The sequence below is a fragment of the Arachis ipaensis genome, chromosome B9, assembly GCF_059453495.1.
Source record: "Arachis ipaensis isolate K30076 ecotype BB chromosome B9, ASM5945349v1, whole genome shotgun sequence".
Taxonomy (NCBI): Eukaryota; Viridiplantae; Streptophyta; class Magnoliopsida; order Fabales; family Fabaceae; genus Arachis; species Arachis ipaensis.
Window position 1 is genome coordinate 142,633,214 of NC_142444.1, and position 72,089 is coordinate 142,705,302.

The 72,089-nt window shown below is 33.7% G+C and overlaps 2 protein-coding genes and 1 pseudogene across 2 annotated transcripts; all 3 read left to right on the plus strand.

Moving 5' to 3' along the window:
- The first annotated feature begins 4,529 nt into the window (after positions 1-4,529).
- Positions 4,530-5,225, plus strand: LOC107615963 (uncharacterized). Its single transcript, XM_016317971.1, has one exon. It carries the CDS (start codon positions 4,530-4,532, stop codon positions 5,223-5,225), a length of 696 nt encoding a protein of 231 aa, XP_016173457.1.
- Positions 5,226-16,059: 10,834 nt separating this feature from the next.
- LOC148546620 (aspartic proteinase Asp1-like) lies at positions 16,060-30,050 on the plus strand (annotated as a pseudogene).
- Positions 30,051-62,177: 32,127 nt separating this feature from the next.
- LOC107619322 (cytochrome P450 77A3) lies at positions 62,178-65,089 on the plus strand. Its single transcript, XM_016321577.3, has 2 exons — positions 62,178-63,545; positions 64,429-65,089. Exons 1-2 carry the CDS (start codon positions 62,297-62,299, stop codon positions 64,731-64,733), a joined length of 1,554 nt encoding a protein of 517 aa, XP_016177063.1. The 5' UTR covers positions 62,178-62,296; the 3' UTR covers positions 64,734-65,089.
- The last annotated feature ends 7,000 nt before the right edge of the window (positions 65,090-72,089 follow it).

A 72,089-nucleotide genomic window follows, 5' to 3' on the forward strand; every position in this document is an offset into this window, starting at 1 on the left:
CGACCTCAGGCACCACCTTCGTGGTTTGGTCGTCCGCCCTTCTTCTTCATTCAATAATTGCACCTCCTTCCTCGAGCTTGGCGTCAATCCCTGGTCTTCGTCTGCTCCATCGCGCTCCTGCCGTCGTCCGTCGTGCTTAGGCACCACCGTCTTCTTCTGGACGTGGTGCTTAAAGTTTCCAACCCTAGCCTCTCTTCGAGCCACTGTCGCCGTCCTTCCGTCGAAAACGCTGTATCTAATTCTCTGCCTTAGAACCGGTAATGAGAGAATTTATGATTGATGTCAATTTTCAAAAACCCAAGAGAGAATGATCACTACTCTGAGGAAGATAGATATCAACACACCAATATCGCTTACCAATCCCCTTGTTGCTTTATTACAGACATTACTTGTTCTAATTAACTGATTTTCTTGTCACTGTTCATGAATGTGTTTGCAGACTTTAGGTTTTCCCATGCCTTATTTTGCACATGTTTCCTTGATTTTGACTCCTGATCGGAGTAAATTATCAAAACGATATGGTGTACATTAGTGGGTCAGGTGAGGTTAATTCTTCATTTACACAATTTATTTGTCATAGAAGTTATGATTTGCTGTCTGACTTCATCCCCTCCCCCCTCTTCTTTTTTTTTTTTTTAATATCATGTTTCACCCAATATGTATTGGTAAAGCTTCTCTTACATGGATAACTAGTCCAAACTCTAATACCTGTTGTCTCACAGTTCAGGGAGATGGGATACCTTCCTGAAGCAATGGTGAATTACCTTGCATTATTAGGCTGGGATGATGGAACTGAAAATGAGTTTTTCACCCTTAATCAACTGGGTTAGCGGTTTTTTGTTTTTAATTCCACTATTTCACTATAAAGACGGTATGCTGTTGAAAGTTGAGACTGATTGCTTACCGAACAGGAATTTATTTGAACATATCGTTACGGATATATATATTTTTGAGTGAATACCCCATCCGGCCCCTGACAATTATTTCGAAAGGACAACGAGGCCCTCCAAAAATAAAAAAACACCCAATCCGGCCTCTGATAAATTTTTTTTGGGACAGATTAGCCCCTGTGCCAAAAAAAATAACATTGATTTTTTTTTTAGCACAGGGGCCTCGTTGTCCTTTCGAAATAATTGTCAGGGACCGGGTTGGGTTTATTTTTTTTGTCAGGGGCCGGGTTAGGGGTTTTTTTTTGTCAGGGACCTCGTTGTCTTTCGAAGTAATTGTCAGGGCTGATTTGGGTTTTTCTCTATATTTTTTGGTCTAACAGTTGAAAAATTCACTATTGAACGTGTTAACAAAAGTAGTGCTGTTTTTTATTTCACGAAGTTACAATAACTTTTGTTTTTGTTTGCTTTGTATTTTGAGATGAGATGAAAACTTATGGTTACTAATTTTACGTTCTGAATGTCAAGTTCCTATTATACATGGTGTTTTATATCATTGAATGCATTATTATTAGTTTACTCATATTGAAAATTTTGAGTTATATATTTCTTACTCCTAAAAAGTATTGTTGCTAAAAATATATAATAAATATCTATTTAGGATTTCTTAAATTTATTCCTTGTTTTCTATTCAGGTGGATGAATGGTCATTAAGGGCACAACCATCACAGGAAGTGACCCAACTTATCGCCGGAGACCGCTAGAAGGCATCTGGCTTACTCATAGTATCAGTAGGGCCTTTTGTTGATATGAGATTTGATTCTATATGTTTTGATTTAGTCTCATTCTAAGTAGAATTTTATTTAATCATTTTCCAAGACACTTGAATTTATTTAATATGATTTTATTGTGACTTAAAACATTAGATTCAAGTATGGCAAGTTCCTTATCATTGACTTGGGAACTGTCAAGAAAATCAAGCATGGTTATGTTTGGTGGCTCTGGAAAATATACCTCTGCATTATATGTTGCAGTAGTAAAAGCTAATTCAGTCGAAAAGGTTGAGTCTGAGATTCTTCAGTTTGTTGAGACAATTAAGAATAGTACTATAATTTTTCAGATTATAAGTGACTTGTCTGTAAAAAAAATCATAAGATTTGGTTGATGACATTTTAATTTTCATGTAATGCTTTAAATTTGGAAGATATTTTAAGGTTTATAGTAAATTATAATTATGTTTTAGAGTGATTATTTATCATTTTTATTATAAAACAGTTTTTTCAGTTAAACTACGATTAGACTAATAACCTAATAATTAAAGCGGTTTGATATCGATTTTCAGAACCTTGTCCAAAACTCATCCAAAAATAATTGTGGTTATTACTTTTGTTAAATAATTATTATATACCGCACTTAGAATAGAAAATATTAATTTTGATAGTATTATTTTTTTAATTTTGTTTAAATTTAATTTTGGTTTGTTATTTTTTTTATTAGATTTAAATTTAAATTTGAATATTTCAACTTTAAAGAGATGTGATTTTAAAATTTAGATATATGAGAGAGAAGATTTGAGACATAATATCTAAAAATAATTATTATAATTAATTTTTAAAATTTTTATAGATAATAACTGATTAAAAGATGAATTTTGATGGATATCTAGTTGTAAAAAATGTTAAATGAAACCAAAAAAAGCATATACATTTTTAGATAAATATATATTATTAGATTATTTTGACATATAATGTATAAAATTTACTTGATATACATTCTAACCCAATTCACAATTTAATAATAACCTTTTTTTTTTTTATCATCATCAAGATAAAATGCTCTCCTGCCTTAGAATGTGTTTGTAACTTGAATTTTTAAGGCGAGATTAATTTGTAAAAATATTTTCTATTTTAATTTTTTATTTTTATTTTTATTTTTTAAAATTAATTTTTATTTTTAATTTTTCACATTTTAGAAAACGCTGTTGATTTATGAAAAGAGAATTTTTTTTTTTCAAAGTCAGATAATTTCATTCTGAAATTAAAGAAGCATATAGATGTCCATATATGCGACAAATAAAAAAAATGAGGGACTCCCAACGCTTTACTATAGAGGTAATATCATATAATAATCTAATAAGAGAAATAAGAAAGTAAAGTGCTCATCAATTAGGAAGTGAAATTTTGTTGAAACTCTTTCTGCAGTTTTAAAGCTGATGCTATTATCTCTTCCACACTAGTTGATACATTATAAAAAATGAACCTGTTCCTAGCCCCATAAGGACTAGCTCAAAATCACCATCATTATTTTCTGAGAGGAGCTATCGGGTTGGGTACGTAAGACTCCCATTCTCAAGTTCCACTCAACATAGAAATCAGAGTCGTCGGTGCCCCTTCTAGTAGCTGGTAAGCCCATTTTTGACCAAACTTTCTTTGATTTTACACAATAGAAGATGCGATGATTGATTGTTTCTAGAAATTGTAGGCATCTTCGGCAGGTAAGTTGAATCGATGGGATGCGATGATGAAGCTTTTGCAGCACTGGAAGCTTTTCATGAAAGCCCCTTCAGAGAAAAATCTTAATCTTCGCTGGGATTTTCAGCTTTCACAGTTCTCACCACAAATTTCGTTATCTCATAATCTCTGGAAAAAATTCAATGGGAGGATGCGAGAACCCATAAGCCATACGGTACCCAATACTCACTTCATACAAACCGCTTTTATTAAGGGCCCAATAAATTTTATCTTCTCCACCCCCAATTGTTGTTGCTAGCATATAGTAACTAGTGCCCTCAGAAAAAATACTTCTAATTAGAGTTTGATTCCACTGACCATTAGAAAGTATTAAGTCTTTGACCATCAATAGTGGTTGATTTTTTATATTAGAAGTTTCAGATGAAGAAACAACATAAGGATGTGGAGGAGCAAGCCAAGGATCGCTGAAGATTCGGATACTGGACCCATTACCAACTTGCCAAATCAGCCCCTTTTCAACAACCTTACACCCTTTCAATATGCTATGCCACCCCACGAAGGTAGTGTTCTGATCTCTGCATTTATTATAAAACTGTATCGAAAATATTTACCTTTGACGAGTTTAGATAGGAGTGATTGTGGTTGAAAGACAAATTTCCAATACTATTTTGCTAATAGCGCCAAATTCTGAGCCCCTAGGTCCTTAAAACCTAGTCCACCTTCCAATTTTGATCTTGACATAGTATCCCAACTAACCCATGCCATATTTTGCTCTGTACTTTTTTGACCCACTAAAATTGAGAGAGTATGTTGTGAATTGATAAACCCCAATATGGTGGTTTATCTTGTGTAGAATTTGGGAGATTTTATCAATATTTTCTGTACTTATTCATATAAAATTAATAGTTTTGTGTCTTCTTCCCAATTTCGCTTCATGGTTTAAAACATGCTTCTTTGACCTTAAAAATGCTATATCTTAATCCTCTTCTATTACCATTCGATGCCATAATATGTTTGTTGAGTGGATTCAGGATCTATAGGGCAAGGATGACCTAGAAGATGGAAAGGAAGCATGCACAAGTGGAAGAAACATGAAAAATGGAGCTTTGGAGAATTGGCCGTGACGCGCACACGTGATTGACGCGCACGCATGGAAGCATATTGCTGGAGAATGACAGGTTTGATGAAGAAATATGGCATCATTCACAAGGTGGCTATGGCCTACCACCCCCAAACAAATGGCCAAGCCGAGGTCTCTAACCGGGAAATTAAGTGCATACTAGAGAAGATTGTAAAGCCTCATAGGAGGGATTGGAGTTCTAAGTTCAGAGATGCGCTATGGGCTTATCGGATGGCTTATAAGACACCAATTAGTATTAGTTCGTTCCAGTTAGTCTATGGAAAGGCTTGCCATCTCCCGGTAGAGGTAGAACACAAGGGTTATTGGGCCATCAAGGAATGCAACTCAGGATTGTGGGGAGCCGGAACCGAAAGGAAGTTACGGTTGGTAGAGTTGGAGTGCCTTCGGTTGGAAGCTTATGAGAATTCAAGGCTCTATAAAGAGAGGGTGAAGGCGGTGCATGATAAGAACATCAAGAGAAGAGAGTTTAGAGCTGAGGATCTAGTCCTTCTATACAACTCAAGATTGAGGTTAATGCCAGGCAAGTTAAGGTCAAGGTGGGAAAGACCTTATAGGGTGAAAAAGGCTGAGCCATATGGGGTCTTTCACTTGAGTCACCCTTCAAGCCCTACAATCTTCAAAGTTAATGGTCACCGTCTAAAGCTTTATCATAGAGAGAAGATGAAAAACAACAAGGAGGTTGAGGTATTCCTTCTTGAGGATGCACCCGAAAGCAAAGAGATCTAAGCTCATGACCATCCAACTTAAGGACGTTAAAGAAAAGTGCTAGGTGGGAGACACCCCACTATGGTATGATCTTCCTTGTATATAATCTCTTGCATGTAGTTTTTAGAATCTTTACTTGATTTTGTATTTGTTTGATTTTGTGAGTTTGTTTAAGTATGCTTGATTTTGTTTGGTCTTATTGAGCTTGTTAGAGTATTCATGAAGATTTCTTTCATCTTGCCTTGGTTAATTTGGTTATGTTGAAACAAATGCTTAATTTTGAGAATTGCATGAAATTTTGAGTATTTTTGAACTATCTAGCTTGATTGACTGCCAAGATTGTGTTAAAATTGCCTTTCTTCATGTTTATGTTAAAAAAAAAGAGGTCGCCCCACGCGTGCGCGTCGACGCGTTTCCACCATTCCTGGTCCAAAAACCAGAGAGTTACGCTGGAATTGTGCGCAAATGGTGTTGGGAGCACAATTGCTCTCCACGCGTAAGCGTCAGTGACATGCACGCGCCACTTGTCAATTTCGCACACCCACGCGTAAGCGTGGGCGACGCGTACGCGTCGATTGTGAATTTTGGAACTCCTGGTACAAAATCCAGAGAGTTGCGCCATTTTTGTGCGAGAGTTGTGCTTGGCGCACAATTGTCACCCACGCATGTACGTTGCCGAGGCGGACGTGTCGTTTGTACTGCACGCCAACTCCTGGTACAAAATCCAGAGAGTTGCGCGAAATTTGTGTTGCCTCTATGCGCAGCGCACAACTATTCCCACGCGCGCACGTCACCCAACCTACCCATGCGTATGCGTGGGCGACGTTCATGCGTCATTGCTCTGTTTTTATCACCCACGCGTACGCGTGGGTGAGGCACACACGTCACACCCCCGACGCAGCTGATATTCAGCGCGTCCTGTTTCTCCCTTCCTTCTTTATTTTCTTTCTTCTACTCTTTTTTCCTCTCTTCTTCCTTCTCCATACTACCTCTTCTCCGCCCATCACCACCGGCGAATTCATCAACCGGAAACCACCACCTCCGGTGGTCCCATATTTCTCTCTCCTCTTCTCTCTTTCCTCTCCTCTTTCTCCTTCTTCTCCTTTTCTCACTTATACCCAACCTCACTTTCTCCCTCTTTCAAGGTTGCATACCTCTTCTTTCTCTTTTGTTTCTCCTTAAAAACTTTTCCTTACTATTGCATCTAATTACTTTACTCTCTTTGTTTTGGATGCATTTTACTTTTGTTGTTTGTTTGTTTGTTTGTTCCCTCTTATTTCTTTTCTTCCCTTTTATTTTCTTGTATGGGTGTTGAACCTCATTTACATTTGAATTGGTGGATTCTTTCATCTCTCTTAGCTTGTTGTGCTATGGTAGATAACATTCTATTTTAGGTCACATTTCCCTTGAGATTATCAATCTTGCTTGTTATTTACAACTTGCACTACATGAGCATTGAGCGTCACTTCCATGATTTTTCATCTTCAATTGCTTATTGTTTATGGTTTACTATTCTTGTAGCATCATGTAGGAATGAGTGGTTCAATGCTCTCTAACCCCATATTCTACCATTTCTAGACTTCATTGTCTTGGAGTTAGTTGAGCGAAAGGTTTTCCTATAACCCCCACCTTTCTTGCATGTGCTTATCATTGTGTTATTGATGCTTGAGTTTATTCTTCTCATGCTTTATACTTGCATACCTCTCTCACTTTTGCATCTCATGCTTGTGATATGCCTCCATGATTACATTATTGTCTTACTTACATGTTGCAGCTATCTTGTCTTCAAGACACTTTACTCCTTTGTGGCATTATTCTTCACTTGCATTGTATTAATTCTGGTCTTCTGTCTCTCTAGGCTTAATGTTTTTTCTCTTTTCTTTCTTTTTAGGATGGCCACCGAAAAGGAAAGGAAAAGATCTCCAAAAAAAGCCGTCTACAGCTAAGAGTTAAGAGAGCAACTCAAAGAACAACTGTTATGGCGCAGCCTTCCTCGAAGGCCAAACCACTTGCTAAGTGGTTGAAGAGCTCTAGCCGCATTGATGAGGCAGAAGAGGAAGTTCCCGCAAAATTCACCAATCCACCTACGGTAGAAACCGACAATCCGGAGTCTACCTCGGATCATGGCAAAGAAGTAATCAAGAGGTGACCAAGGAAATGTCCTTGTCCCACCGTCATATGACCATTGCGAGGGATACTCCCGGATCCACTCTATTCTTCATTGATAGCACGGAGGACCGTGCAAATCTCTAAGTATGGGGAGGTCGTTTACCAACTTTCGTAGGTAACAAATGTTCTTTTCTTTTCAACATCCAAAATATTAATTTTCTTTTGTTAAGTAGGATAATTTGCATTGCATGGTTAGTTTTTGTATTTAAACACTTTTTGCATGGTAGTTGTTCCTTGTTAGGACTGCTTGGTTAGGGTGATGATTTCTTTTCCAAGAAACTGTTTTTAGGGCGTCCTACCAATTTGAAAAATTTTTTGTGTTGAACTTGCTTGAAAGAATTAATTTTGGAAAAGGTTTTTGAGCTAAGAACACAAGCATGTGAGTTTTGAGCCCAATTGTGTGGTTACATCATATAACCACTTATTTCTATTCTTGTGTGCATTGTTCTCTTTCTATGATTGCAATCCTTGATTTGCTTGATTCTATATGTCCATTATTTTGTATATGAATGCATTTATATGATTGAGGCCATCGCTTCAATAGCTCACTTACCTAAATGGCTCTACCCTTTTATCCACCATTGTTAGCCAATTTTGAGCCTATGCTAAACCCACTTGTTCTTAATTTTAGCACATTACAAGCTTTAAAGCGAAAAACAATAAATGTCCTTTATTTGGATCTTTGATTAGCTTAGGCTAGTGAGTGTATGTATCATTCAAGTGTGGGAAAACTTGGGACATTGGTAAGGGTGAAAGTGTGTTTTTGTAGTTTTTATTGAAAATATTAGGAATTTGGTGCATACTCATGTATCGAATGTTTGAACCATATGCATTGGTATCATTGTATATAAGTCATAAAAAGAGAAAAGCAAAAGAAAAATAGAAAAAAAAAAGAAAAAATGTTGAAAAAGAAATAGAAAAATAAAAGAAACAAAAATATATAGAAAAAAATGGGAAAGCAATAAAAAGGGAACAAAATGCCCCCAAGGCGAAACCAATAATAACCAATGCATATGGGTTACGAATTGAAAGAAAATGCATGAGTGTGTGAAAAGTGAATGAATGGGTAGCTAGGTTATGTATTAGAATTGTATAGGTTGTTGTGTGTGTTAGGTGATAATCAAGGATTCAAATTTCAAGCTCACTTGGCCATATATACATCCTTACCCTTACCCTAACCCCATTACAACCTAAAGATAAGCCCTCATGATGAATGTACGCATGCACCGAATAACTCCTTATTCCCTGCTTTCACAAGCTTTCTTCTTGCAAGTTGTTTACACTCCATTGCGCTATTTGAATTGGTAGTGTTCATGGATTATCATATCACTTTAGCCCTGCTCGTTCATGTGTGTTCTTGGAAGCTGATTCACTTTTGACCAAGTAGATAGAAGCATTTTCATTAGCTGCATCCATGTAGGTAAATTGCATTTTATAAACCTCATTCTCCTATGTTCTTTGGTCTTTTAATTTTTTTAGCATGAGGACATGCTTGGTTTAAGTGTGGGGAGGTTTGATAAACCCCAATCTGGTGGTTTATCTTGTGTAGAATTTGGGGGATTTTATCAATATTTTTCGCACTTATTCATATAAAATGCATGGTTTTGTGTCTCCTTCCCAATTTCGCTTCATGGTTTAAAACATGCTTCTTTGACCTTAAAAACGCTATATCTTAATCCTCTTCTATTACCATTCGATGTCGTGATATGTTTGTTGAGTGGATTCAGGATCTATAGTGCAAGGATGACCTAGAAGATGGAAAGGAAGCATGCACAAGTGGAAGGAACATGAAAAATAGAGCTTTGGAGAATTGGCCGCGACGCTAGGCATGGCGAAAATCCCCAGCGGGGCGGGTACCCACGGGGATTTACCCGTCGGGGAGCAGGTATGGGGGCAATTTTTACCCACGGGGACGGGGACGGGGCCTCGTATAGTAAACGGGGCGGGGCGGGGGTAGAGGTCCCCGCCCCGTGGGATCCGTTAATTCCCCGTTTGTGTGAAAAGACAAAAATACCCTGATATATATATATATATATATATATATATATATATATATATATATATAATATGTGAACTATACTAATGAGTAATAAACCCTAGCCGTCACATTCCTGATTCCCCTACTTCAGAGACAGAGAGCAAGAACTACTCTCCATTCCTCCTCAAACCCTCAGCCCCTCCTGGCTCTTTTCCGCTGACCGCCGACCGCCGCCTTCCACCCTCTGGTCTCTCAGCGACGCCTCCCACCCCAGACCCCTTGAGTGGCTCGGTTCGCTCACTGAAGGTGTCGAGGCAGTCGAGCTCACCATCGCGGGCTCCGGCAACGTCGTCTTCTTCTCGTGGTTGCAGCAGACTCGGCAACGTTGTCCTCTTCTCCTGGTTGTCATCTTCTCCTTTTTACATCACCGGTCTTCGCTAGTCTTCCTTCCCCTTTTTTTCGTCAGGTTCAGGTAAGTTAGCCTTGGTCTTCGCTGGTTTTCCATCCCCTTTTCTGAATTTAGATTTCTAAATTAGGGTAAAAAATTTCTGTGATCTAAATTAATGAGATTTCAATTAATTTGAATTTCTGTGTTTTAAATTTATGGATTTCTGAGTTTTGAATTTGTGAATTTCTGATTAGGTTAATGAATTTTTGAATTTCTGATTAGGTTAACTAATTCATATGTTCGTTGCATAATCAAGAGGCTGATACATGAAAGTATGAGTACCTTTATCTTAAGAAATTGTTGCTGCTAATTAGGTCTTGCTGTGTTAATATATATATATATATATATATATATATATATATATATATATATATATATATATATTGATTAAATCAAACATACAAATATATTCGTTGTCTCATCTACTGAGTTACTATTTGCTTATGTATTTTATTGGTTAATAATGGATTTTAACAATTAATGATTAATTTTTCGCATAGAATTCCATTTGCAAAAGCCTGGATTGTAATTTGTACCGTTGCTCTTATTGAAATATTTTGTAGTGCCAAGAAATAGTTCATGACAGGACAGTACTGCACTAATTTATAAATTTGTTTGTGAAGTTGTCCCTCTATTTTTTCATTGTTTCTTAGTTTGATTAATTTATATATTATTATGCATAACACTATGATCATCACACTAATATTGTAATCAAATCTCATTTTTCTGTGTGTTCTATTTACTGATAGTGTATTAGGTTCCTTGCCAACGTATGGTTGCTAAAATAGATTTATCATAACAGTTTAATTGTTATTTACTAATAATATATTGGTATTTAATTGTGTATATAAGACTCTTAAGTTAGTGAGTAATTGAGTCAAACAATTCTGCTGATAATGTATGTGTATTTAATTATGTATATATTTCATGATTTATAGAATGTCTTCTTCGGATGCATTGTGTATATATCATAGTGAGTAATATTTGGTTGTTTATGGATATGTTTGGATGTTTATGTTTGTTGTTATTGCTATTTAAGTCTTTAAAGACTATGAATATTATGTTTGTAATGACAATTGAGGATTATCTTTGATTTTCTCTAATTTTTCCTATTTTTCAATTTTTATTAATTTTTACAAAAATCCGCGGATATCCGCGGAGACCCAGGTCCCCGGCGGATACAGGGTCCCCGTTACCAGTCATGGGGACGGGGCGGGGACGGGGACAAATATTGTGGGCGGGGGGCATATTCCCGCCCCCATGGGGACCCGTTGCCATCCCTACGCGATGCGCACGCGTGATCGACGCGCACTCGTGGAAGCATATTGATGGGTCTCGCGTGCAAGAGCTGATGCACTCGCGTGGTTTGGAAAATTCCACCGACGCGTACACGTGCCTGACGCGTACGCGTGCCTCACAAAACTCAAATGACGCGCACGCGTGACGCGCAGCACGTGACCTCATTAATGAACTCGTGGCTGGCAATTTTTGGGAGGCTCTAGGCCCAAATTCAACTTGATTTTGCATCGAAAAGACCCAGGAATTGAGGGAGGAAAGGAGGATTCATCATTACACATAGTTTTGAGCTAGTTTTGGAGTTTTATGTTTCTAGAGAGAGAAACTCTCACTTCTCTCTAGGTGTTAGCCTTCTCAATTTCAATTTTACTTGGATCCTTTGGTTAGATCTGTTTTAAATTCAATTTTACATTACTTGGATTTATAGATCTCATTCTCCTACTCTCATTTAATGTTCTTGTTATTCTAGTTATTTTGGATCTTAGATTTGGATCTTGTTTACATTGATTTCTATTAATGCATTGAGGAATTTCATGATCATTATTGTTAATTGCTTTGTTGTTGTTAGTTGTTTGTAGTGGATAACTTTGATTTGAATTCTTTTCTCAATTTTACAATGTCTTTCATTCTTGCTCACCAAGTGTTTGAGGAATTGTCCATTGTAGTTATGGAGTAGATTTTCACTCTTGGCTCGGGGTTGGGTAATTGGAGACATTTGAATTGTCAAAGTCTTTTGTAATTGATAATTGGAAGTTGCTAGTTGACTTGAATGCCACTAAAGCTAGTCTTTCCTTAGGATTTAACTAGGACTTGTGGACTCAATTTGATTATCTCCACTTGACTTTCCTTCATAGTTAGAGGTTAATTAAGTGGAGCAATAGCCAATTATTGTCACAATTGATGGAGGCAATGATGATAGGAATTCCAATTCTCACCCCTAGCCAAGGATTTTACATTGATTGATTACCATTCTCTCTTGTTATTGCAATTTCTTAGTTTCCTTATTCCAATTGTTGATTGTTCATTGTTTTAGTTTCATGTTCATTTACTTTTTTTGTATTCAACTCCAAAATACCAAGAGAAATCCTAACCAATGACATGCATCTTAGGAAAACTCCTAGGGAGAATGACCCGGGATTCTACTCCCGGTTATTGATTTTGAATGATGGTGACACATTTTCTAAATTTGGTGCGAGATAGCTTGTTGGTTTAGACTATACTCACAACGGAATTTTATTGGTAAATTCTAGACCGACATAAAATCTCACATCATGAATCTCCCTAATTAAAGTGTCAAGAAGACGAAAACATGATAATGAATAAATTGGGATAGCCTCCCCAATAGCTTTGATTAAAACATGCTTGCCTGCAGAGGAGAGAAGTTTTCTTTTCCACCCTTAAAATCGCTTCCTCACGTTGTCCTTGATTTCTCCGAAGGTGGCCTTTTTTTATTTTTGGACTATAGATGGAAGACCCAAATATTTATCATGTGCACTAATATGAACAATTTTCAATTTTCGAGCCAGTAGTAATCGCACAGCGGGAGGAGTATTATTACTAAAAAATAGAGCTGATTTATGCAAATTAACTTTTTGGCCACTGAACCCCTCGTATGACTAAAGAAGATTGAGAATATTTTCACAGCTGTTTTCTAACGCTTTGCAAAAAAGGATTGAGTCATTCGCAAACAATAAATGATTAACAGTAGGACATCTTCAGTTGATTTGAATACCTTCAATGAGACTGTTTTGCTCTGTATTGTTTATCAAAAGGATAATCTTTCTCCACAAAAAAGAAAAAGGTAGGGAGATAGAGGGTCTCCTTGACGGATACCTCCATTATTTGGTTTGAAAAAATTAAAAGGTTGACCTTCAACAATGACAGGATAAGAAACTGTAGTCACCACCTCTTGTATCCAACCAATCCACCTAAATTCAAATCCCAGCTTCTCCAAAATGAATCAAAGAAAATGCCACTTAACATGATCATAGGCTTTGCTCATATCCAATTTAACAACCATTTCACTCGATAGACCCCTCTTCTTTGTCTTTAGATAGTGCATACATTCATGAGCGACTAGGACATTGTTTGAAATCAATCTACCCCTAATGAAGACACTTTGATTAGGACTGATCAGCGAAGTCATAAATTTTTGTTGCCGATGGACTAGTACTTTAAAAATAATCTTATACACAACTGAGAAAAGGCTGATGGGTCTAACCTGTGTTATATCCTTTGCATCAGGAATCTTAGGAATGAGATAGATTTGTATATGGTTGAAGCTCTTTAGTAGTCTACCACTGACAAAGAAATCGTGGACAGCCTTAAAAACATCCTCCCCTACTAAACTTAAGTAGAATTGAAAGAATTCAGCCGTAAATCCATCATCACCAGGGACACTCTGGGGTGAATACTAAAGACCGCACATTTTACCTCATCAAAACTGACCGGTCTAGTTAATTTTTTGTTCATGGTTGCTGAAACTTTGGTGTCAAAATCTTCGAATGCATGTGCCAGATTAGCTTGGTTAATCGATGTGAAGATATCCTTGAAGTATGTTTCAGCTACTTGGGCAATTTTCTTAGGGGTGGTAGCACACGTACCATCATTCTTTTCCAGTTTTCAAATTATTATTTCTCCAGATTCTGGATTAAATTGATTGGTGAAAGAAACTTGTATTTCTGTCCCCTTCTTTTAGCCACTTTACACGAGATTTCTCCCTCCCATAGCTTTTCTCCCTAAAGTAAGCATCCTCAAGTTTATTTTCCAAGGCTTCAACCTATTCTCCCCCTATAATATCCTCTTCTCTGAGAATTTCAAGCTGAGATGTGAGTTCACCAATGTCCTTCTTCGAATTAGATTTGTTCTATTGCTGCCATTGAATAATACAGTGCCTACAATGCTTCAATTTTTGAGCAAAAAAAAAAAATTGCTGAGCCATCCACCCATTCCTTCCAAGCTTCAGTGATAATTATCCGAATTTCTTCTAAACCACACCATCTCTCTTGAAACTTAAACCTCTAATTAGATTTTTCCATGACTAGATTTGTATCAAGGAGGATAGGCGCATGCTTTGAACCGTTTTCTGCGAGCCGAGACAGCGAGGCTGATGAAAAACAATCCATCCACTCACCATTTGCAAGTGCACGGTCAAGTCGCTCCCTGATCTGGTCCTGCCCTCATCGCTTATTAGTCCAGTTGAACCTTCTCTCAATCATACCCAAGTCCTTCAGTTCACCACCATCAATAAAATTCACAAATTCACCCATCCAAACTATTTAAATGTACCCCAATCAGCCCCTAAGAACAGTTTAAAACATGATCAGTTACCTTGGTAGCTATAAAAAACTCTTTTTCAGCAAGAATCTCAACCGCTGTGCCCTCCTTCCATGCTAAAGCCAATCCACCAGCTATACCCGTCAGACTAGCAATCCTCCAATCCGTAAAATGACAAAATCTCAACTTACTTTCCATCAGACGAGATTGATTTTTTGTTTCACATAGAAACACAATTTTGGAGGAGTGAAATTAGCACATCCCTTTAAGGTTATGAACTGTCAGGGATCTTCCCAAACCGCGACAATTCTATGAAAGAACTCTCATGGCGAATTAAAAGGGATGGGATAAAGAAGGAAATAAAAAAAATTAAATAAAAGAATTGACAAAAATTAAACATTGATCTAGAAGGCACAAGAATTCTGTTTTGAAAAAAATCCTAGTAAAACAAGTTGAAGAAGTATGTACTCCTCACGTGAAAAGAGAATTTATTTCTAAACTAAAAAATAATGAAAATATATTTGGTTGGTTTATTTTCAAAATGTATTTTTAATATTTAGAATTTAAGAATTATATTTTTATTCAATTATAATTTTAGTTATTTAATTTTTTATTAAGTTAACATTAATTTTATTCATTATAAAATATGAAATAAATTACTATCTTAGAATAATTAATTATATTCATAATAAAAAAAGATTATTTACAATGTAAAACATATAATATTTTAGAAAGTTATACTATTTTATTTTATAAAAATATATCTCAACAACTATAAACTATGTAAAAAAAAAGTTCTAAACATAAGTAGTTCATACATATACAAGTTTAAATTAGTAAAATCACTGGCTACATAAATATCAAAAATATAAATACCTATGAAAATTGATTATTGATTCACTACACTATATATAATAGTTAGTTTGGTTGTTAATTATTTCATTAAAAAAAACTTATTTTCATTTATTTAAATGATGCAAGATCAGATATATACATGTAAAATAATTAATAATAAAATAAATCCATCAAAATTACACAAAAGAATACTAAAAATTAGATACTTACAACAAAAATCTTAAAATTTGTACTTTAAACATATTTTTTTTGTAACAAATAAAAATTAAAAAAGTAATGAATAAATTATTAAAATTAAAAGAAAATTTAAAAAGATAAAAACCAACTTTTTTACTAGTATTTCTTTTATAATTTTTATTTACTAGTACTTTCTTAATTAATTGTTCATTAAATAAATTATTTTCATAATAAATCATTTTTTTATTTTATTGAAAAAAATATTTATAATATTTAAAAAAATAATGTGAAAGAGACAATTTAAAATAAAAATATTTAAAATTAATATTTTTAAATATAAAAATAAATTATATCAATATTAAAAAATAAATATGAGATACAAGTACAAAATAAATAAAATAGATAAGATAAGAGTACAATTAAATTTGATTTTAAAAATAGAGGTACAATTCAAAAAGAAAATATAGTTAAAAAAGAGAATATTTATTTTATCTAATATTTTCACCTTTTAAGATCAGTTTTCACTTTATTCCTACTTATATTTCTTTATCTTTGCACACTTATAAGAATACGTAATATGCTATATTTTTTTTTATAAAATAAATTATTTTTTGTTTTTGAAAAAAAAAATTAAATGTGTGTTTTTCTCCGTTACCATGTATGTAAGACACGGCAGCTTAGCAATGTAACAAAAGACGAGTAAGACACACCAGTAGTGTATCTTCAGTTTTTTTTTTTGTCATTTTTTCGTATCACAATTTTCCCGGTCCACCGCTTACTTCATTAAAATTAATTTTTTTTTTCAAAGTTCAAACTTGTTACTGGCTTTTTCTCTTCTCTATTCTTCAGCGGCAAAGCGATTCCTTTTCTTTCTAAAGAATATCAAAAGTTGGGAAATAGTAGATTTACACACAGTAATATTTTTTCTGTTATTTTCTATCATTTTTTCAGTTACTTTTTAGTAGCCAATCAACCTCGAAATCCCAAAAAAAACCCAAAGCTTCTTATGCTTTCTCAGCTGTTTTCTATTTTAAAGGGAATGTCTACCCTCTTGAGTATGTCTCTTATGATTTCTTGAACTCCTCTTTAATTTTTTCAACCTTTAATCTTTATCTTCAAAGAAAATCAAATTTTTTTGTTGTTGATTCTTCTCCAAATTCTATTTCAGTATGATATTTTTCTTTAAATTTTTTATGGGTTTGGTTTTTTGGATAATTTTTTCTATTTCTATCTTTTGATGGGAGCTATGCTAATTGTTTTAAAACATTATTCAATCCCATTCTAAAATAAGTCTCTTATTTTGCTTAGGAGATTCATATTGATTCTTCACTATATTTGCTGACTTTTTAAAGTAATTTTTTTAGTATCAGGTTTGAATTATACTGCTTGGGAAATATTTTCTTTAATGTTCCTCTCTTTATAGGCATTACACAGTGTCCTTAAGCATTGGCTATCCTTCCAAACTATACGATTTTGACATTGACTCTGTGACCTAACTTGGGTTCAGTGTGATGCACCATGTAAAGGTTGCACTAAGGTAAACATAAAGTTTAAGCCACATTATGAAATATTAATACAACCATTTTGTCATTGCAAGATTTTTATTTGGTCTCTGTCTTGTCTTTCGGTCTTTCACAGCCACCAGATCAATTGTATAAGCCCAAAAATAACCTTGTGCAATGTGATGAAGAGTTGTGTGCTGGAATTCACTCATCAAATGAGTATCAATGTGCTGCCCCGAACCAATGCGACTATAAGATTGAGTATGCTGACCAAGGGTCTTCTCTGGTGTGTTAGTTCGAGATCACATTATCTCGCCGTACACCAATGGCTCTCTGGTACGCCCAAGGATAGGTTTTGGGTGAGTATTTTCTTTCTATCTTTATGTGTGATATTGGTTGTACAATCATTATGCATTAGTCTTAGGCCGTGTTTGGTAGATAGGGATACAAAGATAGAAAATTTAGAAGGACAAAAAATGAGAGAAACTTGTGTATTGACGTGTTATCTTGTGTTACCTACGCACTAAATACGTTTTTGTGTTCTGCCCCAACTACTAAATATAGATTTAGTATTTGAGCTGGTATTGATTCAGCTGCAAGATTAGTGTCATTGGTTACCGCTTTGATAATTGTCAATTATCAAATTATGACAATTTCAAATAAGGGTATTATTGGTGAATGATACTATAGGAAAATTGTTATTTGTCTTCCTGAATTTATTTAGAGTTTTTTTTTTTTACATGGGTAGGTGTGGATATAATCAGAAGTATTTTGGTCTTAACTCTCTGCCATCGACAGCAAGAGTCCTTGGCCTTGGCAGGGGCATTGCAAGCTTTTTGTCCCAACTTCATGCTCTTGGTTTGGTTCGAGATGTGGTTGGTCACTGCTTAAGTGTGCAAGGAGGAGGGTTTCTATTCTTTGGAGATGATTTAATTCCCTCATCTGTAGTTGTTTGGATACCCATGTTTCCTGGTTCTTTGGAGTAAGTTTTTGTTGAAGTTCGTATATATTATTTAATTAGTCAAAAAAATGAGAAAGCTCACACATAGAAAACACTACAGTGCAGGACCTGCCAAACTTTTATTCAATGGAAAGGGTACCTCTATTAAGGATCTTGAACTTATCTTCCATAGTGGCAGCTGATGGTTATCAGTGGCTAAGAGAAGGGGGAGTTGAATCTTAGCCCCTTTTTGCTTGAAAATACTTGCTGACCTTTGAAACCAATTTTGAAAACTTTTTGTCTTTTAATCTCGTAACTAGCCACGAGACTTTTTCTTTTGTCTCGTCCCTAGCCACGAGACTTTTCTTTTTGTCTCATCACTTGACACGAGATATTTTTTGTTTTTGTTCCTGTGCAGTAGAAACAGAAATGGAGTAGAGAAGAGAGAAAATTACACCCAGATATATCCTGGTTCAGCTGCTAAGTGCAGTGCAGCCTACATCCAGTCTCCATCACAAACATGATGGAATTTCACTATAATCTTCCTGATTACAAACTGTAAAGTGCTAACCCAACTTAAAAGGGGATTCCCACAGAATCATGAAACACAACATAGATGAACAAAGAAACTCTAAGGACATCTATGGCTTTTTCTTTTAATTTTGCACTCTCTGCCTTTTTCTGCTCTATGGCTTTTTCATACAAACCTCACTGTTTGTCTTTTTCCATAAGACTCAAGACATGACAAAATTAAACAGAAAAATACAAAACAGAATACATTGAAGGAGAAGAGAAAACTATTAGCTCAGGTAGCTCTAAGAATACTGTGCCTTGCACTCTCAAACTTTCTCCTTGAATCAAACTCTGACTGTTCACCCTTACTTATAGGGAGAAGCCTCCAAGGTTGAAATAAAAAACCTAGCCAACTTCTTCTTCTCCAAGAAACAGAAATCGGTTCGGCCAGAGAGAGAGAAGAGATAATCTATGCAATAATCAACATGCAATTACCTCTAGTCCTTCCTTGGTCATCACTCTTTATCAATCCGAGCTCTCCATCCTTGGCTTGCTTTCCAAGATAGATTTCTGGCCCTTGATGCTTCATGATGATGATGACTTCTTCTGCTCCACTTTTGCTTCCTCCCTCACGTAACCACCCTAGCTACCTTCTGTGATGAGTGAACTTCAAAAGCAGAGACAAGCCATCTCCTCTAAGATCTTCTTCTTACTGGCCGAATCTCCTTATCCATTTTTGGTATGGAGAGGCTAAGATCCCATCACCATATCTTTCCTTGCATGGTTTAAAGATCTTAGCCACTGCATTTTTTATGTTTTCTTGCCATCATTGTGATGGTCTTGTAGCTTGCCTTCCCTTCTTTTTGATAGCTCAAAGTCTCCATGGTTTGCTGTGTAAGGACCGAAGAGAAGGAAAGAGATGAGAGAGAAGAAAGTAAGAAGAAAAGCAATCAAGTGGATTTGAGTAAAATAATTAATGTGAGTTGCTTTTACTTCCCTTAGGTGGAGTAGCGTGTAGCATTGCTAATCACCATCAAATCAATTTGTCAATTTCTCTCTCATAGTTCCCATACAATAAATGATAATTGAATGAATTTTGAAATCCATCACATGGTTAGAGTTGAGATCCGTTGGAAGGCATAGGCAAATATCAACATTTGCTTTCCTGATGAATTATTTTCGGATCATGCATGAGGAATAATTTTGGGCTTGTATCAATAATGAGTAAAGCTGGCCCAAGTAACATAACAATCAATTCAGCCATATAATGTAGAAGCATTCAATCAAGGCTGAATGCAACTTTAATTTGGGCTTGCACCAAAATTCTTTTTCGGCCCAATTAATTTACAACTTGCTTCAGCCATATAATATTGGAAACATTAACCAAGGCTGATTGGTTTCTTGCAATAATTTTGCTTTTCTGTTTGGTCCATAAAGGAATCTGCACAGCAAAAATTATTACAATTAACATACTTTAATCAAGAATAAATTAATAATTTTGCTGTTAATAATGTTTGATCATCATCAATTTAAATTAGAGTTTTTCAAACTCATCAATCTCCCCCTTGATGACAAACATTATTAAAATTGAAATGGAAAGAAATCAAAGAATTAGAGTATAGAGTACTCCCTTTGAAGATTTGTATTTCTCCCCCCTTTCAAATTGTCACAAGACTCCCCCTTAATATATGCTATTTTAGCAAGGGAAGCTTTACACCTGTAACAATTTTATCAAGCCTAAGGCAACAATGTTATTCAACATATTCAATGTAAGATGTTGAATGGCTTGATTTATGAGTAGAATTGGATGATAATCAAAACTCATTTGTTATCAATAATTTGATTTTCTGCTCGAACTTTATACATATCAATTTAGTACAAAAAAATGTTCAAAAGATTTTCAAATATTTTCCAATCAAGATATCAGAGCAATATGATTATGGTAAGAAAAATATTTTTGAATCACACATGATCACATCAAACATGGCAGCTGTTATATTTTACACAGTTTAAAGAAACTGCCAAAAATAAGTTATCAAGCCAGCATGTTTACCAAGATGAATCAGAATATTCTTATTTCAAAAGAGGCATGCATATTCATCAAGATAACTCAACAACTAGGCATTCATATAATCAAAACAAATGCATTGTCAAACATCATAAACCAAATTCATTTCTAGCAGCAGTAATCACAGTGAAACAGATCGAATATTATCAACATGCATCCTTTTAACAAGGGTGATCATGAATTTTCAACCAAAAATTTCATCCCCTGTTCATCCCCTGTTTTTCATTTCAATTTTTAGCACTTTCTCCCCCTTTTGTCATCAAAGGGGCACCTGCAAGAAGATTTAACATGGAAGCATAATATGCAAAATATAACCCAAAAGTGTCTACAAAGTATCACAGAGTTATTGTTCCAACAGAAACAAGCCAAAACAAAGTACCAAATTGAGCCTAAGTGTGCCAATATCAAACAGTAAACATAAGTTTAATCATTAGAGAGATTAAAGTCAGATCCCTCGGTCCCTGCTTCACTACCAACTTCATCATCAAGGCTTTCCAGCATTAGACCGACCCTTTCTTGGCATTTCTTCCAGGCCGACTCATTTTCATATGCAAGTTTGCGAGCAGACTTATGAAATTGAACCATGAGTTCGGACATGTTGGAGAATTCTGTGAGAATATCTCTGAAGGATTCGGCAGCCTTGGAGGGTTCTGGCCTACTTTCGAAATCATCATCAGAAGCCATAGACTTCTTTCCCTTTTTAGCAGCGCCGCCCCCTTTGATCATAGAGACCTTGTTTTCTACATCCTCATTTGTTAAATATACCTTAAAGTACTCAAAAATGCACGTGAGAAACATTCCATAAGGTAAATTATCCTTTTTTGTACTCTTTACAGACTCCCACATATGTCTAATCATGAGATAACTATATGAAATAGAAGATGAAGTAACGAGAGTAAATAGTATGAGACAGTCAGATACTGTTACCCTGTTATGAGAGCCACTCTGTGGGGGTAAGAATGTGAGTTATGATGCGGTGCAGTAGTGAATTTGTTGGTCCAAGAGCCTTGTGAGTAGGAACAGTGCCATCTAGTCCAGACAGATTTTCACAAATTTTATGAAGAACTTGCTTGTATGCGACTCCAACGTGTGCATCCCATTTGTCAGTCATATAAACCCTTGGCCCTTCATCAGTGTAACCAAGGGCAGAACCAATGGTCTTAGCATTCAGAGTGATATGCACACGCTTCACGTAGGAGTGAAGACTTCCATCAATCAATCTCAGATTCGCATAATACTGTCTTACCAACCCTGGGTAAACCATTTTGTGAATGAGGAGCAATGGAGACCATTTGAGATTGTCAAGTAGAGGGTGTAAATCAATCCCTTTGGCCGCCAAAGAATCAAGATTCACCAAGTATGAGGGACACAGATGCCGCTTTTCCAAAACCTCTTTGTGGAATTCATAGAATGCACATGTAGAAAACCTTGAAGGATCAAAGTGAGAATGTGGCTTATGAAATTTGTTCTTGAAATCCATTGAGCCAAGGTTTGCGGGTTCCCGGGTCTCATGAAGCACGAAACCTTTGGTTTTCTGAGAGCTTTTTCCAGACGCATGAGGGGTGGACTTCTTCGGTGGTGATGGTGGAGGTGATGTATGAGATTCCTCTTCCTCTTCCTCCATAATTGGTTCCTTGTTCTTGTCACTTTTTCTCCTTCCAGAAGATTTCTGGGCTATAACTTTGCGCCTTATGGATTCGGTTTTCTTGGTGGGAGGTGAAGGAGAAGATGAAGAAGTGGAGTGAATGTGTATGTGTGTATGTGTTTGGGGAGTGGAAGGCTTTTGAGAGAGACGAATTCTTTCACTCTTCCTTGGTGTTGTTTTCTTTTTCATTATGAGAAAGATGAATGGTGATGGAAGTTAGAGAGAGAGAGGTGGCCGAATGGTGAGGTGAGTAGAGGGAGGTTAGAGGGACATTAAATGCTGATTGGAAAGAGATAGTGGAGGGAGTTATTAACCATTAAGGGCGCGGTTATTAACCAGAGAAGTTTTAAAAAACTGAAAAGAAGTTTCCTTAAATCAAGGGATTAGTTGGAAGGAAAGATCTGATTTGACAACATGCTTCTTCCAACAAGATTTGATAAGACAACCAAGAGATTTTGTGATTTTATTTTTAAAAAAAATAAGGAACTAACAAAAACTGTCATGGTGGGGTCAAAGAAATTTAGTAGGGCCCATGAAGATTGAATTCTGCGTTGCCTCCCCCTTGATTATAGCCCTTCCATCATGTCCTCATTTTTATTTGGTCCAAACCTACGAGACAAAACTGAACAGAGTTAAACATTCACAAGTTATCAATAAAACTTAAATCAAACATTCCCAAAATTTTTCTCAAGGTGCAGAATCTGTCTTCACAGAGGGGTTTTGTAAAAATATCAGCAATTTGGTCTTTAGATTTTACAAATTGAATATCAATTGTACCCTTTTGCACATGCTCCCTAATAAAATGATATTTTATCTCAATGTGTTTGGTTCTTGAGTGCAGAACAGGATTTTTTGAAATGTTTATAGCAATCATATTATCACAAAATAAGGGTATACTATTAATTTTTAATTTGTAATCTTCCAATTGTGTTTTTAACCAAATTAATTGAGAGCAACATGCAGATGCAGAAATGTATTCTGCTTCAGCCATGGATAAAGCCACTGTGGCTTGCTTCTTGCTTGACCACATGTTGAGTGAGCTTCCAAGGAAGCAACACATGCCGGATGTGCTCCGTCTATCCACTCTATCTCCCGCATAATCTGCATCACAAAATCCTACTGCACAAAATTCATTAGATTTAGGATACCACAATCCAAAATTATAAGTCCCCTTAATGTATCTAATGATGCGTTTAACAGCAGTAAGGTGGGATTCTTTTGGGTGAGATTGAAACCTTGAGCATACACCCACACTTTGGACAATATCCGGTCTAGAGGAGGTAAGGTACATTAGTGAACCTATCATTCCTCTATACCTTGTTTCATCCACATCTTGGCCGTCATCATCCTTTTCAAGTTTTGTGTTAGGATGCATTGGTGTACCCATTGGTTTGGAATTTTCTAGGCCAAACTTTTTGATAAGTTCTTTTGCATACTTTTCTTGGTGAATAAAAGTACCACTAGGAGTTTGTTTGATTTGGAGGCCAAGAAAGAAAGTTAGCTCTCCCATTAAACTCATTTCAAACTCACTAGTCATAAGTTTTCCAAACTCTTCACACAAGGATACATTGGCCGATCCAAATACAATGTCATCAACATAAACTTGAACAAGGAGTATATCATCATTAGATGCTTTAATAAATAAAGTAGTGTCGGTGGTACCCCTTTGAAATTGATTTTCCAACAAGAAAGTACTAAGCCTTTCATACCAAGCTCTTAGAGCTTGTCTAAGACCATAAAGAGCCTTAGATAGTTTAAAAACATGATTTGGGAAATCTTTATGTTCAAAACCGGGGGGTTGAGCCACATACACTTCTCTATCAATAAAGCCATTAAGGAAAGCACATTTAACATCCATTTGAAATATTTTGAAACCTTTATGGGCAGCATAGGCAAGAAGCAACCTAATTGCTTCCATTCTAGCTACCGGAGCAAAAGACTCATCGAAATCTATACCCTCTTCTTGATTGTAACCTTGGGCCACTAATCTAGCCTTGTTACGAACAACTTGTCCATCCTCACCAAGTTTATTTTTAAATACCCACTTAGTACCCGTAACTTTCTTATCATCCGGATGGAGTACTAGTGTCCAAATCTCATTCTTGTCAAATTGAGCAAGTTCTTCTTGCATTGCTTTGACCCAAGATGGATCTTCAAGAGCTTGTTTGACATTGTTGGGCTCCATTTGTGACAAGAGGGCAAAATTGCTTGGTTCGGATTGTCTTTTGGTGGAAGATCTTGTTGTTACACCTTGAGATGGATCACCAATGATGAAGTCATGAGGATAACCCCTCATGGACTTTCATTCTCTAGGCTTTCGAACAGGTGTTGAGCTTTGATGAGCTTCTGGTGGTCTCACTGTTTCAGTTTCTCGTGCCTACTCAGGAGACAAAATGGAAATGTCTCCTCCAATCTGATGAGACAAAACTGGACTGGCAGATTCTTCATTTTGAACGGATTTGGGATTTTCTTTACTTGTTCCGGCCTCTTCACCATCTAAATCATTATCTATCACAGCACTGGAAATTAAATTAGAATCACAAAAAGTAACATGTATGGATTCCTCTATGATAGATAAACTCTATAGACCTTGCTTGTGGTGGAATATCCAACAAACATTCCTTCATAGGATTTTGGATCAAACTTTCCAAGGTTTTCTTTATTGTTAAGCACAAAGCATTTGCATCCAAAAACATGAAAGTACTTAAGATTTGGAGGGGTTCCTTTCCATAGCTCATAAGGAGTTTTCTTCAACCCTTTTCGAATGATTGTCCTATTCAAAATGTAACAAGCTATATTTACAGCTTCAGCCCATAAAAATTTAGGAATCTCATTCTCACAAAGCATTGTCCTAGTCATCTCTTGAAGGCTTCTATTCCTTCTCTCAACCATCCCATTTTGTTGGGGGGTTCTAGGGCATGAAAATTTATGAGAAATTCCTAAGTCATCACAGAATTTTTCAAAATCTTGGTTTTTAAATTCTCTTCCATGATCACTTCTTAAATGGGCAATTTTTAAATCCTTTTCATTTTGAATTTTCTTGCAAAGAGTAGAAAAGGCATGGAAGCATCATTTTTATGAGCAAGGAAAAGAACTCAACCAAATCTAGAGTAATCATCTACCACCACAAGACCATAGTGTTTACCTCCTAAACTTTGAGTTCTTGTTGGTCCAAAAAGATCAATATGCAACATCTCTAATGGCCTTTTGGTTGAGATTCCATCTTTAGGTTTAAAGGAGGATTTACTTGTTTGCCCAATTGGCAAGCATCATAAGTAAGATCCTTATCAAATTTAATTTTTGGAATTCCTCTAACCAGATTTTTCTTAACTAGCTTAGAAATTTGGTACATGCTTGCATGACCCAACTTTCTATGCCATAGCCATTTTTCAAATTCAAGAGATGTAAAGCATGTCACATTTTGTTCTTTAAGGTCCTCAAGAGTCAATCCATACACATTATTACATCTTTTAGCTTCAAATAAAATATCCCCAGTTTTCTCACAAACAACTAAACAAACAAACTTCCTAAAAATAACCTCAAAGCCTAAATCACACAATTGGCTAATACTAAGTAAATTATGTTTCAAACCATGTACAAGAAGAACATCATTTATACAAGATGAAAAATTTTTACCAACTTTCCCAACAGCCACTATTTTTCCTTTTGCATCATCACCAAAAGTGACAAGTCCTCCATCATATTCATCAAGCTTTATGAAGAAAGTTGTCTTTCCGGTCATATGCCTAGAGCATCCGCTATCCATATACCACATATTTTCTTTCTGTTTGGATGTTAAGCACACCTACAAAACAAGCTCAAGTGACCTTAGGTATCCAAATTTTCTTGGATCCTTTCACGTTAAACCATCTCTTATGTCCTAAGCCATTATAATCAAAAACAACTTTACAAACTTTATCACCAATCATTTTTTCACCAAAGAAACATTGAATAGGAAAGTGTCCATTTCGATTGCATAGTCTACAAAATCTTGGAGTTGTTGTTTTGTTAAAGTAGGTGGGGTCTTAAAATCTTGTATCATTAGAAGATGATGCAAAGTTTTCAAAATGAGATTTTTCAGCAGATTTATAAAACCCTAGCCCAGCCTTATCATAAAGAGGTTTTTGACTAGCCAAGATTTGATTCAGATTTTCAGAACTTTGAGTGAACTTGGCTAAGTCTTCCTTAAGCCTTTTAACCTCTTTAAGCAACTCTTCATTCCTTTTAAAACAATCTACATATACAAGAACGGAATGATCACTTTCACAGCTCTTAATTTGGGCTTTTAACTGCTTATTTTCTTCAACAAGATCACAATCAGTTTCGGCCTCCCTTACTTTTTTTTTAAGAAAACTGTTTTCAGCTTTAAGAATGGTGATTTGTTGTTCAAGTTCTTGATTTTCCAGCAGGAAGCATCTTATTTTTTCAGAAAGGTGGTCTATCATAAGATGAAGGTCTTCAGTGATAGGGTTATGAAAGACTACCTGATCTATGTGATCTGCCATGAGACAAGGTTGTGACTTGGTCTTGGATTCTTCATCATCATCATCCGAGTCATTTTCCAAATCTTCCCATGAAGCCATCAGTCCCTTCTTCTTTACTTTTTTTGGCTTTTCTTCCTTCTTTAACTTGGGACAATCAGATTTGAAATGCCTCATTTCCTTGCAGTTGTAACAAGTTACTTTGCTAAGGTCTTTCTTCATTTTCCTTGAGCTGCTGCCTTTGCCTTTGAGCTTCATCATTTTTTTGATTTTTTTTGCAAACAACACAAATTCATTTTCAGATGAGTTATCACTGGATTCATCATCCAGAGGGTTAGTGACAGAAGAAAAAGCTATTCCTTTCTTTTTTGAATCTTTTTTCAAGTAGGTGTTTTCAAAAGCAAGTAAATTTCCTCTCAAATCATCATAAGTCATAGAGTCAAGACCACTACTCTCAGAGATAATTTAAGCTTTTGTTTTCCACTCTTTTGTGAGACATCTCAACACTCTTTTCACTAGCACAGATTCAAGATACTTGATTCCCATAGCATCCAAGCCAACAATAATGGTGTTGAAGCGCTCAAACATCTCATCAATGGATTCTCCTTCCTTCATTGCAAACATTTCGTACTCTCTGTTTAACATATCTATCCTGGTCTTTTTCACAATGGTTGTTCCTTCATGAGTAACTAGGAGTTTGTCCCAGATTTCCTTTGCTGTTGTCCAACGTGATACCCGTCGGTACTCCTCAAAGCTGATAGCACAGTTGAGCAGATTGATAGCTTTGGCGTTGAGCTCCACCATTTTTCTATCTTCATCCGTCCAACTTGAGAAAGCTCACACATAGAAAACACTACAGTGCAGGACCTGCCAAACTTTTATTCAATGGAAAGGGTACCTCTATTAAGGATCTTGAACTTATCTTCCATAGTGGTAGCTGATGGTTATCAATGGCTAAGAGAAGGAGGGGTTGAATCTTAGCCCCTTTTTGCTTGAAAATACTTGCTGACCTTTGAAACCAATTTTGGAAACTTTTTGTCTTTTTATCTCGTAACTAGCCACGAGACTTTTTCTTTTGTCTCGTCCCCAGCCACGAGACTTTTCTTTTTGTCTCGTCACTTGACACAAGATATTTTTGGTTTTTGCTCCTGTGCAGTAGAAACATAAATGGAGTAGAAAAGAGAGAAAATTATACCCAGATATATCCTGGTTCAGCTGCTAAGTGCAGTGCAGCCTACATCCAGTCTCCATCACAAACATGATAGAATTTCACTATAATCTTCCTGATTACAAACTGTAAAGTGCTAACCTAACTTACAAGGGGATTCCCACATAATCATGAAACACAACATAGATGAACAAAGGAACTCTAAGGACATCTATGGTTTTTTCTTTTAATTTTTCACTCTCTGCCTTTTTCTACTCTATGGCTTTTTCATACAAACCTCACTGTTTGCCTTTTTCCATGAGACTCAAGACATGACAAAATTAAACAGAAAAATACAAAACAGAATATATTGAAGGAGAAGAGAAAACTATTAGCTCAGGTAGCTCTGAGAACACTGTGCCTTGCACTCTCAAACTTTCTCCTTGAATCAAACCCTGACTGTTCACCCTTACTTATAGGGAGAAGCCTCCAAGGTTGAAACCAAAAACCTAGCCAACTTCTTCTTCTCCAAGAAACAGAAACCGGTTCGGCCAGAGAGAGAAGAGATAATCCATGCAATAATCAACATGCAATTACCTCTAGTCCTTCCTTGGTCATCACTCTTCATCAATCCGAGCTCTCCATCCTTGGCTTGCTTTCCAAGATGGATTTCTGGCCCTTGATGCTTCATGATGATGATGAATTCTTCTGCTCCACTTTTGCTTCCTCCCTCACGTAACCACCCTAGCTACCTTCTGTGATGAGTGAACTTCAAAAGCAGAGACAAGCCATCTCCTCCAAGATCTTCTTCTTATTGGCCGAATCTCCTTATCTATTTTTGGTATGGAGAGGCTGAGATCCCATCACCATATCTTTCCTTTCATGGTTTAAAGATCTTAGCCACTGCATTTTTTATGTTTTCTTGCCATCATTGTGATGGTCTTGTAACTTGCCTTCCCTTCTTTTTGATAGCTCAAAGTCTCTATGGTTTGCTGTGTAAGGACCGAAGAGAAAGAAAGAGATGAGAGAGAAGAAAGTATGAAGAAAAGCAATCAAGTAGGTTTGAGTAAAATAATTAATGTGAGTTGCTTTTACTTCCCTTAGGTGGAGTAGCGTGTAGCATTGCTAATCACCATCAAATCAATTTGTCAATTTCTCTCTCATAGTTCCCATACAATAAATGATAATTGAATGAATTTTGAAATCCATCACATGGTTAGAGTTGAGATCCGTTGGAAGGCATAGGCAAATATCAACATTTGCTTTCCTGATGAATTATTTTCGGATCATGCATGAGGAACAATTTTGGGCTTGTATCAATAATGAGTAAAGCTGGCCCAAGTAACATAATAATCAATTCAGCCATATAATGTAGAAGCATTCAATCAAGGCTAAATGCAACTTTAATTTGGGCTTGCACCAAAATTCTTTTTCGGCCCAATTAATTTACAACTTGCTTCAGCCATATAATATTGGAAACATTAACCAAGGCTGATTGGTTTCTTGCAATAATTTTGCTTTTCTGTTTGGCCCATAAAGGAATCTGCACAGCAAAAATTATTACAATTAACATGCTTTAATCAAGATTAAATTAATAATTTTGCTGTTAATAATGTTTGATCATCATCAATTTAAATTAGAGTTTTCCAAACTCATCAGCAGCTCATACACATATTTGAATTCTAAAGCTTATGAAGCCGTTGTTGATCTGGTAAGATAGAATAAATGTTGTAGACATAAAAAATTTCATCCCCTTTTATGACTTTTTTTAACCTAAAATGCATGTAACTAATGATTTAAAGAGACAGAAATTGGAAAGAGATACTAATGATCAGTCACTACCGATTTGTTGGAAGGGTGCAAAGCCTTTTAAATCGCTAAGTGAAGTAAAGAGCTATTTCAAGTCCCTAGCAATGAGCTTCCAAAAAGCAAAGAATTTGCAGTTTCAGCTACCACCATAATCTTATCTAATTGTTACTGTTGGCACCTTCTAAGACTATGAATAACATTTCTACCACTCTAGTGAAGAGAACAAGAGAAATTATGCGCCTAACTTTCTGTCCTTTTTTATAGAAACATGGAAATGCATGCTTGGGGATTCTAGATGGCACTGAAGTAGGTCTCAAAAATCTTAACATAATAGGAGGTAAAGTTCAATGAAAACCAACAATATAAAATTTGATGCCGATTACATTTTTCTTCCCCTTTCATTTAAAAATTTGATGAAATACATCTTCTTTCTGAACTTGTGCTCAATAGACATCTTGCTACAAAATAAAATCGTGATTTATCACTATGAGAACAAGAAGATCAAATGGGTTTCTGCCGGATGTGATAGCCTTAACTTATAAGCCCAACTCTTCGTATTTTCTGGCGTATTTTTTGACCGATGTTCGCAACTTATGATACAACAGAACAATAAATGAGTTATTTGGCACAAGATGCTCACGTGTGAATAAGATAGAATATATGATTACACATAACACAACATATCTATATGTTTAGTACAATATTTTATGTGGCATAAGGTAATAATGTTAATGAAATTATAGATGATAGGTTCCAACCCCAATACGGTTAACTAAGGGAGAAAAGTGCTGAAGTAGTGAGACTTTAAATGCCATTAATGCAAGATGTATACTTATTGTTGCTTCCATATACTAGAAAAATGGTTTACTAGTGTTGGGAAAAAGTATTGAATACTATCCATACATTTAGGAACATAATTCTATTGAATCATGTGTTCGAAGACTTGCGTTATAGCAATGTCGAGCTTCTTGATGGTGTGTATAGTAGTAATAATATCATTCTGTAGACAAAATTTAATATAAAGATGAATTGTAGAGATAATAGCACTAAAATTATTTAGAAAAGAACGACCAAGTATAATATTATAAGGAATATAATAATTGACAACAAAATATTGAATATCCAAAGTTTTAGTTAAGGGATGCTCACCAGTGTGGTTTTTAGCTACACAGAATCTAAAACAGGAAAACATTCACTTGAGAAACCCACCAAGTCGTCAGATGAGGGTTGTAGAATGTGATCGCTCAGCCGCATCTTTTGAAATATGGAATAAAAAAAGACGTTAGCACTGCTCCCAAGATCTAGAAGGACTTTGCGTACAATCAAATCCTCCAGTTGTATGGAAATGACCATTGGATCATCCAAATTTTTGGTTATGGTTCTATAGTCAGATGGGTGGAATACCATTTTTGAATTATTAGGCTGAGGTTGTACAGAGCTACCTACTCCCTTCACAGAGAACATAGCTCGGTATGTATGCTTACATGCAGAATTAGTTTTGCCGCTACCAGCAAATCCTCTAGAGATACAATTAATTGCACCTCGTGGTTAAGTAGGTTGATTAATGACACTTTTTACCTTTATCTTTTGAATGTTGTTCTGCAGAGGAATGGTCGATAGGACGCCCTGTTCTCTTTTGAATGTGACCATAAGTGTACCTATCTAAATGACCTTGCCGAGCTAGTCGTTCCAGTAAATCCTTGGCCACCACACATTCATCAGTAGTATGACCATGTTTCTGATGAAAAGCACAATATCTTGTCTTGTCTACATTTTTCATATCCTGATAAGTACCTGTCTTCTGCAGAGGTTTGATAAGCTTGGCATTTAAAATTTTCTAAATAATTTTTCTCGCTTAGTGTTGAATTGCGTGTAAGAGTCATATCGAGGTGTAACCGGAAAGGGTTTCTTAACATCCCGACCTTTATCATTGTCTTTGTTAGTGTTCCCTTTATTTAGATGTCGAGTTTGTCTAAGTTCTTCAAGTTTCATATGACCTTTTGCTTTTTCACGAAATTCAGCAAGAGTCTTTGGCTTTGCAATAGCAATGGTCTCCTGAAACTTTTCTTACCGAAGTCTGCTCTTTATTGCATGAATATGTACTTTTGGATGGAGATTTGGAATGCTCATAGCTATTTTTGTGAACCGAGTAACATAATCACGAAGACTCTCTTGTTGTCCTTGCTTAATTATACTCAAGTAATATGAATCATGTAAATAAATAGAAGATGCTATGAATTGATCCTCCAAAAGTTTAGCTAATTCCTGAAAACATGAAATAGATGCTACAGACAAAGAAGAAAACTAATCAAGTGCAGGACCATCAAAAACAGAAAAATAGCGACATAAAATAAGATCAGAAGCACCATTCACTAGCATCATTGAACAAAATTTATTGACATGCTTTTTAGGGTCACCCAAGCCATCATAAGGTGTTAACATCATAGGTAAAGCAAAATTCCTAAGCAATTGAAAATTCATGACATCTGCAGTAAATGGATCGGCTACATTTGTTTCGTTGGCTTTGGTAATGATAAACCACTATTTTATGGTTTATTTTGTATTGAATTGAGTAGATTTTATCCGTTATTCTCATACTTATTCATATAATTCGCATGTTTTACATTTTCCTTCCTAATTTTGTGTTATGATTGAAAACATGCTTCTTTGACCTTAAAATTGCTAATTTTTAATCCTCTTTTATTACCATCGATGTCGTGATATGTGTGTTAAGTGTTTTCAGGTTTTATAGGACAGGAATGACTTAGAGGATGAAAAAGAAGCATGCAAAAGTGGAAGGAACACAAGAAATTAAGGATTTCAGAATCTGGTAGCGACGCGCACGCATGGACGACGCATACGCGTTACTGGTGCATTCGACAGATGACGCGCACGTGTGGCTGATGCCTACGCGTGGCCAGTGAAAAGTCCAGCGACGCATACGTGTGGCTGACGCATACGCGTGACGAGCGTCACATGCTGCATTAAATAGAATTCACTGGGGGCAATTTCTGGGCTGCTTTTGACCTAGTTTCAGGCCCGAAAATACAGATTAGAGGCTGTAGAGTGGAGCTGGAAGGAGGAATCATTCACTTCTCATTCATTTTATTATTATTAGATTTTAGATGTGGGTTTCTAGAGAGAGAGAGAGAGAGACTCTCTCATCTCTCTAGGTTTTAGGGTTTTTAGTCTTGTTCCTTCTCAAATTCAGATTTCTACCTTACTTTAATTTAGTTTTCTTCTACTTTTATTTGTTCTAATACTTTGGTTTATCTACTTCTCTTGTTGATTTCCTTATGTTGCCAATTTAGTTTATGAATTCTTCTTGTTTTTTCTTTAATCCATATTAATGCAATTTATGTTTCCATGTTTATGATTACTTTCTTTAATTTGTTGTTATTGTTTCCTCTTGCAATTGTTAGTCTTAGATTTTGCTATATCCTGTTAGTTTTCTATATTTTTATTTTATGCCTTCCAAGTGTTTGATAAAATACTTGGTTGGATTTTAAATTAGATTTTTATGTTCTTGACTTAGATTGAGTATTTAGAGACTCTTGAGTTATCAAAAGTCTTTTGTTGAATGGTAATTGGAGATTACCGGTTAGCTTGAACTTCACCAAAGCTAGTCTCTCACTATGAGTTGACTAGGACTTGTGAACTCAAGTTGATTGTATACACTTGACCTTCCTCCGTTGGTTATAGGTTAACTAAGTGAAGGCAATTCACATTTACTATCACAATTGACGATGATAATGAGGATAGGACTTCTAATTCTCTTTCCTTGCTAAGAGCTTTCTTAGTTATTAGCTTATTTTTTCGCCATCTTACTTTCTTGTTCCTTATTTCAAAAACCCCAAAAATATACTTTCCCATAACCAAAAATAAACTACACTTCCCTGCAATTTCTTAAGAGACGACCCGAGATTTGAATACTTCGGTTAATTTTATTGGGTTTGTATTTGTGACAAACAATCTAAACATTGATTGAGGTTTAATTGTCAGTTTAGAACTATACTTGCAACGCAATAATTTTTGTGAAAATCTTTACCAACATTTTTCTCCCGTCAGGTAACTGATTAATCTGATCTTTGCCTTGCCTTTGAGTTTTAGAAACATGAGTTGGATCAGATTTGATGGTAATCAGTAGCTAAGAGAAGGGGGGTTGAATCTTAGCTTCCTTTTTTTGCAAAGTATTACTTTTACTTTTTCAACAAACATCAGGAGATATTTTCACTTTTGTCTCATAACAAGTTGAGAGACATTTTTCATTTTGTCTCCTGAGAACTAGAAACAGAAAAGAAGCTGAGAAGAAGAATTGACACCAGATATATCCTGGTTCAGCTACTAGGTATAATGTAACCTACATCCAATCTCCATCACAACAATGATGGAATTTCACTATCTTTTTCAAGATTACAAACACCAATTCTTCTCTAGGATCTACCCAGTCCTATCTGGGACAAATCCAGATTTTAACCCCAATCTAAATTTGACTTGGACTCAAACCAAGGTTTCAATAGCAAAGTACTAACCCAACTTGTAAGAGAATCCCACAAGATCATGACACACAACAAATAGATGTACAAAGAAAACTCTGAGACATCTATGGCTTTTTATCTTATATTGCTTACTGCCTTTTACCTCTCACTGACTTTTTCTTACAAACCTTACCATATTTGCCTTTTACCATGAGACTCAGACAGACAATACTAAGAAAAAGACAACAAAATGAACACCATTGAAGAAGAAGAACTCAGACAGCTTTAGGGTAGCTATGAGAACTCTGTGCTTTTTCACTTTTTCTCCTTGATCTCAACCCTTGGCTGTTCACCCTTAATATAGAAGGGTGAAGCTTCCAAGGTTGAAACCCGTTCAACCAACCCAGCAGCTTCTTCTCCAACCTTAGAGCAACAACGATTTGAACAGAGAGGAGAGAGAAGGAACCCAAACCTGCTTGCATGTACCTCTCTCATCCTTTTTCATCCATCTTCTTCAATCTAGGCCATTGATATTGACTTTGGCCCTAAGATTTGATTCTGAGCGTTGATGTGATTCTGACCCAGGCTGGCTTCAAGCTTTCCATTTTTGCTTCTTCCAGCTAGAGACTCTGAGGCTTTCCTCTTCACAAAAGTGGAAATAAATTTTTGCTGTGCCTTTACCGAGATGGATTTGCTTCCTGATCGAAGCTTTTCTTTCCTTTCTTGGCAAAGAAATCTTTAACCCTTTCTTCACAGATTTTCCTTCTGTGGAAAAAATCTTTCTTAGCCTTTCTTCATAGGCTTTTCTCTGTGGCTTCCATTTTTCTTCTATCTTCTTCTTTGAGTGATTGATTTGACCAAAGCAAGAGAGAGAGGAGAAAGAAGAGAGACACTTTCGGTGAAAACTATCAATGCAAATTAAATTGAATTGAATTTGGAGTTTTGACTACCAAGGAATGTAATTAATTGAATTGAAATTTGAGTTCCAATAACCAAGACATGAAGACTTTGTAATGTGAGACCCATGGATTTGAGATCACCGAATGGGCTTTAGGAAGCCTTGGGTCAAGTCTTTTCTTTTCTTAATTTCAAGGTTCAGCCAGTGTTGTTTAAATTAATTTTGCACAAAGCTTAATTAATTCAAAGATCAGATTGGGCTTGTTTAACTTTGGGCCACCAAGAAAACTAAGTTGCTTCCCTGCACACTTAACCAAAATCATCAAACAACCAATTGGAAATAATTAAATAAACATTTAATAATATTTTTAATTTTCTAATTTATATTTTAATAATGTTTGATCATCATTTCAGTTTTCCAAGCTTAATAATCTCTCCCTTAATGAGAAACATTATTAAATTGAATTGAAAGAGTTAGGATAGAAAACTTCTCTTTGAAGATTTTCTGAAATCTCCCCCTTTCTTTTGTTCAATGTGCTCCCCATTAATGTGTGCCTGATTAACAAAATATTCAAAAAAGAAAAAACTGTGCACAAGCTCCAAAGCGTTACTAAAGGATAAAAATTTCAAGAATTTGAAACCTTTAAGACTGAGCCTTATTTTCACAAGAAACAACTTATCAAAAATTTCATAGTCCAGACAACACATATACACTTGAGCAAATAAATTTATCAATAATAATTAAAGCTCAAGTTGAAATTAATACACTAAAATAGAGTGCTCAAAACATAGCAAAATCAGATCATAAAACAGAGAAAAATAGGGCAACAACAGTTTTAATCAAAGAAACTAAACAATTTCAATTCAGCCCTTTTTCTCCCTTTTTTGTTTTTCTCCCCCTTTTGTTTTTCTCCCCCTTTTGTCATTAAGGAGGGACACCTGCAAGCACAAGAGATCAAATAGTGTAGTCCATAATAAATCATGCATAACAAAATAGTACCATCATTTAGTTAATTACAGTCATCCAAGAAAAGTGTAAGTCAAATGAAAATAGTCCAACAAACTCAAATTCAAAGAGAGCAAAATAAAGAAGCAGTTAGCAGCAACAGGGAGCAAACTTAGGAATCAGAAGTTTCTTCATCACTTTCCAGAACATTTTCCTCTTTCTCGGAATGAGTCATGTCCTCATCAACAGAGTCCAAATTCTTAAGAAGCAAGTTTACCCTTTCATGAGACTTTATCCAAGCCTTTTCATTTTCTAATGCATGCTTTCTAGCGTCTTTGCATGATTTCACCATTAGCTTGGACATGGTAGAGAATTCCATCAAAACTTCTTTGACCATTCCAGAGAAACGATACTTATAAGAATCAGAGGTTCTAGAAGCAGAGGGAAGACTGTCATCTTCACTTTCAGATAAAACAGAGGCTCCAAAACCTTTCACCTTTTTACCTTTAGCATTGTCTAGTACCCCACCACCCTTGATAGTTGAGACTCTATTCTCAACGGGTTCATTACTCAAATCAATATTAAAAAGCTCAAACACACAAGTCAGAAACATCCCATAGGGCAAATTACTCTTTTTATCGCTTTGAACGCAATCCCACATATGTCGAATCATTAGATAAGCAAAAGAGATTGGAATAGAGTTTAGAATGGCATAGAACTCATGCACTAAGTTTGGATAAATCGGTTTTCTAATTTTGAAAATGGGGGTCCATTTTAAATCATGAAAATAGGACTGAAAATCAATTCCTTTATCAGAAAGGACTTCAAGATCAACAACAAAAGAAGCACACAAATGCCGGTTTGCCAAAACATGAGTGTGAAACTCATAGGCTGTACAGAATATGAAGTGATAGGGATCATAGTGAGAGTGAAATTTACCATATTTGTTTTTGAAGTCCAATGAGTCAAAGTTGGGGGCTCTCGGGTATTCTGAAGAACAGAACGCCTGGGTCCTCGAGAAGGACATTGAGAAGGAGCACAACATCCAGATGGGTGTGGAGTGGGGCGTCATGGTAGTGAGGGATGGCGTGGAGAAGGAGATGGTGGATCATCCTCTTCATGCATGGGCCTTTTACCCTTTATTCCTTTCCCTTGGGAGGAGGCTGCTTCCTTGCAAACAGAGGAACCCTTTTGATGAATGACCTTATGAGCCATAGATTTAGAGGATTGAGATGAATGAAAAGAAGAAGAGTGTGAGTGGATATAATTGTGAGTGTGAGTTTGGGGCTGTTTGGATGAAGGAGGATTCTTGGAAGGAATTGGAGTTCGGGTACTCCTTCTTGTGGGTAACTTCTTTCTCATATTAAATAAAAATGGAATAGACAAAGAGAAGATAGAAAATGGCGAAGAGGAAGGAAGGTGGAGAGAGATTAGGTGCCAACCGCCATTAATACTTAGTGGGAGGTTTCTCTTTTAAAGCAAAAGCAATTAATAAAACATTTTTCAAAACAAATATAATTTAAAATTTTAATTTTTAGTAACCGAAAAGACTTCCACGGAAAGTGGTGAAAAATTGACCTTGATAAGACCTTGAAGAGAACTTGATGCATAGTTGTAAGAACCAGACCGGGCCGGCCGGTTTGACCAGAAAACCAGTGAACCGGTGGTCTAACCGGTTCGGTTTTAGCTTTGGACCGAAGAAGGATGTGAATCACTTAAAACCGGGAGGTTCGTCACAAACCGGCCAAAACTGGCTGGTTCGATACAATTCGTGAACCGGCCGGTCCTATGGTGCTCCCAACAAATGCAGGTCTTGGGTGCTCCAGCAGCATTTGAATATTGGATCCAATATTCCAATATTCAAAAATGCATGCAATGGGTATGGAACTCATGTCTCCTAGCTAGGCAAGGATAAGGGATGCCACCAGGCTGGTATGTTCATTTGTTAATTTATGTGCTAATTATTTTATATATTATATACATACACAACTGAATTATTTTATATTTATTTAATTTAATTTTAGTTTTACACTCAATTTTTTTTAATTCTTTAGAATTTATAGAATTATTAAAATAAGTATAAAATATTTTAATATTTATATTTACATATTAAAATGGTTAGTAAAGATATTTATTTTAAATTGTTTAGAGTATTTAGTTAGTAGGTCTTCGAAGATTTCGACTTAAGACTAATTAGTAGGGATATATAAGCATCACCACTAAATTTCACATGATAAATTAATGGAGGGACGTAATGTGTTCATCGTTTACTTTCTTGAAGGACCAAATTGATATTTTATTTTTTTTCAAGGGGTAATTAATCTGAAGTCAAAAATTTTAAGGATGGACTTAATTGTCACTTTATTCAATTTTGTACTATTTTATATTTTTTATTTATGTAAGTTCAACCAGTAACCCACCGGTTGAACTAGTAACCCAGTGACCCAATAACCTGATCGGTTCGATCACCGGTTCGGTTCTGACAACTATGACTTGACGTAAAAACTCATGAATATTTAAAATTATGAAAAATAATGAATTATTTTTTATTAAAAACAATGAGCCCATATCACAGAATTTGTCTTATATAGACCCAAAGGTAACTGTAACAGACTTGGGCCCAGAGTTCTAGAATTCTTGGATTTGATTAAGCTTTCCCCCTTTTTAAGACTTCATCACTTGCCCAGTTTTGTCTCCCTGCTACCTATGAGACAAAAATACACAGAGAGCAGAAATCACCAATTATTCAACAGAATTGAAATCCCTCATTCCCAGATTAGTTCTTAGCATACAGAATCTATCTTCACATGGTTTTGTTAAGATATCAACCAGTTGCTCTTCGGATTTTACAAATTGAATATTGATAGTACCATTTTGCACATGTTCTCTAATAAAATGATATCTTACTTCAATGTGCTTAGTTTTAGAGTGCAATACAGAATTTTTTGAAATGTTTATTGCACTCATGTTGTCACATAACAAGGGAATACTATTAATTTTCGGTTTGTAATCCTCTAATTAAGTTTTTAACCAAATTAATTGTGAGCAACAAGCAGATGCGGTTTGCTTAACCACATGTTTAGGGAATTGCCAAGAAAGTAACACATTCCCGAAGTGCTTCTTCTATCTACTCGATCTCCCGCATAATCTGCATCACAATACCCTACTGCACAAAACTCATTAGATTTAGGATACCACAAGCCAAGATCACATGTGCCTTTAATGTATCAAATGATTCTCTTAACGGCTGAAAGATGTGACTCTTTTGGGTGTGATTAAAATCTAGAACATACACCCACACTTTGAACAATGTCCGGCCTAGAGGAAGTAAGATAGATAAGAGATCCTATCATTCCTTTATACCTTGTTTCATCAACATCTTTGCTATTTCATCCTTGTCAAGTTTAGTGTTTGGATGCATGGGAGTTCCCATTGATTTGGAATTTTCTAAACCAAATTTCTTAATCAATTCTTTGGCATACTTTCCTTGGTGAATAAAAATACCACTAGGAGTTTGTTTGGTTTGAAGACCAAGAAAGAAAGTTAATTCTCCCTTCAAACTTATTTCAAACTCACTAGTCATTAGTTTTCCAAACTCTTCACACAAGGATTCATTTGCCGATCCAAATACAATGTCATCCACATAAACTTGGACAAGCAAGATATCATCATTAGATTCTTTTATGAATAGAGTGATATCGGTGGTACCTCTTTGAAAATTATTTTGCAACAAGAAGGCACTAAACCTTCATACCAAGCTCTTGGGGCTTGCCTAAGGCCATAAAAGGCCTTTGAGAGTTTAAAAACATGATTGGGAAACTCTTTGTTTTCAAAACGGGAGGGTTGAGCCACAAATACCTCTCTATCAATCAAACCATTTAGAAAGGCACATTTAACATCTATTTGGAACATTTGAAAACTCTTATGGGCAGCATAAGCAAGAAGCAACCGAATTGCTTCCATTCTTGCTACCGGGACAAATGACTCATCAAATTCAATGCCTTCTTCTTGATCGTAACCTTGGGCCACTAGTGTAGCCTTGTTATGAACAATACTTCCATCCTCACCCAATTTATTTTTGAAAATCCACTTAGTACTGGTTACTTTTTTACCATTTGTGTACCGTACAAGTGTCCAAACTTTATTTTTCTCAAATTGGGACAGCTCATCTTCCATGGCTTTCACCCATGAGGCGTCTTCTAAAGCTTGCTTCACATTGAGAGGTTCCAATTGGGACAAGAAGGCAACATTGCTTGCTTCTTCTTGCTTCTTGCTTGAGGATCTTGTGGTTATGCCTTGTGAAGGATCACCAATGATGAATTCATGAGGATAATCCTTAAAAAACTTCCATTCACGTGACTTTTGAGAAGAGGCTTTGCCTTGACAAGTTTCAGATGAGTTCACTGTTCTGGATTCTCTGGCTTGGATAGGAGACAAAATGGAAATGTCTCCTTCGATCCGAGGAGAAGTTTCTGGACTGACAGTTTCAACACCTGTGACAGATTTGGAGTTTGTTTGATTTTCTTGAGGGCTTGCTTCAACTTCACTTCCTGCATCATTATCTAAAATAGCACTGGGTATAGAGTTAGCATCACAAAAGGATACATGTATGGACTCTTCAGTAGTTCTATGTTCTTTAAGGTAAACTCTAAATGCTTTGCTAGTGGTTGAGTACCCTACAAACATTCTTTCATATGATTTTGGATCAAATTTACCAAGATTTTCTTTGTTATTAAGTACAAAACATTTGCATCCAAAAACATGAAAGTACTTGACATTAGGGGGAGTTCCTTTCCAAAGCTCATATGGGGTTTTCTTCAAGCCTTTTCTAATGATGGTTCTATTTAGGATATAACACGTTGTATTTACAGCTTCGGCCCACAAAAATTTTGGAACATCATTTTCACAAAGCATTGCCCTAATCATTTCTTGAAGGCTTCTATTCCTTCTTTCAACAACTCCATTTTGTTGAGGTGTTCTAGGACATGAAAAATTATGTGCTATTCCAAAATTATCACAAAAGCTTTCAAAATCTTGATTTTCAAATTCTTTTCCATGGTCACTTCTTATGTGTGTAATTTTTAAATCCTTTTCATTTTGAATCTTTTTACAAAAAGAAGAAAAGGAATAGAAAGCATCATTTTTATGAGTCAAGAAAAGAACCCAACCATATCTTGAATAGTCATCAACTACTACCAAACCATAGTGTTTACCTCCCAAACTTTGAGTTCTAGTGGAACCGAAAAGATCAATATGCAACATCTCTAATGACCTTTTAGTAGAAATTCCATCTTTGGGTTTAAAAGAAGATTTTACTTGTTTGCCTAATTGACAAGCTTCACAAGTAATATCTTTGTCAAATTTAATATTCGAAATTTCTCTAACCAAATTTTTCTTAACAAGCTTAGAAATTTGGTACATGCTTGCATGTCCCAATTTCTTATGCCAAAGCCATTTTTCAGATTCAATAGATGTAAAACATGTTACTTTTTGATCTTTTAAAACCTCTAGAGTAAGTCCATATACATTGTTGCATCTTTTTGCTTCAAATAAAATATCACCAGATTTCTCACAAACAACTAAGCAATCCAATTTTCTAAATATAACCAAATATCCAAGATCATATAATTGGCTAATGCTTAGAAGATTATGTTTCAATCCATCAACAAGTAAAACATCATTTATGAAAGAAGAAAAGTTCTTACCCACTTTACCTATGGCCACAATTTTTCCTTTTTCATTGTCACCGAAAGTAACAAAGCCTCCATCATACTCATCAAGCTTGATGAAAAATGTTGACTTTTCGGTCATATGCCTAGAGCATCCACTATCCATATACAACATGTTGTCTTTTCTCTTGGATGCTAGGCAAACCTACAAAAATGCTTAAGTGACCTTAGGTATCCAAATTTTTTTGAATCATTTTATGCCAAACCATCTTCTTCCCCCAAACCATTATAGTTACCAACAATCTTATAAATTTTATCTCCAATTATTTTCTCACTTATGAAGTATTGAATGGGAAAGTGACCATCACAATTGCATAATCTATAAAACCTTTTAGGTTACTATTTTTTTAGATTGATTGAGATTTGAAATCTTATGTCATCCGAAGTGGAAGCCATATTAGCAACAGAAGATTTTCTTAAAACAGTTTTTGATTTTTTATGAAAACCCAATCCAGCCTTTTCATAAAGAGGTTTTTGGCTAGGCAAAAGTTTATTCAAATTTTTAGAACTTTGAGCAAAGTTATCTAGGTCCTCTTTTAGGCTTTTTACCTCTTTATGCAATCTTTCATTTTTCTCAAAACAATTTAGATATGCAATAATAGAATATTGGTTTTCACAACCCTTAATTTCAGCCTTTAACCGCTTGTTTTCTTCAACAAGATCAACAGTAGTTTCGGCTTCCCTCAATTTATCTTTGAGAAAATCATTTTCCGCCTTTAGAATGGTAACTTGAGATTTAAGTTCATAGTTTTCATTTAAGAAGCATCTGATTTTTTCATTGAGATGATCTATCATAAAATGAAGGTCTTCAGTAGTAGGTTCAATGAGACGTACCTCATCAGTTTGATTGGCCATGAGACAGGTTTGAGATTTATTGTCTGATTCTTCCTCATCTTCAGAGTCGTTCTCCAAGTCTTCCCAAGATGTCATGAGTCCCTTCTACTTTTTCCTTTCTGGCTTGTCTTTTCTTTTCAGTTTTGGACAATCAAACTTGTAATGTCCAGCTTCTCTGCAGTTGTGGCAAATGACCTTACTTAAATCCCTCTTAGGTTTTCTTGAACTGCCTCCTTTGTTTCGTTCCTGAGTTTCTTAGCAAATAAAACAAAATCATCATTAGATAAATCATCGATGGATTCTTCATCCAGAGATTCAGTGACTGATTTGAGAGCAACTCCTTTATTTTTTGTATTTTTTTTCAAATAGTTGTTTTCAAAAGCAAGTAAGTTTTCTCTCAAATCATCGTAGGTCATTTCATCAATGCCACTACTCTCAGCTATTACAATAGCCTTGGTTTTCCATTCTTTAGTGATACATCTCAAGATTTTCCTCATAAGCACATATTCTGGGTGTTTGATCCCCATAGCATCCAAGTCAGTGATGATAACGTTGAATCTTTCGAACATCTCATCAATTGTTTCTCCTTCCTTCATTGAGAACATTTCATATTCTCTATTTAGCATGTCTATTCTGGATCTTTTGACTTGGGTTGTGCCTTCATGAGTAACTTAAATCTTGTCCCATATTTTCTTTGCTGTTGTGCATCTTGATACCCGTCGGTATTTCTCGAAGCTAACCGCACAGTTGAGCAGGTTGACAACTTTAGCATTGAGCTCTATTTTCTTTCTATCATCATCATTCCAATCAGCCTCAGCTTTGGGAACAACCACACCATCAGCTCCTGTTGTGGTTGGGAATTGTGGACCTTCCAGAATTATCTTCCAAAGTCTGTAATCCATAGACTGAACAAAAATATTTATTCTTTCTTTCTAGTAGTTGTAGTTCTTTCCATTGAAGAATAGGGGTCTGTTACTTGATTTCCCTTCTGCCAGATTATAGGCCACCAGATTTGAACCACCGTTGTTTGCCATCAGGATCTTTACTCCAAGCTGCAAAACTTGATCTTTTTGAGACCAAGCTCTGATACCAATTGATGATAACAGTAGCTAAGAGAAGGGGGGAATTGAATCTTAGCTTCTTTTTTCGCAGAGTATTACTTTTACTTTTTCAACAAACTTCAGGAGATATTTTTACTTTTGTCTCGTAACAAGTTGAGAGACATTTTTGTTTTGTCTCGTAACAACCTGAGAGACATTTTTTATTTTGTCTCCTGAGAACCAGAAATAGAAAAGAAGCTGAGAAGAAGAATTGACACCAGATAAATCCCGGTTCAGCTACTAGGTACAATATAGTGTACAACCAATCTCTATCACAACAATGATGGAATTTTCACTATCTTTTTCAAGATTACAAACACCAATTCTTCCCTAGGATCTACCTAATCCTATCTGGGCCAAATCCAGATTTTAACCCCAATCTGAATTTGACTTGGACTCAAACCAAGCTTTCAACAGCAAAGTGCTAACCCAACTTGAAATCCCCACAGGATCATGACACACAACAGATAGATGTACAAAGAAAATTCTGAGAGATCTATGGCTTTTTCTCTTATATTGCTCACTGCCTTTTACCTTTCACTGGCTTTTCTTACAAACCTCACCATATTTTCCTTTTACCATGAGACTCAGACAGACAATACTAAGAAAAAGACAACAAAATGAACACCATTGAAGGAGAAGAACTCATACAGCTTTAGGGTAGCTATGAGAACTCTGTGCTTTTTCACTTTCTCTCCTTGATCTCAACCCTTGGCGGTTCACCCTTAATATAGAAGGGTGAAGCTTCCAAGGTTGAAACCGGTTCAACCAATCCAGCAGCTTCTTCTCCAATCTTAGAGCAGCAGCGGTTCGAACAGAGAGGAGAGAGAGGAAACCCGAATCTGCTTGCATGTACCTCTCTCATCCTTTTTCATCCATCTTCTTCAATCTAGGACATTGATCATGACTTTGGCCCCAAGATTTGATTCTGAGCGTTGATGTGGTTCTGACCCAGGCTAGCTTCAAGCTTTCCATTTTTGCTTCTTCCAGCTAGAGACTCTGAGGCTTTCCTCTTCACAAAAGTGGAAATAAACTTTTGTTGTGCCTTTACCAAGATGGATTTGCTTCCTGATCGAAGCTTTTCTTTCCTTTCTTGGCAAAGAAATCTTTAACCCTTTCTTCACAGATTTTCCTTCTGTGAAAAAAATCTTTCTTCACCTTTCTTCATAGGCTTTTTTCTGTGGCTTCCATTTTTCTTCTATCTTCTTCTTTGAGTGATTGATTTGACTGAAGCAAGAGAGAGAGGAGAGAGAAGAGAGAGACTTTCGGTGGAAGCTATCAATGCAAATTAAATTGAATTGAATTTGGAGTTTCGGTTATCAAGGAATATAATTAATTGAATTGAAATTTGAGTTCCAATAACCAAGAATGAAGACTTTGTAATGTGAGACCCATGGATTTGAGATCACCGAATGGGTTTTAGGAAGCCTTAGGCCAAGTCTTTTCTTTTCTTAATTTCAAGGTTCAGCCACTGTTGTTTAAATTAATTTTGCACAAGGCTTAATTAATTCAAAGATCGGATTGAGCTTGTTTAACTTTGGACCACCAAGAAAACTAAGTTGCTTCCCTGCACACTTAACCAAAATCATTAAACAACCAATTAGAAATAATTAAATAAATATTTAATAATATTTTTAATTTCTTAATTTATATTTTAATAATGTTTGATCATCATTTCAGTTTTCCAAGCTCAACAACATTCAACTTCCTCATCCTTTGGTTGTTCTTCTTCTTCCTGATTATTATTGTTATGAGTTATCCGAGTATTGGTAAGCTCGGTTATCTGGTTTGCCATTCGTTGATTTTTGGCCACCATGTACTGATTAGCCTGTTGCAACTCGGTTATTATCTGAAGAAGTTTAAGTGGGATTGGAGGAAGTTGATCAGCCATAAGTACACTTTGAAATATTGAGCCACAGAAAAATTTAATTCTTCGATCTCACGATGGACGCCAATTATTCAGCAGGTGAAAAATCTTCAAATGGGATTAGTTATACTTCAGTCACCTGGAACAAGAAGGATAAGTACCTACACAAGGCACTCCAATACTCAAATCAGTGTATAAAAATAAAATGCTCTAGATAAGATAAAGGATATATCTTTTCTCATACATATTCTCCTTAAATCTTTGTCATTTTATAAGTAAAGCGTATTTATTACCATTTGGAGATTACAAGCATGCTAATAATGCGAATCAATGGGTTGAATTGGATGATTTAGTAACATATCAGTTACTATTGCCAAGTTACATGCTGATCCAAGTTACAAGGTTACAACGGATATATCACCGACAAATGTGATATCTCTATTAACCTTTGTTAATGTGGATTTATCTTTTTTTTTAAGGGTAACCATATCAATGGAGTGTAAGCTTCAAACATAATAGTATTCTTTGTTGGGAGCAAAATCATAATCATTTGTGTACGATGAATTTTAATTTGAGAGTGTTCTCTTCTTGATTATTTTTGTATTTATTTCGGATAAAATTTAGATATATGAGAGAAGATTTGAGACATAAAATCTAAAAATAATTATTATAATTAATTTTTAAGATTTTTATAGATGATGGCTGATTAAAAGATAGAATTTGATGGATACCTAGTCGCAAAAAAACCAGAAAAAGTGTATGCATTTTTAGATAGATATATATTATTGGATTATTTTGATGTATGATGTATAAAATTTAACTTGATATACATTCTAACCCAATCCATAATTTAATAATAACTTTGTTTTATCATCGTCAAGATAAAATGCTCTCCGGCCTTAAAGTGTGTTGTAACTTGAATTTTTAAGGATGGATTAATTTGTAAAAATATTTTTTATTTTTTTTATTTTTATTTTTATTTTTTGAAATAGAGTTTTATTTTTAATTTTTTCACATTTTAAAAAACGTAATTGGTTTATGAAAAGAGAATTTATTTTTAAACTTAAAAATAATAAAAATATATTTGGTTGGTCTATTTTCAAAACGTATTTCAATATTTAGAATTTAAAAATTTTATTTTTAATCAATTATAATTATAATTATTTAATTTTTTATTAAATTAATACTAATTTTATTCAATAACAAATATGAAATAAATTACTATCTTAAAATAATTAATTATATTTATAATAAAAAATATTATTTATAATGTAAAATATATAATATTTTAAAAAGTTATACTATTTTATTTTATAAAAAATATATCTCAACAACTATAAACTATGTAAGGAAAAGTTCTAAACATAAGTAGTTCATACATGTACAAGTTTAAATTAGTAAAATCACTCACTACACAAATATCAAAAATATAAATACCTATGAAAATTGACTATTGATTCACTACACTATATATAATGGTTAGTTTGATTGTTAATTTTTTTATTAAAAAAAATACTTATTTTCATCTAATTAAATGATGCAAGATATGTACATATATAAAATAGAATATAATAAAATAAATCCATTAATAGTACATAAAAGTATACTAAAAATTAGGAACTTACAACAAAAATATTAAAATTTGTGTTCTAAACATTTTTTTTTGTAACAAATAAAAATTAAAAGGTAATGAATAAATTGTTAAAATTAAAAGAAAATTTTAAAAAGATAAAAGCCAATTTTCTTATCCATATTTTTTTATAATTTTTATTCTTTTAATTTTTATTTACTGGTACTTTATTAATTAATTGTTCATTAAAAAATTATTTTCATAAAATATCATTTTTTATTTTATTAAAGAAAAAATAATTATGATATTTAAAAAAATAATGTGAAAGAGACAATTTAAAATAAAAAACATTTAAAATTAATATTTTTAAATATAAAAATAAATTATATTAATATTAAAAAATAAATATGAAATACAAATACAAAATAAATAAAAGAGAAGACAGGAGTACGATTGAATTTGATTTTAATTTTAAAAAATGGGAGTACGGTTAAAAGAGAAAATACGGTTAAAAGAATATTTATTTTATCTATTATTCTCACTTTTTAATGTTAGTTTTCATTTTACTCTTACTTATATTTCTTTTTATTCGTATCCTACGATACATAATCCTCGTACTTCTATGTTGTGAAGTTTTGGAGTATTCCACTCTTGTTTTTTTTTTTTATATTCTGAATTTCGTATTTTATATGAAAGACACGCCACCATGCTTAGCAACGTAATAAAAGACGAGTACGATACACACTAGTAGTGTATCTCTACCTTAGTGTCTTTTTGTTTTTTTTTTTCAATATTTTTTCTCCCCTTCCTATCTTAGCCTCTTATTCAAATCATAATTTTCATGGTCCATTGTTTGTTTTATCGAAATTAAAATTTTTCTTCAAAGTTCAATTTCGTTATTGTCTTTTTCTCTTCTCTGTTCTTCAGTAGCAAAACAATCTTTTTTTTGCAGAAATGAATGTCAAAAGTTAAAAAATAGTAGATTTGCACACAACTATGTTTTTTCTGTCATTTTTTCACTCACTTTCTCAATAGCCAATTAACCCCGAATCTTAAGAAACGAAATCTCCAAGCTTCTAATACTTCCTAAGCTGTTTTTCAAGTTGAAAGGAATATCTACCTTCTTGAGTATATCTCCTATAATTTCTGGGACTCTTCTTTAATTTTCTCCGACCTTTAATCTTTATCTTAAAAAAAATCAAATTTTTTTATTGTTGATTCTTCTCTAAATCCTATTTCAGTATGATATTTTTCTTTAAGTTGTTTTTATATGTTTGGTTTTTTGGATAAATTTTCCTATTTCTATCTTTTGATGGAGCTATGCTAATTATATTGAAATATTATTCAATTCCATGCGTTCTAAAATAAGGTATTTTGCTTAAAAAATTTCAGATTGATTTTTTAATATATCTGCTGACATCCTAAAGTGAATTTTTTTCAGTATCAGATTTAAACTATACTATTTAAAAAATAAGCATGCCTCTTTTTATAAGTATTACAGTGTTTCGCAGCATTGGCATCTCCAAATTATACGATTCTAACATTGACTCTAGTAGTGACCTAATTTAGATTCAGTGTGATACACTATGTAAAAGTTACACCAAGGTAAGCATACATTTAAGTCACATTATGAAATATTAATAGCAATCATTGCAAGCTTTTCATCTTATCTCTGTCTTGTTTTTCGGCCTTTCACAGCCATCAAATCAATTGTATAAGCCCAAAAATAACCTTGTGCAATGTGATGAAGAGCTGTGTACTGAAATCCACTTATCAAATGAGTATCAATGTCTGTCCCTTCGGATCAATGCAACTATGAGGTTGAGTATACTGAGCAAGTGTTTTCTCTGAGTGTGTTAGTCCGAAATCACATTACCTTGCCGTACACCAATGGCTTTGTGGCACGCTTAAGGATAGGCTTTGAGTGAGTGTTTTCTTTCTATCTTTATGTGAGATATTGATTGCACAAGGCCGTAATTTGGTATTCTATAATAATATATGAAATTTTGGTACTCGGTAATAAAAAAAAATTTAAAATTTTGTTTAGTTACAATTTTTTTATTTTATTGTTTTAATTTGAATTTATTTTATTTTTGAGTTGATGTTAAATTATTACAAAATTATAACAAAAATAAAAAACAAAAATAAAAAACTAAAAAGATAAAAAATATTTTGTTATCGTTAAAGTAACAAAGATAAATTGAATGTTACAATACTCCCAAATAGTCAGTGAATTGATGGTCCATAAAATCTTTAATTATTTAATGAATTAATATTTTATATTTTTTTTAATATTTTTAAATTTGTTTTTCAAAGTTAAAATTGTTATTATACCATTTATATTTATTTTATTTTTTTTTACTTTAAATTAAAAAAAAATTTATATTTATTTTACTTCGTAGCTCTTTTTCTCAAATCTCACTTCTAACTACATTCATCACCCGTTCATTACCGTCACCGTCGTCTTGTTCAATATTGCATCTCCGTCAAATCACTTCTCCTTCATTGTTTCCATGATTCCATCATCGTGTCGCCAACTCGGAGCCACTTTGTCTCGCTGGCTTACTGTCCCGCAGGCCGCAATCGTAGCCGCGTCATCGCTGTCTTCTCTTCGCTGTGGTTACTCGTGGCCTACTTCTCTATTCTCCGCACTTTCGACATCCTCCATCCTCGTCCTGCTGTGCTTTTTTACTGTCATTCTACTTTTATTTTTCCGTCGTTGTTCCATTTCGCTTTAGTCATGTTCTCTTCTTTTAGTTGTTCAATTACAATTTGTTTAGTTTAAGAAAAAATAAAAGAAAATAAAAAGAATGGAAGGAAAATGAATAAAAATTTTATTTTTCTTTGTTTATTTGGATGCCAACAAAAATGGGAAGGAAGGAAAAATTTTGTGCGGATCCCACCAAAAATTTTTTTTCATCCATTACAGAAACAAAGAAAAAATATTAGCTTTTGTATATTTATAATGTTACCCATAATTATATTATTAATAATAATTATCAATCTAAATTTAGTTTTACTAATTTTAATATATTATTATAATAGAGATTTATATTTAAATATTATATGTGTATTAAATAAATAATTTAAATTAAATATATAAAATTATAATATTTATAAAATATAATAAAATATAAATAAATAAATAAAGATATTTATACTTTATTTTATTATAAGAATATTAATGTAATTTTATACCATTAGAATTTTCTTTCTTTTTATTTTTTCTTTTCATCTAAAAAATTTTTTTTCTCTATTTTCTTTCCATCTATTTTTCCAAACAACACACAAATAATTCTACTTTTTTTTTATTTTCTTTTTTCTCATTTTCTTCATCTTATTTTCTTTTCTCTCATTTTCTTTTCTATATCCAAACAAAGTCTTAATCTATTTCGGATATGTTCTATATTCTGGATCTGTTCTTTTATTTTGGATATGTTCTTATTTTTTTCTTCAAATTTTTATTTCAAATAGAATATTTTTAGGATATTTTAGAATTTTTACCTCCTATTTTAGTTATTCTGTTCTTCTATTCTTATATATTCCTAAGCTGTTCTTCAATTTTTGTCCCTATTTTAATTATTTTGGTCTTCTATTTTTGTTCCTATTTTAGTATTTTAAATTAAAATTCAAAATTTTACTTTCTAACTCATTTAAGTAATCTAATCCTAAAAAATATCTTAATATTTAAATTTAATATTAAATAATATATTTGGTTCTATTAATTAAATTCAAATTCGCATTCCTGTATTGTTCTTTTAGTTACAAAAAAAAATCAAATTCAAATTTTTATTTTTTAATTTAATAAAATAAATTTAATTATTTAAAGAGTATTTTTATCATTTAAAATTATATGAAAAGTGCATTTTAATCTTTTAAAATCAAATTTAAATTTTAACATTATTATAAATTCATTAAATAATATCGATCCAAATTAGAATTATATTTTTAAACAAAACAAAAGAGAAAAGAAAAAAATTCTCTAGAACAAAAAAAATATGAATAAAAAAAAAGGTGAATGATAATTGAAGTGAGATTAGGATTAGGTAAAAGTTATATAACTTCTCGTTGTATTGGTTGTTCGAGCTTGTAAGTTGGTCTTTAATTTTTATAATTGCATTTTTGTCTTTATAAAATTACGTATAAGAGTATTTGATAAATTAAAATTTAAAATTATGTTTTCTAATTTATTTAAACAAATTTAATTCTAAAATAATTTGTATTGTTTAAATTTCTAATTTTTTGATGCATTTAAATGGCAAAAAAATTTTGATATGGAAGCAAAATAAGTGATATATTTTAACATGGTAATTTTTGGTGTTTTTTAAAATTGTGGGAGTACACAAATCGGAGGGTCCGATTTGTGTTGAAAAAGTTGAAAAAAATTCAGAGTACATAAATCGGAGGGTCCAATTTGTGTTAAAAATTTGAAAAAATTCAGAGTACACAACTCGGACCAAAAATTAATACCAAAAAATATGCTTGACTTTTCAGTTTTTTAAACCTTTTATGATAATGTTATAATAATTTTTTTTTTCAAAAATGTTATAATAGTTATTTTTGTCATGTTATAATAGTGTAATATGGGCAATATTAATCCAAAAACATATGGGCTCAAAATGGCCCAAATTGAAATAATAATATTAGCCCAAACAAATTTTAAATAAAAATAAAATAAATATAAAATATTAACTTTTTCTAACTCTTCAAAAAAAAGTTTTAATATTCTAAAATGGAAAAGTCGAAGGACCAGCAATTTTATTAAATTTTGACCAGCTTGTAACCAGCAGAAAAAAGTGAGACATGGGATGAAATCTCACACCAATCTCACATATTATCATTAATGGCTATTTGATGGCTACTTGATGGCTACTAATCACAAAAATTGCTGGCTCCTAACATTGCTATTCCAAAATTTCAAGCAGCATTGAATAGGGTCCCGTCTTTAATTAATTGATTAATTAGTTCAGTTCCATTACTTATTTAAGACTTAGTTGCCTTAGTTGCTAAGTTTCAATTGCAAGAAAAGTTCACTAGCACGGGGATAAGATTTTAGTTTTGGGGTTGCACACTCGAGTTGCAGCTGCAGCGGTGCAAGTACTTGAGTAAACTATGTAAAAAAATTAAAAAGGGTAACTTAATCTTAACTTAGTAGAGGAATAAGTTTAATCTATATAAGCTTGTTAGAATCAAGTTACACATTTGTTAAGAATCGCTCTAAAAGATAATCTAAATTGTAGGATATAAATAAATTATGCACGAATTTATCCACCTCTAAATACTATAAATAAATGGTTTAATATATACTATATAATTTAACCAACTTTGTTAAGTTTTATGTGTATATTAAAATTAACTATTAAAATAAAATATCCATTAAAATATAAAATATATATTAAAAATAAATTAAATTATATATTTATTTATACATAAATATATAATAATTAATTTTAATAATTAATTTTAATATATAAATAATATTTTTATAATTTAATTCCAAATTCTTATACTTTTAATTTTCTAGAATATTCTCCGATTAATAGATTAAGGACTATTCCATTCAATCTTTATACTTTTTGGACATTATTTACTAACTTGATTATCAGAATTTTTAATTACGAATGCACTGCACCCATTGTCGTGGAAATATTAACATGGAATAAATGAGAAGATCCATCATAGTTTCGTGTTCGAATTCTACAAATTTATGTTTTACGAAGATTAAAAAGATCCTGACCTCTCACTTCCAAAATTAAATAACATTAATAAAAAAAGAAAAAAAAAGGCTACGTCAAAAATTAATTTCACTTTTTATTCTATCATTTATACATGTGTGTAACTCATAATATTTGTACTTTTTGTTATTGTCGAATGTATATAAAAAGTTTCTCATGTTAAATGTGATGATAATCATATATTTGGTATGTTAACACTGGCAATTTTTTTTCCCCTTTATCGTTTCCTTATAAATTATATCCACTTTAATATACATGTGACATTTATTGGTTTCTGTCGTATGTATATGCATGGGAGCTGAAATTATAAATGGAAGTTATCCACAGCACAAAGATTTTTCTTGTTCCTTGTTTCTTTTCTTTAATATTTTCCCAAGAACCGAAAAAAAAATTGGGCATCGTCAAATACTTAAATGATAACGCCTTCATTATTGAGATCAAAAGTGGTTTTGAAGTAGTGTTTGGATGCAATGTCTAAAAATCACGATCACCCTACGATAAAGCTTCTCTCTCATACCATATTTAATGAAACAAAACTAAATTTTTTAGAGGCCGCCGTAGAAGAGAAGAACTAGTGTCTATTTAAAAGGAATTAAGGAAAGTCATATCATCTGGTATGGCACCGCATATTATTAGTTTTGATTTTGGCCTAACCCTAAACCACTCATGTTTGCACCAAACTTTGTGGCTTTAACTATGGAATGTGACATATATCAAATTGCTCAAGGTATAATGAAGTGCCAATTTGACAAATCATACAAGCTCATCATTATCATAGGCTTGGTAAGTAAAGAAAATTATTATTCCCTTAATTATTTTAGTTTAACAAAACTAAATTTTTATGTAGGGGTGAACGCGGATCGGATATGGCCAAAATTTCGATCCGATCCGCATTAAAATCATCGGATCGGATCCAATATTCGCAGTTTTTACGCTTAGATCTTATCCGATTCGTTCTACACATTTGTGGATCAGATCGGATATCGGATATATCCGCAAAATACAAAAATATTTTTAAAAGCTTATTTTTATTAAAAAAATATCAATAAAGTTCATTTTTTCTATTCTTTTAAATATGTTTACTCTTAAAATAATATTAAACATATTTTTCTTACATAATAAATTAAAATAATACAATATATATGATAATTATTAGTTGAAATAAAACATAAAAAGAATATTTACTTATTTATTTCTTTATTTTTGCGGATACGCGAATATGCGGATCGGATGTGCAGATACATATACAAAATCCGCAATCCGATAGCCTTGCGGATCGGATCTATATCCGCAATTTTCAGATTGGATTCGAATAAACACCACGGGTATGCGGATCGGATCCGATCCATGAACACCCCTATTTTTAGGAGAGAAATAACAAGTCTGATATGTGTTTTAAATATTTGTAATATAAAGAATTTAAGTATTATTTAATAGTTATTAATTTATATTTTTAAATATTAGAATATTTAATTTAATTTTATATATTTTAATTTTGTTTATTTAGTTATTAGATTGGAGTTTATATCAACAGGTTTAGGAATTTTTTATTTTAAACTAATATGAGGTTATAAATACCTTTTAAATTATTATAATCGTTACAGTGATCAAAGAATCTTTTTGATTTCGTGACGAAACAAGTTAAATTGAGTGAGTTTTTTTGTTGCATAAAAAAATTAAATAAAAAATAAAAAAATTTTCTTTGTATTCAATTTCAATCTATCTTATTTGTTATCCATTTTCAATTTCAATTTATCTATTTTATTTAACTTATTTTCATTTAATTTCAGTCCTTGTTTTTTTATTTATCTTTCGCTCCATATTACAGTTAGGCTAGAATATAGCCTTATTTATAATCTCTTTCATTATTACTTAAAAAATTTAGAATTAAAATTTAAGATTTAAAATTTAAAATAAAAAATAATTTAAAAAATTGATTGATATTTATTAAAAGAGTAAAGTATATTTTTTTTCTTGAAGTTTGGTAAAAAATTTTAAAATATTTTCAAATTTTATTTTTATTTTAATTTTGATCTAAAATTTTTTTATTTACATTAAATATAGATTTTTTATTTAAATAAATTAATAGGAGATGCAAATTACCTGAATCTCTTAAATAGATTTCGAAAACGTATTTCACTAAACCATATAATGTATAAATCATCCTAAACTTTTTGTGTGTTATATAATATATGAATCATGCTACTCTGAGATGATTTATGCATGAAATGCATTGCTAAAAAACACATAAATATTTCCAGGCTTTTATGTGTTATAAAATGTATATAAATCATCCTAGGCCACTATGAGTTACGTTTTTTAACCCTAAAGCTCATTGCTCTAGCACGATTTACGTGCAACTAGCCACCCCCTCAAGACCATAGCACGATTTACGTGCTATCACGCTAAGGCACATTAGACTGGGACAATTTATGTGTTTAAAGAGGCTATAAATAAACGAGAACAATGTATATCGAACCATAGTTGAGTTTAGAGTTTTGGAAAGATGGCTGAGAGTGTGTTTTTTCAAGTTCATCACCGGAAAAAATTGATGAAAACACAAGTGAGGGTGTAACGTTCAGTGGTAAAAAGTAGGTCGGAGTGTTCGTAAATCCTTCAACGAGTTTAGAGGATTTATGAAATAGTATATTACAGAAGTTAGGACAGTGTAGTAAAAAGCGTGTGAAGCAATTATTTTTTCGGATCCCTATCTCACTCAGGCAAGGTTATGTTAAGTTTGAAAAGTATGAGATGCTAGGCGACGACGACATTTGTGATATATTTCACATTAAATCTAGATTTCTAGATTTGGGGGCTGTGAAGTTGTTTGCGAGAATGGTTGATGTGGAGGGTAGCTCTGGTGGATCTGCTCCAAATCCCCCCACCGTCGGGATAGAAGGTGCTTCTAGCGCCATTCCAACCGGTCAAGATGTCACCGCCCATGTTTCATCTCCATCATTTGCAGCAGATATGCCTGTTCAGGCCGATAATGCAGACGACTTGGTTGATGTGCGTACCCATTATGGTACCCATCGATGGATATCAGTGGCTTGCAATACTTGAAGGTCTTAACACACGACAAAAATGTCCAAAACAATCGATGAAAAAACACCCTCAAGCCATTGACCGTGTTACCAGACCTTACAGGTGAAGTACGCAACACTGCAATAGTGCTCGGCATGTACATTTGAACCCCGATTATCCACCTTGGAGTCAGGTTGTAAGACTCCTCCCAATTACCATAAAACTATACAATCTCCTTCTGCTTAGCCATTCACACCTTCCTATAACTGGGTTTGAAACCATATTTCGTGAGACCGCATTCTACAATAATTTCACCGAGATTGCTGTATCCACCATGACCAGCGATAGAATTGATGCACAGATCACATGATAATTAAGCTGCCTGTGGTTGGTGGACAGTTCGGTTGCAAGACATGTGTGTGGCCCATTGTACTTTTGTACTTCCCAGTAACCGTTTCTCTGCCACATAGTCACACGTATCAGCCAATTACATCCATTTCCAAACTAGATGCACTTTTCGTGATACTTCAAATGATCGGACACAAACACCTTATACTCAACACCCCAACGAATACTATAACTCTTCATAGTCAACACTACCTCCTCCTTACTTTGGAACCGTTGCTAAATTTCAAACTCCTCTGTGTCATGTATACCGTGTTCGTCTCTGTGAATAGCAGACAGCTGTTGACTTGAAAATATTGGTTGATTCATCGTCTGAAGATCCAACGTAGAGAAGTGTGGAGGGTACTGTTGTGTCTGAGAGCTTGATTGCCCTTGCGATCTCCCAACTTGTCTTGTGTCTTCCTCACCGTCAGTATCATCACCAATAATGGGTGGTTCCGAATCTGACTCATTATTGCCTATGGCCTCTGCAAGTGGATCCCTATCTCTGACCTCTATGAATGTTGCTGTACCGTCCAATACTGATGCTGCTCTGATTGTAGTTGCAAGCTCCTCAAAGGTATGCACATCACCCAAGTCGTCTGCATTATCGGCCTGAACAGGAAGATCTGTTGCAAATGATCGAGACATGGGCAGTGACATCGCGACTAGTTGGAATGGCGCTAGAAGTACCTTCTATCCCGACGGTGGGTGGATAGAGTAGATCTACCAGAACTACCATCCACTTCAACCATTCTTGCAAACAACTCCACATCCCCCAAATCTGGAAATCTAGATTAACTGTGAAATATAACACGAATGTCGTCGTCGCCTAACATCTCATACTTTCCGAACTTAACATAACCTTGCCTGAGTGAGATAGGGATCCGAAAAAATAATTGCTTCACACGCTTTTTACCGCACTGTCTTAACTTCCGTAATATAGTATTTCGTAAATCCTCTAAACTCGTTGAAGGATTTACGAACACTCTGACCTGCTTTTTACTATTGAATGTTACACCCTCAATTGTGTTTTATCAATTTTTTTCTGGTGATGAACTAGTAAAAACACACTCCTAGCCATCTTCCCAAAACCCTCATTTCAACTATGGCTCGATATACATCATTCTCGTTTATTCATAGTCTCTTTAAGTACATAAATCGTTCCATGGTCATGAGCTTTGTGTTTTTGAATATAAATCGTTTCAGCCTATGTCCCTTAGCGTAATAGCACGTAAATCGTGCTATGGTCTTGAGGGGTGGTTAGTTGCACGTAAATCGTGCTAGGATAATGAGCTTTAGGGTTAAAAAATGTAACTCATGATGACCTACGATGATTTATATATATTTTATAACACACAAATGCGTGGGACGATTTATGTGTTTGAGCAATGTATTTCATGCATAAATCGTCCTAGAATAGCATGATTCATATATTATATAACACATAAAAGCTTAGGATGATTTATATATTATATGGTTTAAGAAAATCATGTTTTCGAAATCCATTTAGGGGATTTAGGTAATTTGCATCTCCTATTAATTTATTTAAATAAAAAAGCCTCAAATATATCCATGATAATTAAATTTTCAAAAAATTTAGAACTAATCCAGCAGTAATGTACACTACAACATTTTTTGCCTAAGGTAACCCTTATTCGAAGCAACATTTAACAAAAGTTACCTTAGATAGGCAAAGACAATATTTTTGACAAGTTTCCCTTGAATAAGACAAAGCTAACAAAAAAAAATTGGCCACCCACAAAAATAGTTGTCTTTGATATCTAAAACAACATTTATAAAATGTTTCAATATAAAAACTTTAAGACAACATTTTTAAATAAAAATACAATATTTTATAAGGGTTGTCAAAAAAAATTAAAAAAATAACATTTATAAAAAGTTGTCTAAAATTGTTCTTAGTTAAAAATTTTAGAAAAAAACTTTTAATCATATTCCCACCAATTATTTTTGCAATCAAATAACTTAAAAAAAAAAAAACAAATGTATCATGTATGTGCTTCAATTCACTACCCTAAGCACTAACACTTTAGTAACCCATCACTAACGGCGACACACCCTTCCCTGCCAATCAAGGAATTCCTAATATCGATAGCAGCTCTCGATCGCGGTGCTCTCCTCCACATACAGTGACTACGTGGTGCTCTCCTCCACGGGCGCGTCGGCGCGGTCATCTTCTCCTCGCACGCTGTTCTACGACGACGACGCGGTGCGCTCCTCGTTCTGCATTGAACTACCACCGTTGAAAAATTCTTCTTCCTTCTCCTTCTCCTTTTTCCTCTTCTTTCCCTGTCTCACCTCTTTTCCGTGAGCTCTGTAAATAAGAATGCCATTTTTGGTGATAATAGTGTCTTGACTCCTAGACGAGTGCGTATTGGTAAGAAGCTTCTAAAATTTACTATGAAAATAGAATTTCTAAATGCATTGATTATGTTTAGAGGCATTTTAGAAAGTTTTTTTTTAACTCTTTACATACTATTTGTTTTAATTTGCTTTCTTAATTGTACTAATAATAAAAAATAGACATTATTTAAGAATTTGTTATAAGCAGGTATACCTTTGTAAGCAATAACTACTACACTTTGTAATTTAAATTTCTGTGTGCTAATAAATAATATAATGTGTAGAAGTAACTACAAATAAACTTAGATAAGTGTTGTTTTAGGTTTATGAAAAGACAACTTAAAAAAATTTGGACAAGTGTTGCTTTAGATATATAAAAAAATAACCAAAAAAAATTCATATAAGTGTTGCTTTAAGTATATAAAAAGACAACTTAAAAAAATTTGGACAAGTATTCTTTTATATATTAGAAATACAATTCATAAAAAGTGTTGTCATAAAATCTTTGTTAAAGCATTGTAACCCTTACATAGAGTTGCTTTTTTTTTTTTTTTTTTTTTTTGTAGAAAAGACAATGTTTCTTGAAGGTTGCCATAAAAAGGGGTTCTCTTTGATACACAAAAGCATTGCATTAGACCAAAGGTAACGGCCATATAGCCAACTCCCAAAAAATATTGCGTTTTATCGAAAAGTGTTGCCTTTGACCAAAGACAACATTTTTTCTTATTATAAGCAACATTTTTAAAGGGTTATCTGAGTTCGAAGTTGTAATAACATGACAACTATCTTTAATTTGTTTGTATTAACGGTTGTTCTTATAAATTGTTGTTGAATTTAATCTTAAATTTAAAAAAAAACTGTAAAACTTATAAAACAAAATTAAAACAAAATAAAATTAATAATATTTTAAAAAATTTTCATAATTTTTAAAAATTAAAAATATACTTTACCCTATTAAAAGATTAACTTTTAAGTAAAATTCATGTAAAATATTTTTAGAATGTAAATATACTAAAAAAAAAAGCATATAAAAATTATTCAAAATTTCTCTAATAAGTTGACCTTAATTTCTTTCCGAGTCATTGGCGATTACTCTGGTCTGAGACTTTCAAGTAGTCTACTTTGACTTGAATTCCAATTACTTTCTTGCTGCTTACAGCCTCTAGAAAAAGGTGCTGTGCTGTGCTCACTTGTTCAATTGTAGGCAGTCATAAATTTTCCATGCTATCTAAAAGGAAATTCACTCTATCTCTCTTCAACTAAGTCGTTGAGTCCATTAATTACCTGTCAGAATCACAAGCCATCCTACGCCCTTTTTCTTTTCTTTATTTTATTTTATTTTTTCTTTTCAAAATATTTAAAATACAATAAAAATCAATCAAAATTAGTTTAAAATTATTTTATTTTATATTTATTAATTACTTTTTATTAAATATATAATTTTAAATATTATATACATAAAATTATAGATATTAAATTAAATAAAATATTTTTAAATTATTATCTTTTTAACATTATTTTTTTTATAATGTTTTGTTTGCTTTGTTTCTTTTTTTTTTTTAAATCATATCATGACGTGTAATACCATTTATTTAACATGTTGAAACTAATGTGACTCTTTAATGGATAATGTTACTTATATATTGTTTTTAATTTCTTGTCATAATGATAAAAAATTCTTCTCAACCAATATGAAAGATAAAATAGAATTCATAATAAATAAAGTATAGAGTTCGTTAATTTGAGTCTTACATTTTATGATTTTCTTGGGCAACGATTTCATAGTTAAAATATAAAGTTGTTTAAAAAAGAAAACGTATACTAAGGATTACTAACAAATAAATCGTTTTGTTTTAGAGAGAAATTTGCTGATTTTTACAATAAAGAAGCTAAAAAAAATTATTTATGAATTTATTTTTTATGTACATGGTAAAAGTATTTATGTATATAATTAAATAATTATATAAAATATTTATATTATTAAAATTAACTTCAAATCTTATAATTATTCAATATGTTTCTATTTTTTGCCGGTTTTTTTATTTAAATAAAAAATTAATTATTTATTAGTTTAAATACAAATACAAAAGTATACTATTTTATGTATTTAGTTGTATTTTTGTAGTTAAGAAAAATGAAAATAGAAAATTACATTTTCGAATAGCTAGACCATGAAAAATAAGATAAAATTATCAATTATTTTCGTACACTTAAACTGTGAAAACAAATTATTTTTAAATTTTGATTATTCATTACATTTTTTATAGTTAACATGTATAAAGTTGCATCTTCTTCGTTGGGAGTATCTTAAGATGATTCCCTCAATTTTTTTTTGTAATTTATTTTTTATACCACAAATCAAATATAAAAATTTTCAATTGATTTGAGCTAAATTTAGATAAAAAGAAGGTTTAATTATTCTGTTAGTTCTTATAATTTCATAAAATTTTTAATTAGATTTTTATATTTTTTTTTAATTGGGTCCTGTACTAATTTTTTTTTCAATTGAGTTTTTACTTTTTTTTATTTGAATCTCTGCATCAAATTTTTTTTGGTTGAGTTCTTGTATAATTAAGCCAATTACTATTAAGAGAAACCTAGTTGAAAAAAAAAGTTTAGTACAAGAATTTAATTAGAAAAAAAGTATAAAAATCTAATTAAAAATTTTGCAAAATCATAAAGACCGACAGAATAATTAAACAAAAAAAAAAAGATTTTGATGGTTAAAAGTTACTTTTTTTTTTATAGAATTAGTGAAATATCAGATTGATGAGACATTGTATATAAAAAGAAGTTGTTTGGTTTTTTATTTTATTCAATTATTAATCCAACAAACATCCACACACATACAAACTGTTTTCGCAAACATTGAGTCCATGTAGTCGTAAAACTTTTCTGTCTCATTTTCGCCGTTTAGGTAGACGAAAATAGTTGATAATTTTATTTCGTTTTTATAGTCTAGGGTGCAAAAATACCGTCTTTTATTTTTGTTTTTCTTGATTTCAATAATATAATTAAATACACAAAATAATATATTTTTGTATTTGTATTTAAATTAGTAAATAATTAATTTTTTTATTTAAATGAGAAAAAGCCATTATTTGCCTTAAGAAATTAATTAGACGTAATTTACTCTCTGATAATAACAGTTTCCAAACAAAAGATATACCTATGTATTAAGAGAATTTTAAAAAATATTTATATAATTGTAAAAAATATAAATTGACATAACCATCCCTACTTAGTACTTACATAAGGATTGAGTATATAACAGAAGTCGGTATATATATATATAATATAAATTAAGTATTTAATTATTACATGGACTTTAATTTTAATATAATTATAAAATATTTTGCATAATTATTTAATTATATTTATTTATTAAATGATTATTTAGTATTTTCGTAATCAATGAAAAAAATAATTATTTATATTAAAATGACGTTTGGCAATTAAACCTATAAAATTATTTTTTAGATTTAATTATGTTAAGTATATATCAAAATCAACTATTAAAATAAATTATTAGTATAAAATATATATTAAAATAAATTAAACTATATATATATTAATAATTAATTATAGTGTACCAATAACATTTTTATTTTAGATTACATGAAAATTAAATTTCCTGGTAAATTGGCTGCGGGAAGGAAAGTAGTGGGTACTGGTAACACACGTCACAATCAGAAATTTGATAAATAATTGTTGCTTAACCAACAGTATTTAGCAGCAACACAACTACCTTTGGCCATTCTGGTGGCTTTAATTGAACTCACCTGCAATTTCAAGCACACTTCAACTTCTTATATCCCCAATTCCCCATCTTCCACATTGCTTCAATTCATCCTCAAAAAATGGCCACAATAATGTCTATCTCTTTCTCATCTCTTGATCTTTCCTCTTACTACCACCTTATCTTCACTCTCTTGGCCTTCCTCTTATCATGCCTCATTTTCTTACTCACTCACCGAACCAAATCCAAGAAACTCAACCTTCCTCCGGGTCCCGCCGGCTGGCCTATTGTCGGAAACCTCTTCCAATTCGCCCGCTCCGGCAAGCCCTTCTTTGACTACGTCAATGACCTCAAATCAATCTATGGTCCAATCTTCACTCTTCAAATGGGGACAAGAACAATGATTATACTCACCGATGCCAAGCTCGTCCACGAAGCCATGATCCAGAAAGGCGCCATGTATGCGTCAAGGCCGCCGGAGAATCCTACCAGGACTATCTTCAGCTCTAACAAGTTCACCGTTAACGCCGCCGTTTACGGACCGGTTTGGAAGTCTCTGCGGCGGAACATGGTTCAGAACATGCTGAGCTCCACCAGGCTGAGGGAGTTCCGTACCGTGAGGGACAAGGCCATGGAGAAGCTCATCAACCGCCTCAGAACTGAAGCAGAGAACAACAATGGCGTTGTCTTCGTCCGCAAAGACGCGAGGTTCGCGACGTTTTGTATCCTCGTTGCAATGTGTTTTGGCCTCGACATGGAAGAACACAAGGTGGAGAAAATAGATGAAGTGATGAAGAACGTTCTCATAACTCTGAATCCAAGACTCGATGATTACCTTCCGATCCTGAGTCCTTTCTTCTCGAAACAGAGGAAAAGAGCGTTACAAGTTCGAAAGGAACAGGTGGATTTCATTGTACCGTTGATTGAACAGAGAAGAAGAGCTATAGAGAATCCAGGCTCCGACGAAATCGCAACAACATTCTCATACCTTGACACACTGTTCGATCTGAAGGTTGAAGGGAGGAAATCTGGTCCTTCAAATGATGAATTGGTTTCCCTCTGCTCAGAGTTCCTGAACGGGGGAACAGACACGACGGCCACGGCGGTGGAATGGGGGATAGCGCAGCTGATTGCTAATCCGGAAGTCCAAGAAAAGCTTTACAGAGAGATAACGGAATGTGTTGGGGAGAAGAGGGTGGATGAGAAGGACATAGAAAAGATGCCGTATTTGCATGCGGTGGTTAAGGAGCTTCTCAGGAAGCATCCTCCAACGCACTTTGTGCTAACACATGCTGTTACTCAGCCTACAACTTTGGGTGGATATCATATTCCCCTTTTTGCAAATGTTGAGGTCTACACCCCCGCCATCGGTCAGTAATTAACATTCATTTTCTTTTTCATTGCCAGCTTCAACACTTTTTTGGATTTGTGTAAAAAAATGTTATTGTTAGCTAAATAATAAAATTTGATGGGATTTTAGCACTCCTCATAAAAATATAAAAAATAACAAAATGTGGGTTAAATATTGGTTTACAAAAATTGATTTTTAAACTTTTTCTTATTAACAAATACTTCAATTTTATGTGTGTATTTGTTTATACATCAAATATTATTATTAGTGATGCTATATGATCAAGTCATTTTGATAATTAAATTTAACTAAGTGGGTCTAATAGCTTAAAAAATTAATAACAACAAATTTTAATTGAAGATAAAAAAAAGAGAAAAAAGAGAGCCAGAGAAGCATAAAAAAAAAGAAAAAAATATTTAATTAGACTTAATTACAAAAATAATTTATTCACCTAACATTTTTTATTAATATTATAAAATTGTTTTTCATAATCAAACTTGTTCTTCAAATTTATTCTCTCTGTAAGAGCAGAGTGTATAAATGCTTCCTGAGTTTATATCAGTTGAACTTCAGAAGAGTCAAAAAAAATAATTTTATAAAAAAAAAACTAAATAAAAATTTTGAAAAGGGTTAAACTGAACAATCAATACAAGAAAATGAAATTTGGGTGTTGTTGTCCAGGTTCTCCCCAAGGAGGCTTCATAACGTGTCTTAATTGTTACCCAAACATTCTTGCGTTGTTTGTGACTGCTCTTTCAAACTAACAATAATATTGTTCATTCAATCTATCATTCTGAAATGATCTAACATAATTTTGAGAAAATTACTATAAAAATTTGATTAAGATATCTATAAATATTCATTAGCGTTATTCATATTGTATTTGTGGGACATATATATAGGTGAGGACAGAAGGCTCTGGTCAAACCCTGAGAAGTTTGACCCAGATAGGTTCATCACAGGCGGTGAAGAAGCAGACATAACTGGAGTGACTGGAGTGAAGATGATGCCGTTCGGTGTTGGGAGAAGGATATGCCCTGGTTTGGCCATGGGGACAGTGCACATTCATCTCATGCTGGCTCGGATGGTTCAGGAGTTTCAATGGAGTGCTTATCCACCTGGCAAGAACATCGATTTCTCTGGCAAGCTTGAGTTCACTGTGGTCATGAAAGAACCTCTAAGAGCAATCGTCAAGCCAAGACCTTAAACAACAACGATATGTATACGATTCCTGATTCCTTATTTTTCTTGTACTCAGATAGCACTTGTGAGTTGGAATCGCATTTTATTTTATAATAAGGACCTACAAATGAGTATAAGAAAAAATCAGTCTTTACGAAAACATTTCTTAAAAAAAAAAATTATTATATCATTGTACAATTTTTGGTGGTTCTTCTTACATAGTGATATTGCTGTATTTTATTATTTATAGATATACCATGTTTGTGATGATTTATAAACATGCAACTCTCTAAGCGTTGTATCCAATTGTTACAAACTTAAATTGGAGGAACTTTGGTTTGTGTGACTAATGAGTGTTTGTATTGAGGCAATTCAATTCAAGTTGTGGATTTCTCACCCCAGTCTCACTTGAGTCAATTTTCATTTATGGAATGCTTTTCTGGGTACAAATTTGATGATGAAAACAAAGATAATGTACCTTGTGTAGCCAATAAACTTTTTTTTTTTTTTTGTTATTCTATGCATAAGGTGAGATTTAAATCTTTGATACTTATTTAAGTACATAAATGAACTGACCACTCAACCAATCCCAATTAGTTGTGGCCAATAAACTTTAATAGATTCAATAAGTAACTATAGTTTTAAAATGGATTGAAAACTGATATTCAGTGACAACCAATAATACGTGCATTACATTTCAAAATTAATTAGAATCATATCCTCCCAAAATTTTGGTATATTTTAAATTACCATAATTATGAAAATGCATTAATGGTCTAATTAATTTTTAAAAGATAATTATTTTTTAAATTCGTCTCTAAAAGATTTTATCAATTAAATTAATTTTTTATTTTTTCTTCAAAGAAAGGATTTTGTTGATTTGTTGAAATAGACGGTCTAAAATAGGACAACACTAAGAGAAGGTGGTTCCATCAATTACATTAATCGACATGAGATAAAATTAACTTTAAGAAGAAATAAACAAAAAGAAAATAACATTAGGGAAAAGGGAATTAGAAGCGAGGGCCTCTGATGGAGAAGAAATCCTCCATGGGCTTCCTGGTCTCGTTGACAACTTGATCGCATGGGGTCGTTTTATGCTCGAAGACTTGCAAATTACGCGCCAACCAAATCTTTCACAAGGTGATTGCAGCAAGGCTCCGTCGCCATTTTTCTTGGTTTCCACCACCGCATTGAATTACTATCTCCCTCCACCATTTCCATAACACTGTGGTATTTTCAGGTAAGCCAAAATTATCAATTTTTCTCCATACCTGCTCAGTTTGAGGGCAATGAATTAAACAATGAATAATTGATTCTGATTCATTTATGCATCTAGGACACTGAGGATTCACATTAGAAAATCTAGACTGTAGCTTGAGCTTAACTGGGAGTCCTCCATGAATAGCTTTCCACAAAAATACTTTCACCTTTGCTGGGGAATGTAAGGACCAGATCGATTGTCACACATCTTTTTGCTTAAAGACCTTCGGGAGGAACTCTATTGGCGAATGAAAAAATTAGAATGCAATTCGGTATTCTAAGTTCACTTTGTAAGTACCACTTCTGTCCTTTACCCAAATCAGTTTATCTTGTTGTTCTGTTCTTTGAGTCTGGAGAATTTGCTGAGCTATATTGGGGGAAAAACTATCGTTGATGAGCTGTATATTCCAATTCCCATCAGGAAGCAGCAATTGGTTCACCCAGTGTAGGTTATGGTTGGAATTAATTAATTGGGATCTCTGAATCTTTTCTTTGTTATCACCCCAAGGCTCTTCAAAGATAGGGATCATACTGCCACTTTCCACTTGCCATTTTACACCCTTTTCAATAACCTTTCTGCCTTCTAGCATACTTCTCCAGGCCCAGGAAGGGTTGTTACCTGGCAGAGCTTTTAAGAAATTGGAAAAAAGAAAATATCTACTTTTAAATACCTTGTAAACCAGAGAATTTGTCTTAGAGAGTAACCGCCAGCCTTGTTTGCCTAGCATAGCAAGATTGAAAGCTTTGAAATCTTTGAATCCTAGTCCCCCATGACTTTTGCCTCGACATACAATGTCCCAACTCAGCCATTGCAACTTCCTTTCATTACCCCTTTGGCCCCATCAAAACAATATCATCTTCCTTTGATATTCTCTAGGAGAGATTCTGGCATCTTAAAGCAGCTTAATGTGTAAATAGGAATCGCAGTCTCACTGCCTTAATCATCACTTCCCTCCCGTTCACTAATAATAGCGATCGTTTCCACAAGCTCAGTTTCTTTGCAGTCTTATCTTCTATGTATTTAAATGTTTTCCGTTTTGATCGTGACATAATTGTAGGTAGACCCAGGTATTTGTCTTGGGCTCCAACGTGTGGAACCTGAAGGAGTTGTGCAAGCTCTGCCTGGACATGCTGAGGAGTATTTTGACTGAAAAAGACTGAAGACTTATTCAGGTTAACAATCTGACCGCTTACTCTGCTGTAGTCTTGTAGGATTTGCATTAATCTCTGGCATGTCTGAACATTTGCTTTACTAAAGAGGATGGAGTCGTCTGCGAAAAAGAGATGACTGATTGTAGGGCATCTCCGGTTTAATTTAAGTCTAGAAAATTGTTGTCTCTGTTCTCCTCTGTGGAGCAGATGAGATAAACCCTTTGCACAAACTAGGAATAGATAGGGGAAAAGAGGATCTCCTTGTCGGAGTCTCCTTGTTGGCTTAAACAAGCCATGAGAGTGCCCTTCCACAGTAACAGAGTAAGAAACTGTCGTAACACATTTCTTCATCCAGTCAATCCATTTTTTGCAAAAACCCAGCATCTTCATAATCTCCCACACAAAACTCCATTCAACCCGGTCATAGGCTTTGCTCATATCAAGTTTAAGAGCTAAGTCATACTCTCCGTACTTCTTAGTCTTCAAGTAATGCATGTATTCATGGGCTATTAATATATTATCACTAATTAACCGCCCTTTGATAAATGCACTTTGGTTCCCACTAATTACTTTATCCATCACTCCTTGCATCCTATGCACCAGAATTTCGGCTATTATTTTGTAAAATACCGTGCTCAAACTGATTAGTCTGATCTGTCCCATAGTATCTGCCCTTGGAACCTTTAGAATCAAACAAATTTGGGTGTGATTGAGGGAGCGCAGTATCTTTCTCCCTGAGAAAAAACTTCTAACAGCCATGTTTACATCTTCTTTAATAATACTCCAGTAAAATTGGTAAAACCTTGCCGTGAACCCATCCTCTCCTGGTGCTAAGAATGGATTAATAGAGAAGACTGCACGCTTAATTTCCTTATCACAAATTGGGCTTGTGAGTATTCTATTCTCCCTTCTATCCACTTTAACCTCTATACCTTCCAAAGTCTCCTCAGGGTCAATCGGGTTCGAAGTTGTGAACAAATTTTCAAAGAATTCTTGGGCTATTCTGCCAATTTCTTCCGTCTCTGATTGGTACTGACCGCTATCATCTTGGAGCCTTTCAATCTTGTTGTGTTTATTTCTTGAACGAAATTTAGAATGAAAAAATTTTGTGTTTGGATCTCCCCATTGTAACTAGTTGACTCTAGATTTCTCTTTCCAATACCTCTCTTCTTTCTCATAAGCATCTTCGAGAGTTGCCTCAAGGATGAGAATCTGCTGCTTGTTGGCTTCGACCCCTTTTAGTTTCTCGACTTCTAACTTTTGCTTTCTCTCTTCTATTATCTTAGTCGAGTTACCTGGCTTCAGTTTCAGCCACTCAACAATGTTATGCCGACATTGTTTGAGTTTACTGAATAGCCTAAACATAGGAGAACCTGAGTATTCCGTCTTTCATGCATCTTTCACCATAGTAACCATCTCTTCATCCCTACACCACCTCTCTTGAAAGCGGAAATGTCGTTTTGGCCTCCGACCCTGCAGTTCTGATTCCAAAAGAATAGGTCTATGATCCGACCTTGATCCTCTAAATGCAGAATTTTTGTTGTTGGGTACTCTTACCTCCAATTATTAGAAGCCAAACAACGATCTAACCTCTCCCTGATAAAAGAATCTCCAAACTGCCTGTTGTTCCACGTGTATTTAATTCCTTCATACCCCAAGTCACTTAAATTGCCACCATCAAGAAAGTTTTAAAACTTTTCAACATAACTAGTTGCTTTAGGCCTCCCTTCCTCCTTCTCGTGGTGAGCTAGAATAGCATTAAAGTCTCACAGGACTAAGAATAATTCCTCTCCTGAGTTGAGAATTTGGAGTAGCTTATCAAATTGCCCACTCTGTTGATTTTTTTCACTGTGAAGGTGCACCGCGATCACATTCCAAAATCTGTTTCTGTTAGTATCCAGAATTTTGAAATGGATAAAGAAGCTTGCGAATTCCATTATATTAATCTGTACATCAGTCCGCCATGCTAGCACCAAACCTCCAGCAACTCCTATAGGATCCACGCAAAAACTGTTCGAAAACCCCAACATCTCACACTGCCTTGTAACAAACGAAGCGCTATTCTTTGTTTCACATAAGAACATCACTTCGGGAGAATAAGATCTATTGATCCCTTGTATGTTATGAATTATAAGGGTCTTTTCCAAATCCCTACAATTTCACATCAACATCTTCATTGACCTTTGGGTGCCAATTGTGGGTTGGCACCCTCTCCTGTTTTAGCTACCTCTATATCCTCCTGTTCTGCTTCTGCTTCAAGCTCGCTACTTCTCCTCTTAATTCCAACAACAGAACTCTTCCCTGGCTCCACTCTCCTAGCTAAGTGTTTCAGCTTTTGTTTTTTGTTGCTAAGTTTGTTGATATTAAATGCCACATCCTCTTGGTTAGTTCTCATTTCTGCAGTTGGAATTGTTGTCGTGTCTTTCGCTATTATAGCCTTCTCAATAGCATTAGTTGAATCTGAAGTAGCTTCTTTCACATACTGTGTTAATACCACTCCCAATGTTTCTCCTTGATTCCATTGACTAGAGTTCTCCTTTTCTTCTGTTGAGAGACCAGCAAGACTTCTCAGCAGACTGACTTGGGTTGGTTTTTTGCGCCAGTCATTACTCTGCCAGCCTGCCTTTTGTTGGCTGAATTTGGGGTTCTCCTTCATCTCCTCTATCTTTCTCCCCACCTGGTCCGCCTTCAGCCATTCCCCTCACGTCTCCTCCTTATTCCCCTCATGGTTCTCCATATTTAGGTTATTGGAACAGTTCCTGAGTTCATGACCTAGATGGCTGCAAAGAAAATAGAAACTTCCAATTCTTTCATATTTCATTCGAATCTCCATGATCTTTTTATTTGGCCCTGCGATTTTTATCACTGTTTTAGCTTCTTTGTGATGTCTAGATCAACTCTGACTTTGACAATTCTGGTCTCCCTTCCTCTCATCAGAAACAGCCCCACCTCTAGCACCTCTCCCATCGAGTCACCAATTTTCCTTCCCAATTCTTTCGTTTTATAATATTCTGGTAGTCCCCATAGTTGGATCCAAATTGGGACAATTGAAAAATCTTCTGTTGCTACTTCCATATCCGGATACCACCGTTTGGTATTCAATATATAATTCTTGAACAGTCAAAGAACCTCCTTCTCTATTCGGATTAAGTCTTGTTCCTTCTCAAAAAAGAACTGAAAAACATTGTCACCATGATCTATCACGCTCCTTTCCTCCGGCTGTCTCCATATAGCTGACATGGCGGGATCTATTGTACCAATAGTGAACAATTTATCCGCAAGCAATCTTCCCACAAGGCTTCTCCTACATTCCTCCAAACCCCCTTCAACATCAATTGAATCAAATAGGATTATTCCCTTCCTCCGTAGTCTATCATTCTCCCCCTTATTAGCCATCTCAATCACTTTTCCTCCCAACTATAGTTACAATCTAAGAGGTTTCCACTGAAATGAGGAATTTTAAAATTTTCACAAGAATGTCAGTTCGCAACCTAACACCCTAGCAGAACACCTAAACCCTAGCAGAGCACACTATCATAGCTATTATTAAATTAATCTTTTAAAAAAATTATAAATTAATTATTTTTATCTTTCTGTTATTTTACTAATAATTTTCGTCAAAAATTGATAATGTAAGATGTTAATTAAAAATATATAATATCTAATATATCTAATTAAATGGCGACTAAATATATTTATAAAAATTTATCAATTTAACTCCAAAAAAATTTGAGATGAATTCATACACCGATATTCCAAGTGTTTAGAACAAAGAATGGAAAATATGCAAAGAATAAATCTTGCTGTAGAGAGAAAAGAAACTTTTGACCGAAGAAATTGTATTCTATACAAAATATGAAATGTACAAAAGCTAAACTTTCACTCTCTTCACTGCACACTTATATACCGCTGCAAACTAACCTCAGGAGTGATAACTAACCAAGACTCTTACAAGATCAAGAACCATTACTCACTAGTCTTGATTTTAGTTTGTTCACTATTCTCTACGAGCCCTATTTTTCAATTACGTAAACCCTAACCTAATATAATCTAGTGATATTAAATTGATAAATTTTATAAACATATTTATTTAGTATCAAATTAAACATATTAACTATTATATATAGTTGATATTTTATATTATTAATTATTAACAAAAATTATTAATAAAGTGACAAAAAAATTAATTTATAATTTTTAAAAGACCAATTTGATTGGTAAATTTTTTTAAAATCGAATTTAAAGAATGAATTATTTTTAAGGGACTAATTTGACTAATTTATAAACGAGTTAAACCAATTGAAAATCAGTAACCAAGCTAGTTTGGTTCTTACTCAAAACCATTTTGTTTCAAGTCGTGACAAACTAAAGAACTGGCTAAAAACAAGTGAATCAAAGGAATTATGCCAAAATGACATTGTTTTAGAAAAAAAAAAAAAGAGAATAGGGATGGCAATATAGGTAAAAATGGACAGAAATTTGTCGGACAGGTCAGCGTAATCCACTGAAAAAGGCGGATTGGGTTAGAAATTTGAAACCGTCAAATTTAAAAAGTTTGCCTAACCTGTACCGTATAATCTTATGGGCTTTGGCGGGACAGAATAGGCTTTCTCATTGGGCCAGACATTTTTTTTGTTAGGGTCATTTTTTACAAATTTCTATGATGATATTGATTTACAAGAGAATGAAAATGATAATTGAATATGTTCTAAGTTATATTTTGGATTATGTTTATATTTGATTGATTATAAACTTGAAGATGTTTAATCATATGTTTTGAACAATGTTTGTTTTACTTTAGACAATGTTGATTTTATTATTTTGTTTCAAAAAACTTGGTTTATAATTATGTTTATTATATATTTATAATTATAAAGATTTTAATGTTTGTGAATTTAAAAATTATAATTTTTTTATATCTTTAAAAATTATAAATTTATTGAAATAGTTAATATATATATATATA

Coding starts and splice junctions, on each gene's coding strand:
- LOC107619322 (XM_016321577.3), top strand. CDS start 62,297: ATGGCCACAATAATGTCTATCTCTTTCTCATCTCTTGATCTTTCCTCT. Junction 63,546..64,428: donor GGTCTACACCCCCGCCATCG/GTCAGTAATTAA, acceptor ACATATATATAG/GTGAGGACAGAAGGCTCTGG.
- LOC107615963 (XM_016317971.1), top strand. CDS start 4,530: ATGACAGGTTTGATGAAGAAATATGGCATCATTCACAAGGTGGCTATG.